This window comes from Eleutherodactylus coqui, chromosome 13 (assembly GCF_035609145.1).
Source record: "Eleutherodactylus coqui strain aEleCoq1 chromosome 13, aEleCoq1.hap1, whole genome shotgun sequence".
Classification (NCBI taxonomy): domain Eukaryota; kingdom Metazoa; phylum Chordata; class Amphibia; order Anura; family Eleutherodactylidae; genus Eleutherodactylus; species Eleutherodactylus coqui.
This window is the reverse complement of record NC_089849.1, coordinates 12,882,078-12,954,166: the sequence shown is the minus strand read 5'-3', so window position 1 is coordinate 12,954,166 and position 72,089 is coordinate 12,882,078. Positions and strand designations below refer to the sequence as shown.

Here is a 72,089-nt window from a genome sequence, read left to right as displayed (position 1 = left end):
GATGAAAGTGGTTTTTAAAAAGTCACAAATTGTAATAGAAAAAAACTGTCAAATCTTAAATTAAAAAATTGTCCCATTTTGGTAAAAATAAATAAATAGGCAAAAATGCTCAAATTGAAAACTTAAAATTTCTGTATCTTTACCGAAATGTTGTACAATTGGCAACTATTAAACATTCTGGGTCTAGATTTTGCAGCAGTGCTTATTTAGAGCCGCCATACCATGAGCCTGGCAGTCTGCTGCACCTGTGAGATATTGCTCCCCCTACAGGCAGATGTAGTAATAACCCTTCCTATAAAACGAGGCACTTAACTAACCACGTGCTTCTATCTGGTGCAGTTCATGCTTCATAGGGTCTTTGAGGCCGATTGTGGCCCTATAGAAACAATACAGTGTGACTTATTTGATCCTAGGACTCGCAGTGTGCGGCCCGGAGGAGAAGAGGAGAGAGCGCCCCTACCAGTAGCTGACAGACAAGAAATTCTACATTCTCTGTGAACAGCTAATGCAGCCCTGAGGGCTGATAAACCGGTTATATGCGCCTGTATTGATGCCGAATATATTAAAGGAGACCTCCAGCCCTCACATGATGTTACCCTCCTGCCTCTCTATGATAGAGATAATGATGGTGGTATCTAAGTACCGATTTCTCACTTGGGGGGCGGAGCTTAGTTGGCATATGACTGTGAGCACCACGATCACTCATCCCCAGTCTAAACAGCAGAGCAAAACCATTGACCCCATAGCTCTAAGCTTTCTATGACAGCCAAGCCATGAAGATCATAGCCAGGAGTTGCTACAATGTAGATATCATACTGTAACCAGTAGTCGTACGACCCTCGGGTGATGGCTACCTCGTTCATTTTGGACTGGAGCTTTCTGTTGAATAGGATTAGAAAACATGGCCGCTTTCTTCAAAAATTAGCACCACGCCTGTTCACAGGTTAAGTCTGGTATTGCAGCTCAGCTCCAATACCAGATACAATGGAAATAAGCTGCAGTACCAGATACAACCTGTGGTCAGATGAGGTGCTGTTTTTAGAACAACGCAGCTATGTTTTTCTAATATGGTACAACCCGGCCTATTTTGTGCTTTAAGGACCAAGTGATTTTCCTAGTCACATTGCAAGAGCCGTAACTCATGGACAGCCGTATGAAAGCTTGTTTTTTGGGGGGGACGAGTTGTATATGTTACTGGCTGAATTCTGGGGTTCATATAATCTTTTGTAGAACTTTATTGCGTTTTTGGGGGAGATGGATTCCTGCGATACCCAAGTTTACAGAGATGTTTTGTTTGTATTTTTTAACTACTTTTGCACCAAAAAAACCTGATTTTTAAAGAAAATCAATTGCTATTGCTTGTGGCGTGTAAGGGGTTAAACTGCGAGGATCTGATTTTTCTCCGATCTGCGGAGTTACAGCAGGAGCCTGGCTGTCAGCAGTCAGCCACCGCTGGCGTATCGGTGGTCACTTAGGGGTTAATAGCAATGCGATGAGTCCCAGAAAAGTCCAATTCTAATCTGATTCCTTGACTTTCTCCCATGTTTACAATGAAGCCATGCTTGGCTACAGCCCGGGGGCGCCGCTGCTCAGCAGTGCATTGAATGCCAAGGACTGAATGTAAACACAGCCTGAAACATGCTAATAAAAGGTAATATTTAAGCAATGTATATTACTGTTGCCCAAAGGTCACCGCACTCCAAATCGCAGCCCGGTGACTGGCCGGGACCAGCAGCCAGTGAGCGAGAAGAGCCTGAGGGCTTGTTGTTACGTGCAAGAATTAGACTAGTTGTTGATGAAAGACGAACAGGTCAAGCTCTGCTGTATGCACAATGTCCATTGCCTTCTTGCCGAGTCTACGATGCCAGCTGCCCGTCCTCCTTTTCCTTCTCCAAGGAGCCTTCATAGCTGTCTTCAACTTGTTTTTCACCTTCGAAGACCCTTCCACCCATTTTGATACCTCCAATGCAACCACAACAGCAGAAGGACTAGACGACCTGGAGAATATCTTCCCTTTCTTCAAGGATGTCCACATCATGTTGTTTGCTGGGCTCGGTCTCATGCTGTCTTTTCTGAAGCTTTACGGTTTTGGTGGGATCGCCGTCAACTTTTTGATTGCCAATTTTGCCATTCAGTGGTCCATGGTGGTTCAAGGCTTCTTCTACCATTTCAGACATGGAGTGATCGTCTTAAAGCTGAGGAACGTTCTTGAGGCAGAGTTCGCCGGCGTCACGGCTCTTATCTCAGCCGGGGCTGTCTTGGGAAGGACCAGTCCTGTTCAGTTGCTTCTTCTAACAGCCGTGGAAATCCCACTCTTCGTGGTTAACGACTGGCTGATCAATGAGTATTTCCATATTATCGATGTAGGCGGCACGGTGGCCATCCATATCTTCTCATGTTATTTTGGCTTGGGAGTGGCCCAAATCCTGTACCGACCTTCCCTACGAAAACGACACCTGAAAGAAGTCACAACCTCAAATACTGATCTGTTGTCCCTCTTGGGGACCATCTTTCTTTGGATTTTTTGGCCAAGCTTCAATTCAGTCCTGGCCAAGACTAGAGAAGCTCAACACCGGGCCATCGTGAATACATTCCTGGCGTTAAGTTCCGGAACGATCACCACATTTGCCATGTCCAGCCTGATAGACAAACAAGGCCGGTTAAGCCTCGTACATCTCCAAAATGCCTCCTTGGCTGGAGGAGTAGCTGTTGGGGTTTCAGCAGACCTAATTAGCCCAGGAGGTGCATTCACAATTGGGTGCTTAGCCTCCATATCCTGCAGCCTTGGTTTTCAATACCTAAGCCCTTTCTTGGCCAAGAAAATCAAGGTGCAAGACCAATGTGGAATCCATAACCTGCATGGCCTACCGGGGATCATTGGCACTGTCGGAAGCATTGTGGTTATATTACTTGGTCCTGTCGATACTTTTGGCTTAAGTCTACATGAGACTCTCTACCACGATGGCCTGGAGGGACAACAGCCTACTTTGGGGCTTTTCGGAAATAGGGAGACCTGGACGGCACAGCGTCAGGCTCTGCATCAAGCTGCCGCCCTTGGAGTAACGTTTGGGGTGTCACTATTTGGCGGTTATATAACTGGCTTACTGATGAGATTTCCTTGTTTTGTGCATCCCTCGAAGGATGACTTTTTTGATGACCAGTTGTATTTCCAAGTTCCTGAAGACTCAGGAACTAAATGGATCTCGAATGAAGAACTCCAAAAACACTTGCTGGTCCCACTAAAGCATATATAGTAGCCCAGTCATATTGACCAACATTCTGGTGAACCCTGCAATCATTCAGCTCCCCCTTATAGTTAATAAATCTGAACCCCAAGATCCCATTGTTGCTTATGTAGAATTACTAAAGCACCCTGGATCTGAGCTTCTGGGGTCCAGGAAACTCAGGTCAATGCTGTTGAGACCCTCTGCTTGCAGCCCTGACATAGAAGGAGCACTGTGGTCATCTCTAACTGCACAGAACGTCATCGGTGATGACTGTATTCTACCTCTATGTTAATGCTGCAAGGACCCAACATAAAGCATCAGAGATCTCAGCTTTCGCAGGTATGACATGTTGTGAATTCAAAGTAGTATTCAAGAAGGTGACTTTCAAGGTGGAGGAGGGGTAGGCAAGCAGGGTATAGATAAAGCATGAACAGCCCTAACTGTAAACTCACCATGAGTATATATATATATATGTGTGTGTTTTTAGTATATAGCAAGCAAATGTGCATCTTTGAACACGTCTTCATTTCCGAATTTCTGTTATTTCACTTTTTTTAATTCTATAACGTGTAGAAAAATCAGCTGCTACCCAGTAACAATCAGCAGGCTGCTGTTAATAGTAGCATCAGCAGCAGTTTGCAGATGGTTTCCATTTTGTACAATCATTGTCACAGCCAATCCTTCCCCTACAAGGAGTAAAAAAAAAAATTATATAAATATACACACTGATTGTCAGTAACCTCCCTCCCCAAGAAGTTGTCAGATGATGAAACTTTTTCTGTGATTGTAATGTTGTTAGAAGTGATTACACTATCAGAGCAAAAGGATCATTTATTATGGAGAACCGACCCCTTGTAGGGAGGCTCTAGTACCCTGTTGTAAAGCTTCTAGCTTGGATACAAGATGTGATACGGGCAGGCATGGAGGCTCTAGTACCCTGTTGTACCACCTCTAGCTTGGATACAAAATGTGATACGGGCAGGCATGGAGGCTCTAGTACCCTGTTGTACCACCTCTAGCTTGGATACAAGATGTGATATGGTGGGCATGGAGGCTCTAGTACCCTGTTGTACCGCCTCTAGCTTGGATACAAGATGGGATACCGGAGGGCATGGAAGCTCTAGTACCCTGTTGTACCGCCTCTAGCTTGGATACAAGATATGATATAAGAGGGCATGAAGGCTCTAGTACCCTGTTGTACCGCCTCTAGCTTGGATACAAGATGTGATACGGGCGGGCATGGAGGCTCTAGTACCCTGTTGTACCGCCTCTAGCTTGGATACAAGATGTGATACGGGCGGGCATGGAGGCTCTAGTACCCTGTTGTACTGCCTCCAGCTTGGATACAATATATGATACAGGGGCATGGAGGCTCTAGTACCCTGTTGTACCGCCTCTAGCTTGGATACAAGATGTGATACGGGGGGCATGGAGGCTCTAGTACCCTGTTGTACCACCTCTAGCTTGGATACAAGATGTGATACAGGCGGGCATGGAGGCTCTAGTACCCTGTTGTACCACCTCTAGCTTGGATACAAGATGTGATATGGTGGGCATGGAGGCTCTAGTACCCTGTTGTACCGCCTCTAGCTTGGATACAAGATGGGATACCGGAGGGCATGGAAGCTCTAGTACCCTGTTGTACCACCTCTAGCTTGGATACAAGGTGTGATACAGTCAGGCATGGAAGCTCTAGTATCCTGTTGTACCGCCTCTAGCTTGGATACAATATATGATACAGGGGCATGGAGGCTCTAGTACCCTGCTGTACCGCCTCTAGCTTGGATACAAGATGTGATACGGGCGGGCATGGAGGCTCTAGTACCCTGTTGTACCGCCTCTAGCTTGGATACAAGATGCGATACGGGGGGCATGGAGGCTCTAGTACCCTGTTGTACTGCCTCCAGCTTGGATACAATATATGATACAGGGGCATGGAGGCTCTAGTACCCTGTTGTACCGCCTCTAGCTTGGATACAAGATGTGATACGGGGGGCATGGAGGCTCTAGTACCCTGTTGTACTGCCTCTAGCTTGGATACAAGATATGATACAGGGGCATGGAGGCTCTAGTACGCTGTTGTACTGCCTCTAGCTTGGATACAAGGTGTGATACAGTCAGGCATGGAAGCTCTAGTATCCTGTTGTACCGCCTCTAGCTTGGATACAATATATGATACAGGGGCATGGAGGCTCTAGTACCCTGCTGTACCGCCTCTAGCTTGGATACAAGATGTGATACGGGCGGGCATGGAGGCTCTAGTACCCTGTTGTGCTGCCTCTAGCTTGGATACAATATATGATACAAGCGGGCATGGAAGCTCTAGTACCCTGTTGTACCGCCTCTAGCAGGATACAAGATATGATACAAGCGGGCATGGAAGCTCTAGTACCCTGTTGTACCGCCTCTAGCTTGGATACAAGATGTGATACGGGTGACATGGAGGTTCTAGTACCCTGTTGTACTGGCTCTAGCTTGGATACAAAATGTGATACAGGTGGCATGGAGGCTCTAGTACCCTGTTGTACCGCCTCTAGCTTAGATACAAGATGTGATACAGCAAAGGCAGGATTGAGGCGCGCACCTCGAGGTCTCCAAACACGAACATGGCCGTTATCAGCGCCCAAACTAAACCTGGATTCATCGCTGAAGACAATCCAGTTCCATCGTTCACAACATCACTGCAAACGGAGGTGACGGTGGGTATCAGAGGCCGAACATGTAATGGGGGCCGCGAGACCAGCCAAGAGCCTGGAAAGGGTTCTGACAGACTCAGGGGTGTAATGATGACGGTCTCTGGATGGCGGACATTATGTCCTCTAATGGTGGGCTGTTGAGAGGGTCAAGTACCCTTTTGAGAGCCTTTTATAGGCCAAGAGGGAACCACTCTTAGGGCCTCCGGTGACAAGACCGTCCATCCAATCACCACAACTCTCATCATTTACAGATCTGTCTGAGATGGAACCGCAGGACGAGTTCTGCAGAAAAACGGGTTTTTCTGGGGGCCGGCTTGTTTTTGACAAGGAGTGTATGAGACATCATGCTTATCTGCCCTTAAGAGCTCGGATAACGCACGTAACGTCGCTATGGCACATTTTTCGCATACATAACCTCGCCTTTAAAACACGTTACGGTGCCAAAATATTAGGCCACGCCCACTTAAAAAATATGGTTTCTTGTCCTAAATGCATAAGTCAGCTGGTGTCCTTGGTTGCTGCCTGGAGGAAGCAGACCCCACAACTGTCATTTTTCCATTAATTTAGCCATTTCCCATTGTTACAGCCTCTATAATTCGGTTATCCACAGCTCCCCCGTAACACTGGCATTCACAGTGGCATCTATAACAGGGGCATCCGAAGTGCTCCCATAACCTATAGCCATCCTATCTATAGTGCCCCCATAACAGGGGCAGCCAGGGACCTTATAACTCATAGCATTGACTGACAGTGACCCCAACAACAGGCCCTCTGCTATGGAGCAACCAGTGTCCCATAAGCTATAGACATCCATCTAAAGTGCCCCCATTACAGTAACAGCGCCGGTGTCCCCATCAGACAGGGTCTCTATAATAGGAACAAAGTTTCCCATAATGCATAGCTTTCCTCACATTTAAAATGTCCCAAATACAGCAACAGCCATAGTGCCCCCATAACCATGCCATTTGCAGTGGCCCCATGACAGTGACGACCAGTGTCCCCATTTGACTGTCACCAACAGCACCTCTGTACTAGAAACAGCCAAAGCACCCCATAACTTTACCAGCGCCCCTATAACAGTGCCAAGCACAGTGTTTTCATACCCCGTCTGCAGTATCCCCATAGCAGTGGCAGTCATAAGGTCCTCATGAGAGTAGAAGCATTGGCAGTGCCCCCATAACCACAGTGCCACCATTAGATTGTCAGGAACAGCCAAAGTGCCCCCATAAGAGAGCCAACCAGGCTTGTCATAGGCCATAGCCAACCCATCTGTAGCGCCCCCATAAAGAAGTTATTCCACCAAGGGATAGGGGGCCAAATGTAACCGCTGGGACCCCCTGAGAACCGTGCCACCAACTGGAGCAGCAGTGCACTTGTGTGACCACAGCCATTCAGGGCTGAGTGTATCGCTCTCTGCCGGCCCCATAGAAGAGCGTGCTGCGCATTATTTTGTGCAAACCCCCCCCCCCCCCCCCTAAGATCAGGCATGCTGCAATTTGATTTCAACATACGTGAAATAAAGGATGTTTGCGTACCCCAATATGCGAGTCTACGGGGGTCTACACTATCCAAATGGCGAATCCGCCCGTGTGATGGAGCCTTAAATCTCCCCATATTAACAGCCATCACTGTACCCCCACAATAAGCCCCCTCATCAGTGCCTCGTTGTCTGCAAGACCCTCCTGACCTCACGGGGAGTCCAAGAGGCGTCTCTCTATTTTGGGGGTCTCCCGGCCATTCTGTTATATACTGTGCATATGTTCCGTATATCACACAGCTGCACCGATGGAGTGACCGCAGTGTAATATTATATAATGTCCTCCAAGCTGTGCCCATAGCATGGTCGCTGTGCCCCTATGATAATCCTTCTTGTCCTTTGTCTCCCGCTCTCGTTACCTCATTCACCTTTGGAACCGGTTTTATAAATTTCCGTGTATTTGATCTTGAACACAATGCCTCGCGTCCGACTGGATGACTCGCCTGGAAAAGTCAGCCCCCGGGCCGCAGCGGTGCGAACAATAGGGGGCGTCACCCAGCTCTCTGCTGTCCCTGAAAGCTGCATTGTGTGAGGCTCAGGGCGTACGGAGAGCTGGGTGCGCAGCGTCCTGGCCGTGTTCGTTGTGCAGACCCCTCTGGTTTTTTTCCACGCTGCTCCCTGGTTACAGATTAACCCCCGGGGCAGCTGCTTATCTACGGTGATCTCTGGCCATCCGCAGCTTTACGATGGTGGAGATAACGTCGCTATTGCTTTAACACGAACAGCGAAAGCGCCGTTATAATGTGAGACCGCGCTGGCCGAGTTCACACTCGCGCTGTGTGCACATGTACCAAGGCAGGATTGCGTCTTTTTTCTTAAAGAGACGGTTCTAGGAAACGCTCCTTAGGTTTTTTTCACTTGAGCGTATTGGTTAATATCCGTAAATGGGGATCATTCACGCTTGCGTGTGAAAATACGGAAGCGCAATATGGATTTAAGAATTACTGTATTGTTGGTTTTTTATCCATATTTGTTCTAGTTTTTGGTTTATTGGCAGGTGGCAAACGGGCCGGAATGATGCATACATACGCGCAGACGGTGCTGCAGCCCCCCGTTATCTCACGGGGCTTGAAATCCGCAACATTGTAAATCGGCGCACCTTTAGCTCTAGTGCGCGCCATTTTTTCAAAGCATAAAAGCTTTCTGCTGCAGAATAATTGTTGTTGCGGATTTCTAATATACAGGCGGTGCGATTTCATTAAAATCTGCATTATTTGACAAATTCCACGAGTGCGCCGGATCCTGCAGTCTACGTGCGCCAATGTGAAAACACCCTGGAGTGGACGCAGCTTCAGTTCTCCAAATATGCACCATTTTCATGGACCGAAATTGTGTTTTCACCGCGTATAGCGCTTTTTGGTGCGCATATTCTTTGCGTTTTCACGTGGCCCCGCCGGCTTCCTGCGTAAATACGCGTGGATCGTAGATTCACTACAGATTTACGCAATTCCATTGAATTTAATGGCTAATTTCAGTCAATCACGCAGACACGCGGCGCACGTGGGAATCAGTGGGCGTTCAGCTCTCCGTATTACGCATGTGTAATAGATGCACATAATATGTCCCACACCTTTGCCCCTGTGATTTAGGCCTTGGGGCTCATTCACGCAGGCTTTTTACATTTACTATTACGCATACAATACGAACAGGAGGAGCAACATGGCGGGTGGGAGGTGGAGTGGGTGGGCATGAATTGTGGAAAGGAGGGCAGTGAGGTAGGTCTTGAGCTGGCAGATGACTCCCCTATGCAAAGATGTCAACCAATTAGTTACCCCCATGCTATATGCTACGGCGCCCTGCACTGTCCGCTGGGTGGTCCGGGCTGCCAGGGGTCCGGGCTCTTGTCCAGCCTTTTCTTCTAAAAACCACCCCCTTTCTTGCTGAGTGACGCCCTAGCTCTTCCCACAAGAGACGTCAAGCACTCCAATGCGCTTGTGCCACACTGACGATAGGGCAGGTAACTCCAGGGGGTGCTACTTTCCTGGCGGCTAGTGCCAGGGCATTTGGGTATAGTCTTAAGAACTGGAGTGCTGGAAGAGTAAGATGACAGCGCTGGGCAGTCAGGAGTAAGTTATGGAAGCAGTTCTTGTTTTCTGTGCCTGGCAAAGCTCTCTATGAACATTCATCCCAAAAATAAGGAAGTGGTCAGGAGGGTCTGGCACTGTCAGCTCCTCCTTCGGACTCTGGAGTATATGATACAGGAACGTTAGCAAGATTTCCCCCCCCTTTTTTTCCCGGGAAAATGGGGGGGGGGGAGGGGAGCGGGGTGTAGAATATGTTCCCTTCCAATGATAAATAATATATTTATGACACGGCATTCAAACTATTTGACATAAAAAACAGCTTTGGAAAAAAAAGGATTAAAAAAAAAATGTTTTTTTTACCAATTTTTGCAGGCCTTCCCCTATCTAGTCTTACTAGATGGCTCAGTGTGCACGTATCACTTAGAGATTAACCCCTTCAGTGGCAGGTTTAGGTAGTCTTCAGCACATTTCAACACTGATTTTTAGGAGATTTTCTGGGCGTGCCACTAAAGGGGTTAATGGAGATGCATGCAAGAGCCATTTGACTTCATGGGGACACGGCCTTGGACCAGGGTGCCCGCTGCATGAAACACAGTTCTCTGGACTCCTTTTCCCTAACCTTTGAACCCCCCATAAAGTAGTTTATGGGGCTGAAAGGTGATGACAGGTTCCCTTTGGACTAGGGCTACACGGCGACTTTGGTCGGATGATATAAGGTTTGCAGCGTTGCACTGCACCATCGCCTATAATGATCAGCACGGGGGTGGAGTTACAACCTGCAACACGACAGTCACAAAAACTTCACAACTGTTGGATTTTTGGTCCCAAGCTGCATATGATAAATTGGCATCATAAATTACAACCTTTTTCCGTTGGGTGGCTCAAGTAGACCCGAGTCCCTCGCCTAAAACTGAGCCCGGCTGCATAGGACTTGCCTCACCGCCTAGGACCTGCAATGTTGGATATCTGGGACCGTGGCGCTGCGTTGGGTCACAAAATAGACCCATTAACAAGCAGAGGTGTTGCTGCAGTGTGACATTGTGATCTTCACGTCATGTGACTACAGTTGGATTGTAGCCCTATTATGGGTATGTAAGGCCACCACAATTGTTTCACCCGTACTGAAGGAGCCTCCAAGTTATACTGGGTTCTGGGAAAACTCGGCGATGGGCGAGGCAGGCGCACTGATAAGGCCTCGTGCACATGGGCGGGTCGGATTCTGCATGCAGAATCCGTCCGTGGTAACAGTGGTGGCCACGTGGACCTGCTTTTCTTCAATCCAAACTGGGGATGGTCTGCACAGCTCGCCATCAAACATGCGCAGTACCTGGTCAGGCAAGGAGCAAAGACAAACGGTAGTCAGGAGTCTGGGAAAGTTGGGTGACCACCGCCGTAGAATAGTAATGAGATCTAGATCTTCAAGGCCCCAACCTACAGACCCGGCCCGCACCCCTCATCCCTTCTTCCCAACTACCCTGAAGTTCCAGCCCGCACCCCTCACCCCTTCCTCCCAACCACCCTGCAGTCCCGACCCGCACCCCTTCCTCCCAACCACCCTGAAGTCCCAGCGCACACCCCTCACCCCTTCTTCCCAACCACCCAGCTTTCCCTGGCGGTTGCAGACTCCCGTCCCACTCGCTGACCCCCAACCACCCTGAAGTCCCGGCCGGCACCCCTCAGCCCTTCTTCCCAACCACCCTGAAGTCCCGGCCCGCACCCCTCAGCCCTTCTTCCCAACCACCCTGAAGTCCCGGCCCGCACCCCTCAGCCCTTCTTCCCAACCACCCTGAAGTCCCGGCCCTTCTTCCCAACCACCCAGCTTTCCCTAGCAGTCGCAGACTCCCCTCCCCCTCGCTGACCCCCAACCAACTATTTATAGACCTTTATTTTTCCGCTTGTTTTTCTCAACTTTCAGGCAGGTTTGTGACCTCAGCGCCTCCTCTCCCGCTCTCTACATTTCCTCCTTCCTTCCCCCCCCTCCCGCATCATATCTTCCACATTTGCTCACTGACAACCAATAGGTTTATCTCCCATTAAAAAATCCCCTTAGGAGGGAAGCAAAAACATGTGCGCTCCCCGCTGCCACGGGGGAGTCATCCTTCAACATGGCGCCAATTACAGTGGTTGCTAATGGGGCAAAACATGTCGTAGCACCATAGAGATGAGCATCACGTTTGGATCAGAACCCGAATGGTTAATTATAGTAGTGCAGCAGCGACTCTTGTTATGAGGGTCTTTATAGCTGTGGGGCGCCGTTGTAACACTGAGTGGAAGATGCAATGAGATATAGTATAATGGGGATATAACAAGGCTAGACGGAGGTAGCAGAGCTCAGTTTGTACTTTATCACAGCCCTCCATCATGTGGTAGCTGCACATTAAAGGGGCTCTCCGGGGTCCTGAGGACAGGTCAACAGTAGCTGATGGGCGGAGGGTCTGCTGTCCAGGATACCTAGGCCCACTGTAAGCAGATAGTGCTATCCGTATGGCAGTGGCCCAGGTTGGTAATGCAGGCACAGCTCCCATTAACTTCAATGCAAATACCAACCCGGACCCCTGCAACATGTACAAAGCCAGAACTTGCACTCCTACAGAACACTGGGGGTCCCGAACAGAGGAGCCCCTCGGATTAACTATTGGTGACCCATCCCGAGTACAAAAGAGCAGCCGGAGCTCTCGCCACCAAATGAGCAGCTCAATCCTTTTACATGATAAACTCAGCTCTGCTACATCCGTTCGGCTCTAGTTATGGGCTCTTTCCCATCAGGATGCAGCTTGCCTGCTCCGTTAGGCACTCACTGGCCCAATGGTTCCATCCTGTGATGGAACCAAACAGCCTTGAAAAGACCCCATTGACTATAACGGGGTCTGTCTGTTTCCGTCCAGCGCTTTAGCGGACTAGGGAGACAACAGGAGCTGAACAGAACGCTCCTCCAACGCAGATGGGACCAGAAGGGGGCGCTCTCACACAGCGGATGGGGTTTGGATTTTCTGCAGTGGAAAATGTTCACCACAATCCACACAAGTGGCGCAAAATTTGTGTGCGGAACCACAGCGGACCTCGACCCTTCAATGTACATCTGCGTCAAAAGACACATCATCGGGAGCGCAGAGGTGGATTTCAATGCTGATCTGCACCAAAATCCGCCATGTGTGAACGCACCTTTAGGATTTGTCCACGTGGGGTGAAATTTTCAGGCAACGTTTACAGAAGCAGCAAAGTTAAAGAAGATTTTAAAATCCCCTCCGAAAACGGGCGGACGGCGTCGAATTTAAAGCTGCAGCAGGTCAATTATAGCCGATTCCACCTCTGCAGGTGAGGGGTGGATTCAAACGCCGCTCACCTCTCTCCACCGCAGCAGCGCTTTGTTGTCATGCACTGAAGTCACCCAATGAAGTTAATGGGTGCATGGGGGGGGGGGGGGGGGGTCAGTAGGAGTTTTAAATCCCATAAAGGGGGCACCTTTTGATTTTTTTTTTTTATGCACAACAACTCGGATCGCATGCTGAAAAATGCAAAAGAAGAGAACTGATAGAAAACACCTCCCACCGCAATTAGGGCCGCGTTCAGCCAGCCATATTTGAGTTGCCCCCGCGTTTTGAACAACTCGCATCAGACAGCACATAGACGCCTGTCCGTGTGCCGCCTGATCTCAGCGAGCCTTGCGTGTTCTATTCTGATCCGTGTTACGGGCACACCACCATGTTTTTCACACGGATCACGTTAACAGCCTCGTAGGTTATAATGTGTGCTTGAAAGGCGGTACGGAGGGGAGACACGTCTGTGTGAGAGACCCCAAGTATGTGGTTATTAAAGTGCAGGTTTACATCCTTTACATTCGTAGTTTGCATCTACCAGTGCGATAACATTTCCACCCTCATGTAGTAGAGCTGAGTTTGTAATTTGGCACCTTTGGGACTGCAGGTAAACTTCCTCTATGTTTCTCTTTTGCACCGTTCCCCCTTCATACATACCCATAGGATACAAGTAAATGGTGTCTGGCCGCATCCCCACAATGTCACTGTCTGGAGAGAAAGAGTTAACGCTGCATGACACAGTTCATTACGCAAGGGCTGACAATCCAGTTCCAATACTCCATATATAGAAGAGCTGCTCTGACAGGAATGAAAAAGGGGGTGACATGGAGACAGAACATAAATTTATAGACATTCCAGTGCCTGTCGCCCCCCTGATCAGTAACATACAGCTGTCCCCAGGCTCACAAATAAAGCCACAATTACAGCATGTGAGACGCTCATCCAGAGCTGCATGCCTGGCACATAACCAGCGTGACAGTCAGCGGCCGAGGGGGGAGTGCGCCACCTGCTGGGGGAAAGGCAATTGCAACCTAAACTGAACGGCCATGTTATTATGAGGGGGTCGGGGGCTCTAATTCACACTTCCCTATATAGTAATTCCCCCCGTGACCCCGGAATGCAGCATAAAAATCACATGTCAAGTTTTCCGCGGATCAGTTTCAGTGTGAATCCACAATAGATGGGAAAATCCAGCGATCGGAGCGACTTCCGACAGGCCCAGTCATCGATGCTGGACTAGCCGGGGTCTCACTAACAACCGCGGGGAGTTTTCTCATGTAACGGTGTGGAGAGTATACTGAGAATGGTGCCATCAAGGGAAAGGGGATCCTTTAAATAAAAGCAACTCATCACTGAAAGGGGTCGGAGGAGGATGTCAGGAATCGTGCTGACCAACAGGAGCTGCACAGTCAGCTGAATACAACGCTGGAGCTCCAACTAACGTGTCCGAACGCACAACTCCCCATTCCTCCGCACGGATGGGCTATAACAGCAGCCGACCAGTTCCAGCGCCATTGTGTGTAAGAGAAACAGAAAGACTCCAGCGGGCAAAAGAGCGCAAAACTTGTATCACTGAGAAGAGGGAAAACATCTCCTGGTCAGATGGATCCAGATTTCTGTTGCTGATGGGAGGTCAGAATTTGGCGCAAGCAGCATGAAATCGCTGATCCCTTCCTGTCAGTCGGTCAGAACATGTCAGCACCGCCATCTAATCTGCGGCAACTACAAGACGTTTCCTGTCCACAGGGGCCGATATTCCTGTAGAACCATTCTATCACCTAGTAGAATCTACACCACGATGAACTGCTGCGGATCTGAAGGCCAAAGAAGGTTCATGTGCTACTAGATGGGAAGGATGGGGGGGAAGGGGGGAATTAATAAAATGGCCATTCAATGTACATCCGAAAAATCTGACCCAATCCGCTCCACATGTGGAATTGTACTGTCTATGTAATGACACCTCCAGGCAGGTACCGCGCGTTCCTATACCCCGACGCACATAACCCTGGAAACCATCGCTGAGAACAGACAGACACAAGAGAAGTTCCATAAAAAGATCTGTATTGACGGTCACCACTGTACACGTTATAATCACAAGACGACACAAATGCGCGATGTGAGGGGAGGATCCTTACGCTACATAAGAGATAACAGTAAAATTTTTAGACAGCAAATGGGTAGCACAAACAGGCCGAAACTGTGCCACAACTTTACATCAAATGACCCATGTAGACTAGCCTAAAAAGCAATTGATAGCACAAGAGGCGAGTGATCACTGCTGCCTCCGGTGGTCATTATTAGTAAAACTGAGGACAAGAGCGAGCTAAAAGAAAAAAAGTGCTGCTACGGCTCAGGGCTGACTCGGTTTGTTACGCACTTCTGTGCGCGCAACAGATCCTCGTAATGCGAATTTTCACAGAAAATCCATTATATGAGCGTCCAACTGTTTTCTGCATTCACTGTCAACGGAGGCCTAATCACTGCAGGAATTATCAATGTCCTCCGCTCACAATGTGCCAAACAAGGTATTACACTCTGCCAATAGCGAAAAAGAAAAAAAAAACAAAAAAAACACACAATATAATATACCGGGGTGAAAGAGGGGCAGCGCCCTCCGGTGGGCAGAGTTATGTACAGCAGCTTAGAATGTGTTCTTTATTTTTGATGCCACTAAGGTGAGAATTTCTCCTAGTTTCTGCTGCCAGTTCTTGATGTCCTTGGATACGGCGCACCAGAGCTCCCCATGCCGCGGCTCGGCGTTCTCACATCGCTTCCTGATCTCCTCCTGCTGTTCCTAAAGGGTACAGAAAAAGAAAAAAAATGTATTAAAATCTGGTGGAAGAGAGCTGCAGGCTGTTTATCTGTGAACCGAATGTTCCCGAGTACAAGAACGGGTTAGAAAGTTCTCGCTGCGCTTGTTTTGCTATTGACAAACTGTGCAGGCCGCTGGCACGTGTTCGCCCCATCCACGGCCAAATGAAGACATCTACGTGGACAGAGATCACACACAGTCTCTGTAGAATGCCGCTTAATCCCTTGGCAACATCTAGGGTGCATGTACATCATAATAGTATGGAGCCAAGCCCACTCCGTACATGGCGGGAGTCAACTGCTTGATAGCCGTATCATCATAAGCCTTCAAAGCACTGCGGTCATCGCTGACTATGGCAATTTTCTAACTAGCACGATGCTTTCTCATTGGCCAGAACAGACCTTGTGAGCAGCCAATCAGACAGCAGGTATAGTGTATCAGTAGTCTAACACTACCAATGCACTGTGGGGATAAGGAAGTTTGAAGACTGCGTCGAAAACAGGACCTAGAACTGCCAGATCGGACCGACAAGCAATGAAGAGCAAATGCCGGTAATGTAATCCTCACCCCCTCCGGTCTCTGGATAGAATTTTGGCCCAAAACCGAAGGGTTTTAAAAGGGGTTGAACCAGAAATTCAAGCCATTCCCCATCCATGGGATAGGAGATAACGTGCTGATCGCTGGGGGTCTCACAGCTGAGACCTCTGCCAATCTCAAGAACAGGGGTCCCATGTCCCCGCAGACTGATTGGAGCACTGGTCACGCAGGCGAACCAGCCCTCCATTCGTTTTCAGTGGGACAGCTGATACACCCGAGTGCCACCCGCTCAGGTATTTCCATCAGCCCCACTGAAATGAAAGGGTTGCTGACCTGCATGCTTGGCCAATGCTCCCACTTCAGTGTACGGCTTTGTGACTAGCTCCGCACCATCCTTGCATTCGGAAATACTGCACATCAGTTTGCAAGTATAGTTTATCCGAATGCAAGGCCAGCCCACTGCTGGTGACGTAGCTGTACATGGAGCTGCAAAGGCTCATGGAATGTATACGGGATGTCAGCAAACGTTCAGTGGATTTAACATCCATAATACTAATTGGCAAATGGCGCATATTTGTGCTAAATACAAAAACGGTCACTTGTAACAAATAAAGAAATAAATAGTCGTTTTGAGTTTTGGACAACTCCTTTAAGGAATTGGCCTCATTTGACTTTCCGTGCGCACAATTTGTTTTTCGATTTTTTTGCCTCTTCACATTCTGAAATCTGTGCCCACTTTATATTGTTGTTTGTGGGACAAGCGCGCACCAGAAGAAACCACTGACCTCTGTGCCGTGCTGCAGCTCGAATTTGTAGAAAGTCGCCCATGCATCGCCCAGATCCGAATCAATCTTCACCGTGCGGTGGAACCAGTCCCGAGCCTTGGAAATTTTCCGTTCACTCCAGAACAGTCTGAAAGAACAAAGGTGAGGAAGAGCGATGACTACGGGTAGCAGAAAGGAACACAAGCGGTTTTAAGACACTCCAGCACTTTTTACAGGAATGACTTAAAGGGGTTGTCACACCAAAAGAACGTATTCCCTAGCCACAGAACAGGGAATAAAGATCTGACCCTGGGGGTGGGGGGGGTCTGACTGCAGTAATTCACACCTATTAAAAAAACAGGGTCCCAGAATAATCTGCTGCTACAGTAATTTCAATGGGACTGCAGAGATAGAGTACAAGTGCTCTGCTATCACCAACAGTCATAGACAAGGTGGTAGTAGTAGTGTAGATACATGACCATCGCTCATTTACTATAGGACTGACGGAAACAGCAAAGCGCTGTTCTCTGCTATCTTCACAGACAGCAAATGGAGCAATGGTCACACATGCAAGCTATTACTCCATTCACACAGGAGACTTTAGGACTGCCATTCTCAAAAATCGCTGGTGGTCCCAGCAATCAGACTGGTTTTATATGTGAAACCCCTTTTAAAGAGTAACTACACTTTAACAAAAAAAAAGACTTTTGACATGTCGGAGCGCGTGCCAAGACCCCTACTGATGGCTGACAGAGGGGCAACAAGTGTTCACACAAGCATTGTCTCTCTTTGGCTGTCATCGTTCCATGCCGGCTCTTCTGGGAAGCTGAAGATGTACGTACAGATGTCTATATGACAGTCTTAAGCTGTCGAAAGGAGCCAACAAGGAGCAATAACAACCGAAGGGACACAGAGCTCGAATGAGCGCTTCTGTCCCTTCATCTCAGAGCTCAGCGGTGGTCTCAGCAACTGGACCCCCACTAATAAAAGCTTTTGAAATGTCCCTCTGATTTGTAATTTTTTTTTTAAGTGCAGTTCCTCTTTAACTTGAACCTCAGCTGTCGTTTGCTGTAAAACCATAGATGCACAGGTATTATCTGCGCTATAGCAATGGAGCGGGTTCACATTACAGAACTGCTGCTGTGTGATCCCTAGAAGACTTACTTGGCAACGGCTAGCAGCACATGTGGGTCATGCTCGCACTTCTTGAGGGCGTCCACACTCTTGGTCTTCCGCTGAGGTCTGGCCTCTAGGAATATTGCTTCTGCCCACAGAATACCTGAGAAAAGAAGGAAGCTTGCTCTGATGACTTGCATTTTGGGGAAGTGCCATCTTTACACCTGGCATTATATAGCCATCTAATGTAGGGAAAACTAACTGCCCCCTGCATTGCATCAGCTTGGCGAGGCTTTTAGGGGGTGTCTGTCTACAAGGGAGAACTCGGGTCTGAAGATAACTCTAATCAAGTCGGAGATGGCAGCACTGTAACATTGGGCATCAGGATTCTCACCTGAATTGGGACACTCCTGTAAAGCCTTCGCCATCAGGGTATTTGCGATATTCTTTAAACCAGCTCTGAACTCCAGCCGCACAGACTCCAACCTGAGGAACAGAAGGATGTCAACAGACAAAGGCTAAGACAGCGGTGGCGGAAACCTCGGAAATCAGGCGGAAATGCTATGGAAAATCCGCAGTGTTAGACAGCACAAGCAAAGACACTGGCCTCGAACGCTGCAGCCGGTCAGTTTATAGTGCAGCGTCTCATACGAGCGTAATACGTGGTGAATGGCGTTAATGAAAGTACATCGATCAACTCACATTTGCATTTATACACATTGTGTTTAATATGTGCACAAAAACCACTCGCAGCATCTACTATTTTACTGCGTATTATGCGCATACAGCCATATTGTTCTCTATGGGTTGCGGATTGCATATTAAACGCCGTACATACGCAATACATTGCGTATGTGTGGCGTTTAATATGCAACGCCGCTAGGAGACAAAGCAGGAATTAAAAACAAACAAGTCACACTGTGCATGGCAGCGTGTGAGAGATAGGCTGCCTGTCCACGGGCGAATTTTCATTGTGTTCTCCGCGGCGATAATCCGGCCGCGGGAAACACAGTGAAAGCTTTCCATAGCGTTGCTATAGAAAGCGCTTCTCCCCTGCCCACGAGCGGAGAATCATAGCGATTCTCCACTCGCGGGCAGCAATTGGCAGCATGCTGCGATGTGCCATGATTCTCCGTGGTCAGCCTATCTGTCACATAGGCTGACAGTGGAGATCTGTCTGCTGGCTCCTGCTTCCGGGCAGCAGCTCCCGCGGCGGAGATCTGCCGCAGGATACTGCAACGTCCGTGGCCAGGCAGCCTTCTGCTGTCATACGCAAGGCACAATGTCTGCCATACGCAGCAATAGGAGGTTCACATGGCGGTAAAACGCTGTGTAATATGCTCAATGTTTTACGCATGCAGTCGTGTGAATGAGCCCTAAAGATGTGGAATCCGAGGTGAATCGGTGTTAGAATCTAGATGTAAGACATGCAGATTTTGAAAAGTCTCTAAACCAGAATCAAAACTGGATTTTCCGCTGCAGAAATTCTACAATGTGTCCTCGGCAAAATCCGCAAAATCTGCGTCAAAACTTACACAACTGGCACCGAATTCCGTTCAAAATTCAAACTCCTCATTTGAAGAAGTCGAATCCTGATAAAAATTGACCTCCTGCAGATTTAATTCACGCTGCATATTCTTCCCTCAGTGTGTGGGTGAGATTGTGGAAGTGTCATCTGCATCGCTACTACTGGAAACGCTGCCAAGTTTCTGTGAAGAGTCTCCAGACAGAAAATTTGCAGCAAATCCGCCGTAAAAACTGCCTAAGGGCTCATTCACACGGGCGTCCATGTACAATGCTGCGAGTCTTGCATGCGTTGTACTTATCGCAGCCCCTACGGACTACGGACATGCGTAGTGTGACGGGGCTCCACATTAAACGCTGTCCTTAGGAGGAGCTCTTACCCTCATGCTAATACAGAAGCATGTACACTATTAGTCATCGTACCGAGCATCCTGCCAGGACTGTGTAAGATATGGCAATTCAGAGAAACAAACAGCAATAGATTTAGTCTGTACTGTCCGGCTGAGGACCATAAGTTATGGTCTAGACCTCAGCGCTGATGAAACGCAATGGAGTGGGACTTACAACCCCTGTGACCCAACACCGTGTACAATGAATACATACAGTATGGCGCACCAGGATATCATCAGGGAGGGGGGGGGGGGGTTATATCACAGATATAACACATATGCAGGATGCTATTAAAGGGTTAAATGTGCTTTTACACAGAACAATTATCGTTTGGATTCCTATGATCCAGCGAGAATCTGAACAATTACCAGTGTAGATGCATGCAGCAATTGAACGACCGACAAGAAGCCTTTCACTTATCCTTCAGCGTTGAGTTTCTGCATGCAGAAAACTGAATGACATACCGTTCCATGTAAACAGACAGTCGCTCACTTATAAATTTCGGCCCGCCTGCTACTTTGAAAGGAGGCAGGTGGGCCGAAACAATCCCCACCCCGTTCCACCTCCATTAAGTCAGCGATGCTCGTTCCTTTGTAAAAGCATAGGAACAATTATCGCTGGGATGACCAATCAACCCATGTAAAAGCACCCTAACTGATAAGGACTACTTGTTAGGGTCTGCACCAATAGCAGTAGTGGAGTCACTGGAGTAAATCTGGTCCTCTGACCTCCCTTATCTCTTGCAGCTGATATACCAATGAAGAGAAGTAATGAATTGCTCCCCCTGCTGCCTGGAGAGGGAGGAAGAGCCGGCACTGAGCAGAGCGCTGCAGAGAGCCTGTGTTCAGGGAGGGTGGACGCTCCACTATAATGAGCCAGAGGCAGATTGATGAACTCCAGGGGCTTCCATTTGTGGTGCGTGAGCGTCTATGTGCTTTGGGAGTATGAGAAGCGAGACTAGCAGAAGTGCCCAGTGTACAGCAACTAGTTCCTTGTCATTGCAGAGTGATAGTCGTAAATGGCGACAAAACTATAAATTCTTGTCGCCATTTGCAAATTCTTGGGCACATTGAAGCCTATTTTAGTCGCCATCTAGAGCCCTGCAATGATTAACTACCAATGACAGGAGTTCCACGGCCATGTTATAAAATCGCAGAGGAGCCACAGGAAAATCTGCAGCAGTAAGGCCATAGTGGATGGCATCAGATAACAAAACCCTCCTTTTCTGGTCCCCGGGAGTCAATCGAGAGCATACATACAGGCTCCTCTGGCCAGCAGGGGGTGTACGTGGTGGGCCCAAGAGTCCACTCCATAGACGGTGGGTGTCGGCTGTACTCAGTTTTTGGCTGTTAACCATTTAGGGTCTTTGACAAGGACCAATAATGATTTAGATTCTCACTGCATCGTAGGAATCCGAACGATAATCTTTCAGTATAAATGCATGCAACGACCGAACGATGATTGATAAGCAAATCATTCAGTTTTTACGCATGCAGAAACTGAATGACGATCAGCCTGTGTAAATAGGCAGTTGTTCATCTATGAAACACAGCCTGTTTACTGTGAATGGAGGCAGATGGGAACGATCTTTGGCCTGCTGCACCTCCATTTACCGAGTGGTCATCGCTCCTGTGTAAAAGCACAGGAGAGTTCCGCGCTGTGACGCTTATCACATCTGTGCCCAACAATCACCCCATATAAAAGGGCACTTAGATGTCGGTCAATTCTGACAGCAGCATTTAAATGGCCTAACAGGGAGGAGGTAGAGAGGGTGCTCATTCTCTGTCTCCCGAACGCTCCTCTCCCCCATAGCCTTTAACAAAGTCATGCATGGAAAGCATAGGAAGAATGCTAACACACATAACTCACCATAACTCAGGAACCTTGGGGTTTTTCAATCGTGATTTCTCCAGGATAGCTCGTGCCCTGGTCAACTGCCCGACGTTTTCCTCAAGTCTGGAGAGCAATAGCCAAAGGGGCACCGAATGAGGGCATTTCTTCAGCTGCAATAAAGACACATAAAAAGAAACCGAAGAATAAAAATGAAAATTATGCAAAAATAGTAGGATAAGAAATGCACCGACTCCAGGGACACGCATGGGCCCTTACCCCTTGGTTATACGCTTCTCTAGCCTTCTCAATTTGCTGCCGCTGTTCTTCAATCTGACCCTTCATCATCCAGAGTTTAGGAAAATCTTCATAATGGCTGAGGGCCTCATCGCACAGCTCCAGGGCAGCTTCAATGTTCCCCAACACCCACTCCAGCTTCACGGATTTCATGAACACCTGCAGGGGGATAGTGAAATAAGGTAGAGACACCCAACGGGTACATCCAAGCCTCAGATAATTGCTGGAGGGCGTTACTTACCCTCGCAGTCGCAGCGCTGCTCCTAGCCTTTGCCAGCAGTCTTCGAGCTCTCTCGTATTCATTATTTTCAGACTCCAACTTGACGGCTGCCAACCAGATCTCCTCACTGTTAGGGTTAGCCTGATGAGAAGAAGAAAGTGTGAAGTATAAATGATAATTAAAAGGGACTGTCCATGGAGGGGTAATACTTACCAAGACCAGTGTGTGTCAGAACCGCCACCTGTGGCCTGGTTCCGATGCTGGGTCACAATATTTGAGCCTTTTGCTGCCTGTGATGTTATTGCAGGGGGATGGCTCTTCAACTCATTTGAATAAGTAGGCCAGCCCCCGTCTCTGTCATGGCCAATATAGAAACACAGAAGGGGGCTGACTTAGTTATTCAAATGAGTCGAACAGCCAACCCCGGCAACGGCATCTCCATTAAAGAGGGGAGACGAAGACTAAACACCATGAAATTGGCTGTCCAAATTGGGCTGGAAGTAGAAGTGCTGGCACAGCTGGATCGGGTGGGTATTTGCCTCCCTGATAACCCCTTTTATCAGTCCCAGAAATCAGTCTGAAAAGGTTTACAATGTATGAATAAGTTGTAATACTACTAACCTGAAAAGCAAGTGCAAGAATACTCCTGGCAGCTGGCACGTCACCTGCTAGCCACTTGGATTTGGCACCCATCAACCATAAAACTTCAGCCTTAGGACAATGGGCAACAGCTCTCTGTAGAAGCGTCTCCAGCGACTCCCTGAGGGAAAAAAGGCAAACTGTATCAGTCAACAATATAGAATAAAAGCTCTTAGCATGGCAGCAAAACTAAACAAAAAAAAATTGGAGTATGTTTATTATATAGGGAATCGTATTTATTTAAAAACTATCCGTGAATTACAACTCCGGCCTCCCTCACACATGCGTTGCGGTAAGCGCCGTGATTTACTTTCCGCTTTCGGCTGCAGCGATGTCGCGGCCGATGCCGGCTTTTAGCATTCCTCCTCACTGATGAGGAACGCTAAACACTCAAAAATAAAAAACAGACTACGTGCGAAAATCGCGGAGCTGAAAAGCGCTGCGATCGAGAATCATTAAAAACAGTGGGAGCGTTATACCGCGCTGAAAGCGTTGCGCTAATCGCGGTAAAAACCGCCTGTGTGAGGGAGGTCTTAGAGCTCAATTCACAATTCTGCTGGTTGCTGACGACAAACAATTCTGTAACAGCACAAACACCCAGTTAAGTTGTAAAAACATTTTAAAAGGGGTTTTCCCACTAATGCCATTTATGCCCCTATTTATAGGATAGGGGATCAACATCCAATTGCTGGGGAAGCTGATCACTGGGGGCCCAAGTGATCCCGAGATCTGCGTGTGCTGAATCCTCCTTGTGAAAAAAAGCACAGGTGCGTGTGCGACCCCCTCTCTATTCGCTTATATGGAACTCGGGAAAATTGTCGAGCGCACCAATCTCTCCCTGTCCCACAGAAGTGAATGAAGTGGTGGTCCCTCATGAGCAGCAACACTTTTTTCACATACAGGACTCAGGGCACACAGATCTTGTGATTGTTGGAGGTCCCAGCAGTCAAAAGGTCAGCAATCAGACATGTATCCTCCCAATTGTTAATAGTGAGAAAACCCCTTTAAGACATCCCAGCATACCTTGTGCCGTGGTTCTTCTCAAAATAGGCTGCTCGGAGCCACACACTTTTCTTGCTGGGGAACACCTGAAGGGCATGTGCATAGATGGCTCGGGCACACTCCAAGGCGCCATGAGAAACACACTGCAATATAAAAAGCATGACATGTTCTATACATTGAGCACCAAGACAATATGAGAATCATTTCAATATAAAAGACTTACACTATCTGCGTCTTCCATCCACGTGTGCTTCCGATCCTCCTCTTCTATGCCAATGCCAATGACTGCTCTCACTACTGCCTGGCATGTCACCACACTGCCAGCTTTATCGCATTCCTCTGCATCCTATAGCATAATAGAAAACCAGTTTACCATTCAGCTGCCTTACACTAAAATATTCACATAGGTTCGGTTTCACACAAACGTATTACGGGTGTATTATGTGTCTATAACACAAATAAGTGACCCGTCTTGACTGCGGGTATCCTTACGCAAATTCATATTATCAGGGATCTATGGAAATTGCGAGTTCGGGTTGGAATACCCATGGTCAGGCTTGGACACTCGCCTCTACTATGAACACATAAATGTGCCAGTGATATGCTCGTGTGAAACTGGCCTAAATCTCAAAGCAAATAAAAAAATTAGGAGCATCCCTATAACCATAGCGAAAGGCCCTTTTTATATGGCTCAACGGTCTGGCACGAACATTTGTGTGCGGATCATCCAGCCGCGTGGAGCTGCACCCGATCAGACGTAAAGTTAGCAAACGCTCATTCAATGCTGGTCGCAAAAAAAATCATCATTGTCAGCAACACATCGTCCCATGTGAAAATGGAATGTGCTACTTACAATTATGAAACTGAATGGGGGCGGCCAATCATATACATGATTGCTAGTACTCCATACATTCTGAGTCGGCCTGTGTGAAAGGCCCCTTACCTGTATCCACTGTTCGCGATTGATCTCCACTCCGTTGGCTCTCAGAGAGGTGATGGCTCTGTCTACGATCTTCTCCACCATCTGAGTGTTTCCATTGGCTTCTTCCAATTTGGCAGCTGTAATCCAAATGTGTCTGTCGGTGGGAATATTTTCACGTGCCTTATTCAAGACCTTACGCGCATTTTCGTAGGTTTCAAGCCTGGCAAGGGCCAACCACAGCTGAAAGATAGAAAGGAAACATGTAAAAAGGCAAGAGAATGTAATAGGGGCCTAAGCTCTACCTGTGTGACTATAACAGAGGGCTCTGGCCAAGACACGGATCTAGAAGGTACTACACCCCAATGCAGCTGAAAGCAAGAACATCGAGCTCTTCCACCCTGTTGTAAAACTTACCTCCACACTAGTGGGGCAGCACTCCACGGCACGACTAAGCATGATACGCGCATCCTCCGGTTCCTCCAGCTCCACAGCAGCTTTCCACAGACGCACAGAATTTGGAACGTGTTCTAGAGCTGTTTGAGTCAACAAGCAGGAGATTAGTATAATGTGCAGCAAATGAGAAGAAGACCTATGAAGGCACCTGTATTGCACTATTCACCCTTCCGTAAGACGCGTTTCTTGGCTCGGAGATCAGTTTCCAGCTCTGCAGCTCGAATGTAGATCCGGACAGACTGTGGAAGGTGACAGATGGCCTGAGCCACCACGGCTTTTGCTGTGTCTCCAGGCTGCAGCCGAGCAGCTTCCAACCAAACATCTTCACTCTGCAGAAACCAAACATTACATTAAAACTAGTATAGTCTATGTGACAATTGGCATAATAAAGACATTCCAAGGGGTACCTATTCAAGTATCATTGTGAGGAAGGATCCCCATTGGTGAGGGCAAAGAGCGACAGCAAAAAGTGGCACTCTGAAGGGCAAGCTATGAACATGAAACAAGCGGGCTCCACGTAAGGCACTGCTCATATGTGCTTCACAGATTGTACAGTAAACCGAAACTACTCATGTCCTGTACTCCCAGGAAAGAAGAAATGGCGGGTTCTTTCCTGGCAGTACAGGACATGAATATCCAGTAACATCCCTGTATTCTTTCCAGCCATTTCTGTAGAAGTTATTTCTGCTGGCTATAATTTAATTAAGGAAGAAATTTGTTTAATCCCTTTGCTTTTATGCGCTCTACATTACAAGGGTTGCGCCCGCGGTCCACCAATTTGCTGAGAAGAAAAGTAGCATTGCACGCAGCTCTATTCTCCCCACCTAAAACAATTAAAGTTCCTGACCGTGCTTCTGCCCCAGATGTGTACATTTTCTCCACCCTTTAAAGGAACTTTTCCACTACAGACATTTATCTCCTATCCAGAGGATGAGGAATAAATGTCTGATCTCCAAGTCCGACGGCTGGTACTCCCAGCAATCCAGAGATCTGTGCATCCCGAATGTCCCATGCGAATGGAGTGGCGGAGTGCAAGCTTGACCAACACACTATTTACTTCTATAACATGGAGGGAGATGACACAGAGCATCGATCCTCCAAAGTCTCACAGAAGTAAATGGAGCGGCGGTTGAACACATGCACTGCTGCGCCATTCATTCACATGGGACATCAGGGTAGGCCATTCTCAAGATCGCCGGGTGTCCCAGCAGTCAGACTCCCAACAATTACTTATTTTATTCCCTAACCTGTGGAGAAGGGATAAATGTCTTAAGTGGAAAAACCCCTTTAACACAAATGTATGATGAGAACAGTATGTTGCTCACCTTGGGACACATCTCTGTGCCTTTCATGATGAGGTTCCTGGCTACTTGTAGCTTGCCCGTAACTTCTTCCAGACGTGCTGATGCAATCCAGGCTGGAGGATGGTGAGGGTTAGTCTCCCGCACGGACTTCAGGAGTAGACGCGCTTTCTTAATATCACTGGTGAAGAACAAGAATGTTATCAGCCTGAAGAAGTACAATGATCAATGCAGAAGAGAAGTATGTTGTACCACAATTAACACTTACTTGATGTCTCCTCCATGTGTTGGGATCATGGAGTTCAGGTCAGTCAGGTAACCTTTAGGATCCACCACCGTCTGACCACTGACAGAGTCCGAAACCTATTAGCACAAAGATTAAACTATAATGAACCCTTTGTGTTAATACTTACAATTCCCAAGGACATTTACAAGGGAACCATGGTCATACTAATGTACAAGTCCCCTATTACGATGCCCCTCACCTGGCTCAGCCTCATGTCCATCAGAGTGTTCCTAGCCTGACCAATCTTTCTCATGTCCAAATCCCCAGAACCAGGTGTCATTAGCCCGGGGGTCATTCCTCCTGGGTATGGAGTGTTTAGTCCTCCAGGGAAAGGAGTGTTCAATCCTCCAAATTGCTAAAGAGGAAAAAAAGTTGAATATTGTTGCACATAAAGGGAACCTGTCACATCCAATACGCACCATAAACTAAGTTATGTTGCTTTCAGGACTGGGAAGGTGAAGACCAGGAGTGTACTTCTTATACTTACCCGGCTACCCATTCCCTTGCCGTCACCCATGGATGTCAGCGGTCGGTCTGGGTGACTCTTTTCTTCAGTTATGGAGTGTGCATAAGTATACGGTTCTCTGTAGGAGTTCATGCACACTAACTGAAGTAGAATCACGCTCACAAACTGAGCATTGACTTTCAGGTGTGACAGCAAGGGAACAGGGAGCCAAGAAAGTATTAGTACACCTCCAATCTCAATGTTCTCTGCCCTATAACTTAGTTTATGGTGCTAACCAGCCCCAACAGGTTCCCTTTAATGAGTAAAAACCATCAAAGCAGCAACAACAGAGTGCGCTTACCGTCTGCCGCGGATCAACAGATGTGTGATTCTCTCCGGTCTGTAAATGCTTGGCAAAGAAGCTATCGGGGACTGGGGTCAATTTCTCATGCCGAGGATTTCTCTGGCGTTTATTGCGGGCATCTCCAACCTCTGGGATGCTCAGCCATTCCTCCTCCGTCACTTCAGCCAATTTTCTCTAGAAATACAAAAATATGGGGCTCATCACAGCCCGCCTCTTTTTTTTCTGAGAGCTGCGGCAGGATGGGACAGCTGCTGTCAATTCTACTAAATGCAAATAGGCGATGCCAGCTACATCCTCTCACAAGGACGACACCACTGAGCTATACTACCCAGCATTTCTAGCTGGTGCTTCCTGATAGGGTGGTACGCGACAGGAGGGCTTTCCAGATCAGGGTTTCTAAGCCACGGCCCACCTGCTCAAAACACACACATTCAAGCAGCCCCAAAGCTATGCTAATGAGGCAGGCTGCACATTACCCCTTTCCAATCCATATTCCCCCGCCACCCGCACACCCCCCAGCTCATTTATTTTGGATGGGAAAGCGAATTGCAGATTCCTTGGAATTACTAAAAAAATAGGGGAAAAAAAGTTATGATTTTATTAGCAATATTTTGAAAATTAAACGTTAGTTGTGAGCGTTTCACATCGGGAAGATCATTTGTAAAGATCCTGTAAATATATGTATATTGATAGAACATACATTTATAAGACTATTCATTTTTAATTTCTCTAATGACACATTAGATAGATATCCTTGTAATACAGTGCTATGCAGAGGCATCCTAGAACTGCATGCAATGTATATAGTACGTTTCTAACAACATGCAGGACAGCGCTCCGATGTCGGCGGGTGTTCTGCATTTGTATGTTGCAGTTTACAGGACGGCGCCCCGATGGAGCACTGTCCTGCATACTGTAGCATGCATATGCAGAATAGCCTCCGACATCAGAGCGCTGTCCTGCATACTGTTAGAAACGTGTCGGCCCTTGTCAGACATCGGAGCTATGCCGGGGGAATCTTAATGTTGGATGAATTCGACACTGGATTGGAAAGGGTTAAAGGAAAGCTGTCACCAAAACCAAACCTAACCAACGATGTGGGATACACAGCCGAGAGTAACCATGCCATTTTTTTCTCTTCACAGCACCAAAACCACCGTTTTCACGCGACATACAAATTAGCTGCAGGACTGGTCCGGGTACTCGGCGTTACATCAGCACAAAACACGCTCCTTGGTTCCTGACCGACGTTTCCGGCTCCCTTACGCTGGAGACACCATGCGTTGCACACACTGCGCTTGAGTTTACTTTAAGTGTTTTTAAGTAGCCGACTTTTCTCCTTTATTGTTACCATTTAGCCTGAGCAACTGAAAACCTTCAAGCTACAGCAGTGTGAATACTACCTACTAACTGCTGTAAGATGCTGGCTGCAAAGATGGGTCCTAGACGAAGTGGGGTGGGATTGGCCGTAGCTAACGGCCTAGAGGGATCCTCAGTGGGAAGAGGAAGTCCTGCCCCCAGCCAACCAGAAGTTACACACACACACAGAAGGGAGGCCTTCTCCCATTCATGCGCCACTCCGATGACAAGTTCACAACTCCTAGCGAAGACCCGCTGTGAGATCACATGAGAATAGAAGCGCTGGGTCAGCAGACAAAGGATCACGGGTGGTGAGAAGTGTTGGGGAGGTGAGCAGTCACAAAGGGAGGAGAGGATGGTAAGGGACGGCAGGGAGGACTCATCTAGATTATGGATAAGAGAAGAGGATGAGGAGGACAACACAGAAAAATGGAGAGTGGAGGGGCGATTGTGCCATACTTATCTTCTATATACATAAAATGCTATTCTAACACTTGTCTGCGTATCGCCCATCTACGGTTAGACGTAGATTATGGTGATCATTTTGGGTGGTAGAGTTCCTTTAAATGTCTGCCAGCTCCTATGAGCCTCCATAAGCTAAAGTTAGGGGCTTGCAGGAGCGGACACGCTGAATCCCCCAATGTGAATCTGATACTTAACTTCCCCGCTGAACGCACCACCAGACTACAAAAGCGCGCACACAGAGTCAGAGGAGCTAGGACAACCGCTTCTGGAGCCAGGAGACGTCTGGAAGCCAAAATGCTGATTGTTACCATTTTTGGCTCCAAGTTTGCTTACCTTTAAATCAGAGAACTGCTGCTGGATTTTGGGCCGCTCCATACGGTATTTCTCGATTTCCTCTTTCTCCCTCTGCTCTCTGTAAACATACAAGGTGGCGCTTATTAGAAAGCCTCATCAGTAGAAGCCCCTCACATATGGAGATGCTTTTTTGCTGCACATATGCAGATTTCATCCGTTTTTCACGCAGGCAAAAAACAAAAAGGCGGTGAAGCGAAAATAGTTTCTTCACTGTCTAAAACTGTGAACGCTGCTTCTTTTCCTTAAAGGGGTTCTGACACGGAAAAAATTTTTTTTACTCATCTTGCCTGGCCAGGACCGATCGCCAGGCATGTCCCCTCCGTCGGGCATCTTCTTCAGTGGCTTCTAGAAGCAGAGCAGGAGCGGTCAAAATGACCGCTTCCTGCTCTGCTCCGTCCGTCAGCCACTTCCGAGGTGAGCGGACAGGCCACCCACAGCAAGCACGTCACAAGCAGTGCTTGCTGTGGGCGCCCTGTCCGTCCTGGCTGAAGTTGGAGTTCTGCGCATGCGCAGTGGAGACGCGGCCCGTCCTGACTCCTGTCAGAGGGCACCTCCCCACTGCGCATGTGTGGATTCCCGGAGAAGGGGGCGGCTCGTCGGGAGGACGAAGAGGAGCCTGCTGGGAGATGACCCCGATATGATTCAGTGAGTCTGCGTGCGGTCCGGATTCCGTCAACAGAAAATACGGACTGAAACCCCCCCCGTGTGAATGGGCCCTTAAGTCATCTACAGGCCGCTGTTAGAACTGGCAGTGGCATCTAAGGGGTTAACAGCGGAGTTCTCATCCTAGCAATGATGACTTCCTTCCTCCAGCGCGGCGCGGGCCGCCATCGTCCCCGGTGATCCTGACACTTCACCTTCGCTCCTTCCTCCTCTCGTCCATCCTCTTGTCCAGGGCGGCATAGATGGCATCGGCTTCCTCATCGTCCTTCTCATACGGGCCGCTGGAGAACAAGCTGCCGGCGTAGCCGTTAAACTGGAGGAGACAGGAAGGAAATGGTTAAAGGCCTCTGCGCTCCTGTGAGAGCCTCCATAGCGGGGCCCTCAGGGCGGCGGCGGCTACATGGCGCCATTCTATAGTCACCTCATCGTAATTTGTGTCGTTCAAGTCTTCATCGTCGTCATCTGCCTGATTCTTCTTCATCTGGTCGCCGACCGTCCTCTTCCCTGGCGGCGCATGGCGGTCATCCACCGGGTCATTGGCATCTCGGGCCGGACCGATATCAGAACGGGTGGTGAAACCCGTAGCGCTGGAGGGAGACAGGGGCGTAAGTGAGGGGAGCGCCATCATGGTGCATCACTATGCCAACCCGCCATGACAGGAGCTATTCTCCCCGATCCCTGCATGCCCGCAGCCCCTCAACAGTACGACAGCGCCACAGCCCCTCGCCACGTCCGGTACTCCACCGCCCACCGGGACCCCGGCAAAGCCTCACAGCCACCACTTAGACCCAACCCCGACGGGCCAACCCGGTGCGCCAGTCGCTGTCACTCAACCTCGGCAACCCGCTGCTACCAACCAACCCGGCACCACGCACCCCTCGCTGCCAGCCATGGTACACCCACCCACTGTGCCCCTCGTTGCCACCCAACCTGGCACTCCAGCCCCTCAACCGCCCCTTCCTGCCAGCCGTGGCGCCCAAAACCCAGCACACCCCTCACTGCCAACCATGGCGCCCCACCCCTGCGTGCCCCTAGTTCTCACAACCCTGTGCACCCTTTGCTGCTGCCTAAGCATGGCACACCAAGCTGCCAACCATGGCGCCCCAGCCTGCTGCCACTCAGCCCTGACACCCGTAGATCCCACAACCCTATCTGCCTCTCGCTGCCAACAGTGGCGCCCCGCGTGCCCCTCACCCCTGGCATCACTAGCTCCCAAGACCCACATGCCCCTTGCTGCCACCCAACCCGGCGCCCGACTCCTCAGCCCCTCAATGCTAGGAAGCTTCCCTCTGCCCACAACTCCTCGCTGCCCCCTCCAGCCCCGCCGCAGCTCTCACCCTCTGCCCAGGCCCGGCACATATCCCAGCGGGGCCGGCATGCCCAGGAACGGCTTCTTCTTCTTGTTCATGGTGCCGGTGATGGACGCCGTCAGCCCCGAGGCTCCTCCGGGGTTCCCGGCTCCCGACGGCCCGGGACCGCTGCCTGACGAGGAGGCGGCCGCCATTTTTCCAGCACTGAGCAGCGACACCACAACGTATCCCACAATACACCGCGCTCCGCGTGACGACTTCCGGCCGCAGCGCTCCAGTTAGAGCGTTACCATGGAAACGAGCAGCAGAGGCGGCGCCATCTTGTCATAGACAGTAGTAGGATATGGGCTTCATAAAAATGGCCGCCGTTGCTATGGGTTACTGCAAGGAAACCTGAATAGTCATTTCTTACTACCGTATATTATTATCAGTGCTTTATCCCTGGTGAGCCTCTCACTGGCAGAGCTAGAAAGTGGACTGTCATGGAGGGAGAGAACATCCCTGGACACCAGAGCCCTGTGGTTGTTGTGTAGTATGGCGCTCCCCGCTGGGAAGAATGTCAAAGATGCACTCATTTTCACCCAAAATATAAAATATTTGAAATGCTGTAATTCCCTATAGTTATCGATAGATGGCGCCACACCCCAATACAATGCTGTGTGTCACTGCTGTGGGGGTGTCGCTCTTATGTAGCAGAGCTGAGTGTCAATCAGCGCAATTCGGGGTGATCTCCAGGGGTGTAACGTGAAGCTCTGGACCGCCATGTAAAATCTGTACCATCCCCCCACGTGTGACCCCCCCCCCCCCCTCAAAGATCAGGGATGGGGTGCGACCGTGCTGACGGCGACCTCTGGTCATCAGATGGGACTATTGTTCTCTATGGGCGCGTAATAAACGCCGTACAGACGCAATTGCATTTGCGGCATTTATACGCAGCGTCGCAACAGAGCGGTAGATAAAAAAACAAGTCAGACCGCATGACAGCGTGCGTGAGATACGCTGTCATCTGCAGTGGAAAAATGGCTGCCCTACGTGGTGATAGGCCGGCGCACACATTATACACGCAGCGTGTTACGGCCTAGTCTGTCGTGTTACGGAGCACCACAGCGAAGCATCGCATTCACGTCACATGGACCATAGAAGAAACGTAAAAACAGACGAACGCATGCGCAAATAGCCACAACACAACGGAGCGTGTTGGCGCTTGAACAAGTTATAAGTCTTTGTTTTTTTGCTGTTCCAACAACGCATTATTACGCGCGCAAAAGAAGCAGAACGATCAGGGCGGCACCTATCTGTCCTCGCACGTATAAAAAATAACAGATGTTATCGGGTCGGCCACAAGAGCAAATTCTCCTGTATCCGTCGGGTAGGGGGATACCTTGCTGATTGGTGATGGCCGACTGCTGGAACCCTATAATCCCTGGAACTGAGCTTTGGCGCATGCTGAAGTGTTCGCAGTGGCGGTCACACATTCCTTTTAATGGGCATTAAAGGGGTTGCCCCATCTGGACAGGTTATCACCAAAGTATGGCCGGGCGCACACGAGCGGGTCGGACTTGCATGTGGATTTCCACAGCAGAAGACCTGCGATCATTCGCAGAAAGTAATTACGAAAAAGCGAAAATGTCTTTCAATGCCCATGTTTTACCCCAGACTTCTCACAGCGATTGTGGAATCCGCAAGCCAAATCCTAACATGTGAGCCCGGCCAGTATAACATGCTGATCAGTGGGGTCTGACCAATGGGAATCCCACCGAACCAGCGATATCTCCCCCAGCGCGTCCTTAAAGTTTGATAGCAGCAGAACCACCGTAAATTTCTGAGCGCTTGAACTTGGCTATATCCAAGAATTCCCATTGAAGTGAATGGAGTGGAGGCACGTGTGCGCGGCCAGCGCGGTCACAGTGTAGTGACGTGACGGGGGAGATATCTCTGGATCGGTGGGGGGTCCCATTAGTTGGATTCCCACCAATTAGCAAGTTATCCATAGGAGATAGGAATACCCTTTTAATTAAACCAGAAGTATACTTCAGTGCACAGCTGGCGTAGATTTCTTCTTAGGCGCTTAGATGGCCCGAGATGCGCCAAAATATATTAAGACGTTTGTGTAGTGGCCCAGAGTTAACGGGGCCCCTCCGTAATGTTAAATGTTTGTCCTGTGCAATCATATTGCCAGTGTCTTCTATGTTGTATGCATTTGATGTGTATTGCACCTCTGCAGCACTGAATGGGTTAACATCTGGGTTATGTCTGAAAAATGTATCATGTTGTATGTCTAATATATATGTTGGGATGCTTGAAGAGGTGGTGGTTGGAGTCAGTCTTGTAAGAGAGAGGTCTGCAAGTGAGCCACACAGACACTGTCTGGTCTGTGTGGTCGAGAATGGAAGACGCTGAAAGATATTAATCATCTTAACATGGGCTTACGCTACCCGGGAAGTACCAGTGCCGCTGCCCGCACTGAGGAGGGAGAAGAATACCAGAGGAGTGTGTGATGACGGGTAGAGAGTACAAGAGGAGAGAGAGTTTTGCCGTGAGTAGATCTCACAGATAACTGAGACTGTGGATTGACTGGATTACCCCAAGAGTCCTCCCTGTCCCACCACCTTCTCAGAGTGTAAATTGTCCTCCTTCTGGACTGTTACTGTTTTTTGGAACTTTGTTGGAGTTAAGTAAACAGACATTACCGACCGTTCCCGGTTTTCTCAGAAAGTCATCCCTGTGCATGGACTACTTTATTTCCGTCTCAAGGTTCACTACAGAGGAAGGAACGATGGCGTCACGAGTGACAAAGAACTGTAAGGTAACCGCTAGTTACCCTTTACTGTGACCTCCCTCAACAGTAACTTGGATGGGTCCTGAGCTACCCTCAGGGCAGCAGATGGTAGAGCCACCGTGACAGAAATCCCTTATCTACCCCGCCATCTCCTTGGCCGCATCTCCTATGGGGGTCCTATTAAAGGGGTTTTATCAAGACTTCAAGTTATCCTCCATCCATCGGTGGGGGCCTCGCAGCTGAGGCCCCCGTTGACCTCCAGAACAGGACTCTTGTGTCGCCCTCTGCCTATCACTGTGAGGGTCACTTCCCCGCAGTGACATCAGAATGGCCGAGTATGCAGGGTTAACGCTCCATTTATTTAAATGGGGTTCACCTACGGCTCCCTTTTTTGGCCGCACAAAAAAAAAACCCCACAACACACTCCACTTTTACGTACTTTTGTGCACCAAAGGCCCCCATAGAAGTCTACACACACGCAATTGAATGCACAACACGCTGCGCAATTCCACGGGAAAAAGAACACATCCGGAACTCATTATATTGAAAAGCCATTTAAGTTGGAGTGTGGTTGTGTCCCGTGTGCAAAAAAACAGGCCTGGCCTGTGCAAAGAGTACAGAAAATATGGCGATATGCGTGCAGAAAAGCCTCGTTCGCAGCGCAAATAGTCGTGTGCAAAAACGCATATTCCTGGGAAAGGAGCCTTTATCCTGTGGATAGGGAATAACTTGTTGTCTTGGTACAACAGCGGCATGTGACATGCTGGGCTTAGTAACTTCTCCCGTTTCTGAATAGTTTTGTCATTTGCCAGAATATCAAATCCACCAGAGCATGCTGGGAGTTGTAGTCTTACCCCAGCTGGAGACATGGATGTAGCAGTCGTTAACATGACTGGCGCACCCTGAGAACTCCATTTACAGCACTCTAGTACATTGTAGGTGCGTTAAACATCAATGTGGGGTCTGCTACATCCGTCAACCCCCGGGCTGCTGATCTACAGGATGTAAGACACCGGGCGTCCTTCATCTCTCGGCCACTAGGAGCGCCATAGTTCTGTTGGACTCAGGATAACGGCTCATGCTAATTTATGCAAATCTGTTGTTCTTCCTGACTACAGTTTCATTGAATATTTATAGAATTAGGAAAAAAAAGTGTGAAAACCCCTCCGGGGAGACCGCGCCGCGTTAGTGTGGAAATAGCGAGCAGATTAACTATATGCTGTCAATGTATGTGATGCGGAGGATGGTCCTAGGCACAAAAATCCCATTACAGAGCTTCGCTGAGTACAGACACTGATGGGGTACGGTCAACTGGGGTGACAGAGGTAGGAACCCCGCTGAGAAGCGCATTCACACGGGTGCATTCCCTGTCCGGACTATGTCTATAATATGGACTGTATAAACCGCATTGATTACATTGGGGTATTGAGATATGCGTTTTTTACGCGCATTAAAATCGCAACATGCTCTATTTTGCGCCATATCACGGACTGAGATCATCTATTAAAGTCTATGGGATCATGTAAAAACTCAGCGAGTACACAGTTGCACCCGGAGCGTGACGGGACCCAAATGCTCCCCTGCCACATATAAAGACCCCAATATTACAAATGACATGGATGTGGAAGGTGGAGGACCCCGGGGACAGATTTTGCACTGAGGCCCATGAGCTTCAAATTATATTTCTGATAAGGGGGCTCTCTGCTCTGGCTTTTATAAGGGGGTCTAAATCAAGGGACACCTTACAGATCTTAAAGGGTTTTTCCAGAACTAAACTACTGCTGACCTACCCTCAGGATCAACAGTTGATTGGCAGAGGTCCGCCATTCATGAGACCCGCAGATCAGCTAATTGAAGAGGCTGCCGTGCTTTTATGAGCGCCACGGCTTCTCAGGTAATGACGTCACGTTCAACAGTCCCAATGAAGTTAATGGCGTAGAGCTGCCATACCAGGCTCAGCCACTATACAATGAACGGCGCTGTTCCCAGTATGTACTGAGGTGGCTGGGGTGCTCACCCAAACACCAGTCATTTCAATCAGCTGATCATCGGGGATCCAGAGCGGTGGACCCCCATCAATCAAATAATGAGGGCTTCCTAAGGACAGGTCATCAATAGTTTAGTCCTGGAAAACTCCTTTAATGGTAATCAGTCACCAATTTTTTTCCCCTCATCTATAAATCCTAACCACCCATAACTTTGCTTCTATTTGGAGCAGCTCGGTGCCTCCAAAAGCAGCTAATTAGCACTAAGCCGTGGGATGGGTGGTTCAGTCTTCGACACTGATCCGACTTCCTCCCCCTTCTTTCTCGAATTCCCCTACATTCTTAACTGATTGATGCCGTGTGTTCCAGACATAGCACATGCTTCCCAGAAAGCTGCATGTGCAGTGACTCACCGTGCTGCCATCGTGGACTCACTGCAGTCACCGTGCATGCGCCTTTACCGGAAGTGCAGCATACGCGCAGCCCTGGAACGCAGCGTGTCTCCAGCTTCTAAACTTGGAGACATCAATCAGTTAACAATGGGTGGAATTATCACAGTAGAAGGGAGAAGAAGCTGGACCAACGCCGAGGCCTGAACCACCCGTCGGACGGCATAGTCCTAATAAGCTGAACCACCCGTCGGACGGGGTAGTCCTAATTAGCTGAACCACCCGTCGGACGGGGTAGTCCTAATTAGCTGAAACACCCGTCGGACGGGGTAGTCCTAATTAGCTGAACCACCCATCGGACGACGTAGTCCTAATTAGCTGAACCACCCATCAGACGGCGTAGTCCTAATTAGCTGAACCACCCGTCGGATGGCGTAGTCCTAATTAACCGAACCACCCGTCGGACGGGGTAGTCCTAATTAGGTGAACCACGCATCAGACGGCGTAGTCCTAATCAGCTGAACCATCCGTCGGACGGCGTAGTCCTAATTAGCTGAACAACCCGTCGGATGGGGTAGTCCTAATTAGCGTACAGCGTGCAGAGTGGGGAAAAAAGCTGGTTTGGGGGGCACAGAAGTGAGGTAAGGATGGGAATCATAGATGGGGGATCAGGTGATGGACGTCCTTCAAGGCTTCCTTTATATTAGGTATTTTCACGCAGATTTCGGCACAAAATTTGCGTGTTTTCTTCTCCAAAACCCCCTTATTTTCGGTGTGAATCCTACAGAAATTTCCGCTAAGGATTTGGAAGCTCACATAGCAAAAAATATGACGCGCCACTCTATGGACGCGGATATCGCATTAAAACGGGAATCCATGTGGATCTGTGGCAAATCCACATATTAAAAATAGGAGATCTGCAGATTTCTTGAGGCTGCTTTCACACAGCAGAGAAATTTGCGCAAGATTTGTGGATTGTGAGACGCACAAATATCGCGCAAATAGGAATCCCATTCTTTTGAACGGAGTCATATACAAGAGCGATACATACCTGCACCGTGTTGAGGTGCGGGGAAAAAGATCATGGCACGCTCTATCTCTTCGCGTTCCTTGGAAGGCGTCGACCACGGATTTCAATGGGACCTTAAATACATTGCATGGCTCTCGCCTGCCGTGCGTGTGCGATGCGAGGTTTCCCATTAAAATCAATGAGAATCACTTCCGATCCGCTATCATGGGTGATCCTCGCGCAAAAGAATAGGAATTTCACAGATGCAAAGCGAGGTATTTTTGCCCAAGAATCGCCTCGCATCCGCGGGTAAAAAGCGCGTTGCTGAGCGCGATGTCAGGCAGAGTTCTTCGACCCAATATTATGCTCGCCTGTGTGTAGCGACCCTGACATGCTTCCCTTGTAACCTGCTTCAGATGTTTCCAACGTGGATTTTGCCCGTGTGACCGCACCCTAAGGCTCTATTCACATGAGCGCATATACGACATGTTTTCCCACCACCGATATACGCAACCATTGACATTGGTTTCCAATGAATCCGTTCACACAGGCGAATATACGGAGCGTAAAAACGTCGCACCGTAAAAAATGGAACATATGCAATCAAAATACGGCCCGGCGATTATACGGTGGGTAAAAAGATAGTTCTGGAACTATTTATTGACCAATATACGGCGGCGGCTCCCATAGACTAGCTTACAGGTGCCTCAATATAGGCATTGGAAGGCATCCCGAGGATTTATGCTGAGCGAGGGCTTTCCAGGGTGCGACATATTTTTTAGCTAAAAACATTGCACACAGTTGTGTGAATGGACGAGAAAATGCTAATTAAGCACAGGACTCGATCGCAGAAAATTGTCCGTTCATCCAATTTTCCAGCGCGGCCGAAAGAACACAGAATCGCATGAGTTCGTGTGAAAGAGCCCTAAGGCCGGCTTCACACAGGTGTAAGAGTATTTACGTGCGCTGTGTATTTGCACGATGGGTGTGGTGTTCTTGTGCTCGTCCGTGTATATTTTATGTCCGTGTGCCAATGCGTATTTGCGCACTCAAAAAAAACCCCTTAAGAATGCACCTATTAATGGCCAATTAAGTTTGATGCATAATACGCGCCAAAATAAGACACGCTGTGTGCAAAAAATGCAGCTGTGACCAAACCCATTGAAATCAATGGCTTCCATTCACTGTTTTGGGTTCCATTCACTGTGTATTTTGGGTTCCATTCACTGTGTATTTTGGGTTCCATTCACTGTGTATTTCGGGTTCCATTCACTGTGTATTTCGGGTTCCATTCGTTGTGTATTTTGGGTTCCATTTACTGTGTATTTCGGGTTCCATTCACTATGTATTTTGGGTTCCATTCACTTTGCATTTTGGGTTCCATTCACTGTTTATTTTGGGTTCCATTCACTGTGTATTTTGGGTTCCATTCACTGTGCATTTTGGGTTCCATTCGTTGTGTATTTTGGGTTCCATTCACTGTGTATTTCGGGTTCCATTCACTATGTATTTTGGGTTCCATTCACTTTGCATTTTGGGTTCCATTCACTGTGTATTTTTGGTTCCATTCACTGTGTATTTCGGGTTCCATTCACTGTGTATTTGGGGTTCCATTCACTGTGTATTTTGGGTTCCATTCACTGTGTATTTTGGGTTTCATTCACTGTGTTTTTGGGTTTCATTCACTGTGTATTTTTGGTTCCATTCACTGTGTATTTGGGGTTCCATTCACTGTGTATTTTGGGTTCCATTCACTGTGTATTTGGGGTTCCATTCACTGTGTATTTTGGGTTCCATTCACTGTGTTTCGCGTCTGCAAGTTTTTTACCCGTAACATGCGTTGCAAAAGAATTCATGTGAATAAGCCCCAATAGAGCAGAGAAAAGAAAACGAGGCATTGCTGAAGCCGTCGGACCAACCGTCCCCCAACTGTTACTATTGGGCAGTTGGCATAAGTAGTGCCGAGCCCACGCCTGTTTATGTTGGAGCCGGGGTGATAAGTGCGAATGGCTGACATGTTATGACCTGATGGATCGCGCCTCCTCTTTCAGCCCCGTGTATTCCCGTTCAACACAACATGCTATTGCCGGCCGCTGTCATCGCGCCATTTGGTCTCTTTGTCTAAAAGAGCGATTGTCACCTAGCAATGTGACTTTCCTCATATCCTGAACAGGTGTTCTTTAGGTTCTCCACCCGATCCACTTCCTTCTGCTGATAAAGCTCCCATAGCGACTGCCGTGGTGATACTTTTATGACGTGTTTTGTGTTTTTACTAACGACAAGTATGACAATCGGCGGCTCCTGACGAGGTGATTTCCTTTGTCAGTGGGTTACACCAAGACTCACAAAAATAAGAGTAAAAAAAGTAGGATTTAAAGAACTTTTCAAGTTTTATTGACTGGTGCGTATTTATCTGCTGACACCCTGTAAACTGTAATCCAGTCCCTGAGTTGAGATCGTGTCATGTTGGGGGTCTTCACACTCTATCAATACTTTTGGCATAGTAATAGTCTAAATGTAAAATCTTATGTCATTGATACATAATCATTGTGTAATCAACAAACTTTTGAGCGATGAAAAGGAACACATAAGACCATGCCCCTTTAAGCTAAGCCACGCCCTCTGGGTCCCATCAATGCCTCTCTTGCAGCAATAGTGTCCCTTAATGTCTAACCGACAGTAATTGTGCCCCTCAGTAATCTTCTCAGAGTAAAAGTGCTCCTGAGCGTCCCACTCACAGTAATAGTATCCATTAGTTAACCCCTCACAGTAACAGTGCCCCTCAGTGATCCCACCAGAGTAGTAGTAACATAGTATGCTAGGCTGAAAAAAGACAAATGTCCATCCAGTTAAGCCTGTTTCCGCCCTTTCGTGTTGATAAAGAGGAAGGCAAAAAGGGTAGTGCCCCTCAACATTTCCCTTACAGTACTAGTGCCATCCGCATCCCCCTCACAGCAATAGTGCCCTCCGCATCCCTCTCACAGTAATAGTGCCCCACAGCGTTCCCCTTACAGTAATAGTGCCCCTCAGCATTCCCCTTACAGTAATAGTGCCCTCAGCATCTCCCTCACAGTAATAGTGCCCCTCGACATCCCCCTCACAGTAATAGTGCCCCTCAACATTCCTCTTACAGTAATAGTGCCCTTAGCATTCAACTCACAGTAATAGTGCCCTTAGCATTCAACTCACAGTAATAGTGCCCTCCGCATCTCCCTCACAATAATAGTGCCCTCAGCATTCTCCTCACAGTAATAGTGCCCCTCAACATCCCCCTCACCATAATAGTGCCCCTCAACATTCCCCTTACAGTAATAGTGCCCTCAGCATCCCCCTCACAGTAATAGTGCCCCTCAACATTCCCCTTACAGTAATAGTGCCCTCCGCATCTCCCTCACAGTAATAGTGCCCTCAGCGTTCTCCTCACAGTAATAGTGTCCCTAAATATTCCCCTTACAGTAATAGTGCCCTCAGCATCCCCCTCACAGTAATAGTGCCCCTCAACATTCCCCTTACAGTAATAGTGCCCCTCAACATTCCCCTTACAGTAATAGTGCCCTCAGCATTCCCCTTACAGTAATAGTGCCCCCAGCATTCCCCTTACAGTAATAGTGTCCCTCAGCATTCCCCTTACAGTAATAGTGTCCCTCAGCATTCCCCTTACAGTAATAGTGCCCTCAGCATCCCCCTTACAGTAATAGTGCCCTCAATGTTCCCCTCACAGTAATAGTGCCCCTCAACATTCCCCTTACAGTAATAGTGCCCTCAGCATCCCCCTCACAGTAATATTGCCCCATAAACATTTTCCTTACAGTAATAGTGCCCTCAGCATTCCCCTTACAGTAATAGTGCCTTCAACATTCCCCTCACAGTAATAGTGTCCCTCAACATTCCCCTCCAGAAATAGTGCCCCTCAACATTCCCCTTACAGTAATAGTGCCCTCAGCATCCCCCTCACAGCAATAGTGCCCCTCAACATTCCTCTTACAGTAATAGTGCCCTCAACATTCCCCTCACAGCAATAGTGCCCTTCAGCATTCCCCTCACAGTAATAGTGCCCCTCAACATCCCCCTCACAGTAATAGTGCCCTCAGCATCCCCCTCACAGCAATAGTGCCCCTCAACATCCCCCTCACAGTAATAGTGCCCTCAGCATCCCCCTCACAGCAATAGTGCCCCTCAACATCCCCCTCACAGTAATAGTGCCCTCAGCATCCCCCTCACAGCAATAGTGCCCCTCAACATTCCCCTTACAGTAATAGTGCCCTCAGCATCTCCCTCACAGCAATAGTGCCCCTCAACATTCCTCTTACAGTAATAGTGCCCTCAACATTCCCCTCACAGTAATAGTGCCCTCAACATTCCCCTCACAGTAGTAGTGCCCCTCAACATTCCCCTTACAGTAATAGTGCCCTAAGGATCTCCCTCACAGCAATAGTGCCCCTCAACATTCCTCTTACAGTAATAGTGCCCTCAACATTCCCCTTACAGTAATAGTGCCCCTCAGCATTCCCCTCACAGTAATAGCGCCCCTCAACATTCCCCTTACAGTAATAGTGCCCTTCAGTATTCCCCTAACAGTAATAGCGCCCCTCAACATTCCCCTCACAGTAATAGTGCCCCTCAACATTCCCTTCACAGTAATAGTGCCCCTCAACATCCCCCTCACAGTAATAGCGCCCCATAACATTCCCCTTATAGTAATAGTGCCCTCAGCATCCCCCTCACAGTAATAGTGCCCCTTACTATTACTCTCACATTAATAGTGCCCCTTGCTGACCCCCCACATTAATTGTGCCCCCAGATGCTTCTGCTCAGTAATAATCCCCCTTTATTCCTACTGCAGTATTAATGCCCCCTTATATGCCATAGAATTTATAAACAGCCTATGCTCACCTCTTTTGCTCCTGCCATGGCTCGGGTCCTCTGCCCACTTGTGGGTAGCGTAATCATGTGATCAGTGCAGCTAATTCCTGGCATCAACACTTGTATGGCTGAGACCGATCGCTTCAGTGATCATGTGATCAGACTACTGGAAGTGAGCATGGGACTGGAACAGTGCCGAATGGAGGAAGGAGCAAACGGGGTGAGTATAGGATGGTTTTGTTACATGTTGCTCCTGGGACTTGTAGTTCTATGGGTTACCCAGAGCACACTCACACAGATCGGGGATGATTGAACTAGGCGGGGGGGGGTGGATTGCTCCAGCCAATCACCACCGGTCTGTGCAGATAAGTTCCAGCCCCTTTTGCTAGCGGGTGCCGGACATGTATCCATTTACATCATTCCCTCATTTTACTCTATTCCGAAGTACCTCTGTAGTACATGGCTGCTGCCTCCCAGGACAGCGGGACCGTCCACAAATCTGGGACTATCCAGCCAAATCCCGGGCATTCGAGAGACGTGATTGTCATTACATTTTCAACCGTTCTTGATTATATTTCTGCTTATTTTAAAGGGGTTGTCCCGCGGCAGCAAGTGGGTCTATACACTTCTGTATGGCCATATTAATGCACTTTGTAATGTACATTGTGCATTAATTATGAGCCATACAGAAGTTATTCACTTACCTGTTCCGTTGCTGGCGTCCTCGTCTCCATGGTTGCCGTCTAATTTTCGCCGTCTAATGGCCAAATTAGACGCGCTTGCGCAGTCCGGGTCTTCTCCTTTTCTCAATGGGGCTCCGTGTAGCTCCGTGTAGCTCCGCCCCGTCACGTGCCGATTCCAGCCAATCAGGAGGCTGGAATCGGCAATGGACCGCACAGAAGCCCTGCGGTCCACCGAGGGAGAAGATGCCGGCGGCCATCTTCAGCAGGTAAGTAAGAAGTCACCGGAGCGTGGGGATTCAGGTAAGCGCTGTCCGGTGTTCTTTTTTAACCCCTGCATCGGGGTTGTCTCGCACCGAACGGGGGGGGGGGTTGAAAAAAAAAAAAACCTGTTTCGGCGCGGGACAACCCCTTTAACTCTTTGAGGTATAGAAAAAACCTTGGAAACCACTTTTGCGGTAGGGGCAGGCGACACAGGAATCGGTACGATGCCAACCCCAGGCTTACAAACTTGCATATTTTAAATGGCAGGCCTGCATTTAAGTCACTACCCATGTGCACACGTCAGGCCTTTTCTGAGGACCCACCTCACTTACATATCTACAGTATGTTCGGTACCATAATGTAGGTGACGCGTCTTTGGACGTTAGTTGGCGGTACCCCGATTCGCAGGTCTGCAGGACGATGTGAATCCTTTGTAGCAGTCTCTCGAGCTGTAGTCTCTGCAGCTTTCTTCTCCCAGTGACATCAGCTCTGGCTCGTTATGGAGCTGCGCTTCTCAAACACCTTCTGCCTCCTTTCTTGTGCCACTGTCCCTTTGACAGACACAGATTCTCCAAGACACGTCCCACACGACTCCACAAGCTGACTCCTCACTCCTTTGACAGATCTCTCTTAAAGGGGTTCTGTCACTAAAAAAGAAAAATGCTCTACTTATCTATTCCTCCCCCATCAGTCTACTTTCCAGATATTCACCTCCCTTATCTTCTCCTGTCTCCTGCAGTCGAAGGCTCACTTCAGCTTCAGCTGCCTGATTCTTCTCCTTCCTGTGAGGTTATGTACATTAGGTTGGCAGTCTGCCAATGTACGTTATGTCACAGCTCACAGGCCAGCAGGAGGACTGCCTATCTTCTTCAGAGATTGATCATGCGAGCTATCTCTGAAATAGATTACAATTCCTTCCTAGGCAGTGAAGCTACAGCACAGGGATGTGACCTTCACTGACCCAGCCGGAAGGAATTTGTGATAAGCAGCCCTCATAACAAGCTGGGCCTGTAAGTTTAGATATATATATATTTTTTTAATGACAAAACCCCTTTAAGGCTCAGTACCACTTGAATTGCCCTCCACCTTTCAGCTCTCTATCATCTCAAGTCCTCCAGATCTCCTACCTGACCTCTGCAGCCAATGGGAAGTTGTATACAACACTCCATATAGAAATATACAAACTGCAGTAATGTATGACGGCCATTAGAGGTCACCCAATATCCTAACTATAGGAACCATAACATAGCTTATTGCAGCGCACATTCCAAACTGGGTTCCCTCCTTACCCCACCACCAAACAGGCTCACTCCTTCTGACGGATCTCATTATCACATGATTATTTTCTCTATAGTTAGTGTCTCTATTTAGTACTTTGAGTGCACAAGGGTGAACTGAAAGAGCTGTGAGTCTGATTTGCACCTTTATACCCCCCGCAGCCCTGAACATTAAACTATGAATGCCCAAACAACTGATTAACATAAACTTTCATTCCTACACTCCTATGATTTTTTGGGAGGAGATTCAGAAAGAATTGATTCTAATTGATGATATTTGACTGATTTAGGAAAAATCTTTATAACCTTTTGGATTTTCAATCCTTTACCACTTTGAATGGACATTTGAGGTAGGAACAGCCCTCCTCCGCCTCCCCATATGGGGTCTCCAGCAGTGCAGTGAAGGAGCTCAGGGATTGTAGATCTGCCCATCGTAATGCCCGGTATGACCTCGTACCCCACAGCACGGGATTGTCTGCAGAGACGCAATCTCCTTATCTCTGGCAGGAGAGAGACGGCTTTTATATTAAGAGGATTGGTTTCTGCCGTTCTGCCATATTGCTTTGAAGTCTATGAATGAATTTTTACTGCTGTGTCCTAACTAAATCTGTTAACTCTTTCTTGCCTCTTCAACAGTTTTTCTTCAAGTCCTGCTTGCACAAAAATATGCAGTTTTTATAGCAGAATTCTGGCACCCGGCCCTCTATAAATGCCCCCATGTGTGAAGGGAAGCAAGGAGATCTGGCGCGCCTCACAACCCTCCTGATTCCAGTGGAACAATCCTAAATTTTGGGTGGTGTTCTGCTGTTTCTGTATGCAGATACAGTTGAGTACAGCTGGGGGCGTACACGGGGCAGAAGACAAACTTTCTCATGCTGCTGTAGGTAGGAGACAGTGCTACTCTGTACACTGAGAATAGGAGACGGGAGTCTTTAGCCCATGGGAGTCTCAGGGGACAGGGTAACTGTTAACTGCAGGGGGCACAGAGGAGCACTATTACTTTGAGGGGGCACGAAGGGGCATTATAACTTTGAGGGGGCTCAAATGGACATTATAACTTTGAGGGGGCTCAAATGGACATTATAACTTTGAGGGGGCACAAAGGGGCACAAATGGCCATTATAGCTTTAAGGGGGCACAAATGAGCATTATAACTTTGAGGGGGTATAGAGGGGCATTATGACTTTGACGGGGCACAAATGGCCATTAGAGCTTTGAGGGGGCACAAATGGGCATTATAACTTTGAGAGGGCACAAAGGGGTATTATTAATTTTTTGAATTAAGTGTATTTATTAAACCCCAATCGCATTTTCCATTTAAGAAAAAAAAAAAATTATAAATTGCAAATCAAAAACGGCTACAAAAACAAGTCTCTATCACTTCCTTTCCCCAGAACGGACCTACAGCATCCACATCACATCAATGTAAACCCAGTATAAGTGCCATCCACACCGGCGTCTTTTCTGCACATATTCAGTCCGTCATTTTTACAGACTGGATACAGAATGCGCATGTACCCACTAACCTAAATTGGTGAACTCAGATGTGTTTATTACGTGAACCAATGTCGCACGTAACAAAGATAAACATCACATCACGTCTTACTTTGGTCCGTATTCACAGATCGCCATCACTCCTTAAAGTCTACGGGTGCACAAAGAAGCGCATGATTGACACTTTGTTTTAAAGGACCATTGAGTTCGGGTGACTTTTTCAGTGTCCATACGGTCACGTGACTTGATCACATGACCGCTGTGATGTCACCCACCACGGTTCCCGTGGCTTTAAAATGTTCTGCTGTCTTATGAATAAGTCAGATGAAGGCGCCAATGTGGCTGTGAAACGTGTAGCCAAATAAAGGATTTTCCTTATCTTGCGCCTGCGGTCCGGCGCGCCAAGTCCCCTTCTTCCTCCAGTAATACGGACAGTCATCAAATGTGTATCACAGCGGGTCCAATAGCATCTGAACGCAGGCCAAGTGTGAATATAAGAGTGGGAATCTTTGCGCCTCATATAGAGGTAAAGCCAATTATGTTATCCCACTGGTCCTCCGAGAACCCCCAGAGCCCTTCCCCATTTTCCCCAGCAGGACAAGGTATTCCCTGTATCCACACATCTAGTGAAGGCCGAGATGAATCGTCTGGTATCAGAATGAGGGAAACTGTAAAGTGTTCTCACTGACTACCAGCGGGGTGATTGTGTTTGGGGAGATATAAGCGCGTCTAAACTAGAGGCACCTGTAAAATAGTTTCTTCAGCAGATCAAAGTCAAGTTGGAATTGTTCACAGATTTCACACCTCCGGCAGTTTGTAGTTCATCCACCGTGTGAACGTTCCGCTCCTCCCAACACTCAGGTTCTTCCATTGTTAGAATCTCCGGCAATAAGGCATTATGCTAAATGGAGGTAAATCTAGAGAATCCTTCTGCTCCTACCATTCTCTTTCCTGAGGCACTGTAGCACAGTGGGGCTCTATTACTTTGTAGGGCACAGAATGGCACTATTATTTTGTAGGGCACAGAATGGCAGTATTACTTTGTAGGGCACAGAATGGCAGTATTATTTTGTAGGCCTCAGAGTGGCTCTATCACTTTGTAGGGCACAGAGTGGCTCTATTACTTTGTAGGGCACAGAATGGCAGTATTATTTTGTAGGGCACAGAATGGCAGTATTATTTTGTAGGGCACAGAATGGCAGTATTACTTTGTAGGGCACAGAATGGCAGTATTATTTTGTAGGGCACATAGTGGCTCTATTACTTTGTAGGGCACAGAGTGGCTCTATTACTTCGTAGGGCACAGAGTAGCTCTATTACTTTGTAGAGCACAGAATGGCAGTATTACTTTGTAGGGCACAGAATGTCACTATTATTTTGTAGGGCACAGAATGGCAGTATTACTTTGTAGCGCACAGAATGGCAGTATTATTTTCTAGGGCACATAGTGGCTCTATTACTTTGTAGAGCACAGAGTGGCTCTATTACTTTGTAGGGCACAGAGTGGCTCTATTACTTCATAGGGCACAGAGTGGCTCTATTACTTTGTAGAGCACAGAATGGCAGTATTATTTTGTAGGGCACAGAGTGGCTCTATTACTTTGTAGGGCACAGAGTGGCTCTATTACTTTTTAGGGCACAGAATGGTAGTATTACTTTGTAGGGCACAGAATGGCACTATTATTTTGTAGGGCACAGAGTGGCTCTATTACTTTGTAGGGCACAGAGTGGCTCTATTACTTTGTAGGGCACAGAATGGCAGTATTACTTTGTAGGGCACAGAATAGCACTATTATTTTGTAGGGCACAGAGTGGCTCTATTACTTTGTAGGGCACAGAATGGCACTATTATTTGCAGGGCACATAATGGCACTATTATTTTGTAGGGCACAGAATGGCACTATTACTTTGTAGACCACAGAATGGCACTATTACTTTGAGGGTCTCAGAGTGGCTCTATTTCTCTGAGGGACTCAAAATGGTACTATTTCTTTGTAGGGGACAGAAGGGCATTATTAATTTGAAGGGCTCAGAGTGTCAGTATTACTTTGTAGAGGCACACAGAAGGCACAATAACTTCATAAAGACACAGAATGTATTACTTTGTAAGGCACAGAGTGGAAACAGCTTCTTTGAGGGGCCCAGCGTGGCATTATTACTTTGAGGGGGCCAGAATGTCAGTGTTACTTTGTAGATGCACAGATTGCCCGTATTATTTTGTAGAACACAGAGTGGCTCTATTTTTTGAGAGGCTTGGAGTGGCCACTATTACATTGATGGTCTCAGAGTGGGAGCATTACTTTGTAGTGAACAGAGCAGCACTTTTTTTTGCGGGGCACAAAATGGCACTATTACTTTGTCAGAGTGGGTCAGAGGGGGTCAGAGTGTCAGTATTACTTTGTAGGAGCACAGAGGGGGCATTATTACTTTGAGGGGCTCAGAGTGTCAGTATTACTTTGTAGGAGCACAGAGCGGGCACTATTACTTTGAGGATCTCAGAGTGTCAGTATTACTTTGTAGGAGCACAGAGGGGGTACTATTGCTTTGAGGGGCTCAGAGTGTCAGTATTACTTTGTAGGAGCACAGAGCGGGCACTATTACTTTGAGGGGCTCAGAGTGTCAGTATTACTTTGTAGGAGCACAGAGCGGGCACTATTACTTTGAGGGGCTCAGAGTGTCAGTATTACTTTGTAGGAGCACAGAGGGGGCACTATTACTTTGAGGGGCTCAGAGTGTCAGTATTACTTTGTAGGAGCACAGAGCGGGCACTATTACTTTGAGGGGCTCAGAGTGTCAGTATTACTTTGTAGGAGCACAGAGGGGGCACTATTACTTTGAGGGGCTCAGAGTATTAGTATTACTTGTAGGAGCACAGAGGAGGCACTATTACTTTGAGGGGCTCAGAGTGTCAGTATTACTTTGTAGGAGCACAGAGGGGGTACTATTGCTTTGAGGGGCTCAGAGTGTCAGTATTACTTTGTAGGAGCACAGAGCGGGCACTATTACTTTGAGGGGCTCAGAGTGTCAGTATTACTTTGTAGGAGCACAGAGGGGGTACTATTGCTTTGAGGATCTCAGAGTGTCAGTATTACTTTGTAGGAGCACAGAGCGGGCACTATTACTTTGAGGGGCTCAGAGTGTCAGTATTACTTTGTAGAGGCACACAGAAGGCACAATAACTTCATAAAGACACAGAATGTATTACTTTGTAAGGCACAGAGTGGAAACAGCTTCTTTGAGGGGCCCAGCGTGGCATTATAACTTTGAGGGGGCCAGAATGTCAGTGTTACTTTGTAGATGCACAGATTGCCCGTATTATTTTGTAGAACACAGAGTGGCTCTATTTTTTGAGAGGCTTGGAGTGGCCACTATTACATTGATGGTCTCAGAGTGGCAGCATTACTTTGTAGTGAACAGAACAGCACTTTTTTTTGAGTGGCACAAAATGGCACTATTACTTTGTCAGAGTGGGTCAGAGGGGGTCAGAGTGTCAGTATTACTTTGTAGGAGCACAGAGGGGGCATTATTACTTTGAGGGGCTCAGAGTGTCAGTATTACTTTGTAGGAGCACAGAGGGGGCACTATTACTTTGAGGGGCTCAGAGTGTCAGTATTACTTTGTAGGAGCACAGAGCGGGCACTATTACTTTGAGGGGCTCAGAGTGTCAGTATTACTTTGTAGGAGCACAGAGGGGGCACTATTACTTTGAGGGGCTCAGAGTATTAGTATTACTTGTAGGAGCACAGAGGAGGCACTATTACTTTGAGGGGCTCAGAGTTCCAGTATTACTTTGTAGGAGCACAGAGGGGGCACTATTACTTTGAGGGGCTCAGAGTGTCAGTATTACTTTGTAGGAGCACAGAGGGGGCACTATTGCTTTGAGGGGCTCAGAGTGTCAGTATTACTTTGTAGGAGCACAGAGGGGGCACTATTACTTTGAGGGGCTCAGAGTGTCAGTATTACTTTGTAGGAGCACAGAGCGGGCACTATTACTTTGAGGGGCTCAGAGTTTCAGTATTACTTTGTAGGAGCACAGAGGGGGCACTATTACTTTGAGGATCTCAGAGTGTCAGTATTACTTTGTAGGAGCACAGAGGGGGCACTATTGCTTTGAGGGGCTCAGAGTGTCAGTATTACTTTGTAGGAGCACAGAGGGGGCACTATTGCTTTGAGGGGCTCAGAGTGTCAGTATTACTTTGTAGGAGCACAGAGGGGGCACTATTACTTTGAGGGGCTCAGAGTATTAGTATTACTTGTAGGAGCACAGAGGAGGCACTATTACTTTGAGGGGCTCAGAGTGTCAGTATTACTTTGTAGGAGCACAGAGCGGGCACTATTACTTTGAGGGGCTCAGAGTGTCAGTATTACTTTGTAGGAGCACAGAGGGGGCACTATTACTTTGAGGGGCTCAGAGTGTCAGTATTACTTTGTAGGAGCACAGAGCGGGCACTATTACTTTGAGGGGCTCAGAGTGTCAGTATTACTTTGTAGGAGCACAGAGGGGGCACTATTACTTTGAGGGCCTCAGAGTGTCAGTATTACTTTGTAGAAGCACAGAGCGGGCACTATTACTTTGTAGAGGCAAAGAATGGCAGCATTTCTTTAAGGGGTACAGAATGGCACTATTACCTTGAAGAGCTCAGGGTGGCAGTATTACTTTGCAGGGGCACATAGAGGGCACTGTTTTTAAAGGGACACAACGGCAGTATTACTTTGTAGAGTAAAGAGTGACACTGTGTTTTAGGAGCTGGGAAAGGCGCTATTACTTTGAAGGGGCTCAGTGTGGCACTATTAATTTCTGGGGCACTGTTACTTTGCAGAGGCACAGAATGATAGTATGACTTTGTAGGGCACAGAGTGACACTTACTTTCAGAGGGAGCAGAATTACACTATTTGTAGGGGTCCACAGTGCCACTATAGCACAAAGGGGCATTATTCCATTGAGGGGGCACAGAGTTGCAGTATTTGAAGGTTAAAGGCATGGTTCAAAGTAAAATAAATTGCCGCAACACCTTCTTCTTTTCATTCTCTGGTATGGGTTGGACCTCTGCATGGCTGCATGTTGTGCATCATGTATGCTCCAGGTCTCTGCAGATGATTTCCCCACAAAAGACGTCTAATTGCCACCACTATTCATCAAAAATAAATGCTTGGCATTCTATTCCAACAGTTGCGGCTCAGTAAAACGCCCGTTCCGCCTCCTTAAATGATGTTTTTGTGACATTTCAAATAAGTGCCCGCATTCATGGCGAATATTTCCTCTCTGGGATACATAAATATTCAGCAGCTGCCTGTTCATTCCCATCGGCCCTTGAAAGGCAAGATAAGGGCATTCTGCAGCCGTAGCAGAGCATTTCACGTACCGCGCGGCCGTGCCTTCCACTCAGCAACAAATCTGCAGTTATCTACAGGTCCTTACGCCACTTGCACAAAGCAGCAGCAGGGCTGCGAGGACACGATACACGATGCCGAGGCTTGGAGTGTTAGCTCTGGAAGGAAGCTTTGTATTCACAGACTCCATCGCCCTCAGGGCTCCTCCAAAATAGTGGAGAAGTGCTCAGATCAAGTGGATGATAAGAAAAAGCAGACTTCACTGTGCAGAGAGCTCATAGAGGGATTGGACCAGAATAGCTTGCTGATCGGTGGGGGTCTCACTGTTGAGACCCCCATCGATCCTTAGAACAGGGGTCCCATGTCCTTCCCAGTGCGTACTTACTGCACCCCCTGAAATAAGGAGGAGACTGAAAGGTCATGTAAGCGCACTGATGCTCCATTCACTTTTAATGTGACTGTGGGGACAGCCGAGCGGCAAGCGCCCGAGTGTATTTATTAGCCCCATTGAATAGTGCGCTGACCTCGCATGCTCCGCCGGTGCTCCGTTCATTCTGACCTCGTATGCTCGGCCGGGGCTCCATTCATTCTGACCTCGCATGCTCGGCCGGGGCTCCTTTTATTCTGACTTCACATGCTCGGCCGGCGCTCCATTCATTCTGACCTCGCATGCTCCGCCGGTGCTCCATTCATTCTGACCTCGCATGCTCGGCCGGCGCTCCATTCATTCTGACCTCGCATGCTCCGCCGGTGCTCCGTTCATTCTGACCTCCTATGCTCGGCCGGCGCTTTATTCATTCTGACTTCGCATGCTCGGCCGGCGCTCCATTCATTCAGACCTCGCATGCTCGGCCGGCGCTCCATTTATTCTGACCTCGCATGCTCGGCCAGCGCTCTGTTCATTCTGACTTCGCATGCTCGGCCGGCGCTCCATTTATTCTGACCTCGCATGCTCGGCCGGCGCTCCATTCATTCTGACCTCGCATGCTCGGCCAGCGCTCTGTTCATTCTGACTTCGCATGCTCGGCCGGCGCTCCATTCATTCTGACTTCGCATGCTCGGCCGGTGCTCCATTCATTCAGACCTCGCATGCTCGGCCGGCGCTCCATTTATTCTGACCTCGCATGCTCGGCCGGCGCTTCATTCATTCTGACCTCACATGCTCGGCCGGGGCTCCATTTATTCTGACCTCGCATGCTCGGCCGGGGCTCCATTCAGACCTCGGATGCTCGGCCGGCGCTCCATTCATTCTGACCTCACATGTTCGGCCAGCGCTCTGTTCATTCTGACTTCGCATGCTCAGCAGGCGCTCCATTCATTCTGACCTCACATGCTCGGCCAGCGCTCTGTTCATTCTGACTTCGCATGCTCAGCCGGCGCTCCATTCATTCTGACCTCACATGCTCGGCCAGCGCTTCCTTCATTCTGACCTCACATGCTCGGCCGGCGCTCCATTTATTCTGACCTCGCATGCTCGGCCGGCGCTTCATTCATTCTGACCTCACATGCTCGGCCGGCGCTCCATTCATTCTGACCTCGCATGCTCCGCCGGTGCTCCGTTCATTCTGACCTCCTATGCTCGGCCGGCGCTCCATTCATTCTGACTTCGCATGCTCGGCCGGTGCTCCATTCATTCAGACCTCGCATGCTCGGCCGGCGCTCCATTTATTCTGACCTCGCATGCTCGGCCAGCGCTCTGTTCATTCTGACTTCGCATGCTCGGCCGGCGCTCCATTTATTCTGACCTCGCATGCTCGGCCGGCGCTCCATTCATTCTGACCTCGCATGCTCGGCCAGCGCTCTGTTCATTCTGACTTCGCATGCTCGGCCGGCGCTCCATTCATTCTGACTTCGCATGCTCGGCCGGTGCTCCATTCATTCAGACCTCGCATGCTCGGCCGGCGCTCCATTTATTCTGACCTCGCATGCTCGGCCGGCGCTTCATTCATTCTGACCTCACATGCTCGGCCGGGGCTCCATTTATTCTGACCTCGCATGCTCGGCCGGGGCTCCATTCAGACCTCGGATGCTCGGCCGGCGCTCCATTCATTCTGACCTCACATGTTCGGCCAGCGCTCTGTTCATTCTGACTTCGCATGCTCAGCAGGCGCTCCATTCATTCTGACCTCACATGCTCGGCCAGCGCTCTGTTCATTCTGACTTCGCATGCTCAGCCGGCGCTCCATTCATTCTGACCTCACATGCTCGGCCAGCGCTTCCTTCATTCTGACCTCACATGCTCGGCCAGCGCTCCATTTATTCTGACCTCGCATGCTCGGCCAGGGCTCCTTTCATTCTGACTTCGCATGCTCGGCCGGCGCTCCATTTATTCTGACCTCGCATGCTAGGCCGGGGCTCCATTCATTCAGACCTCGCATGCTCGGCCGGCGCTCCATTCATTCTGACCTCGCATGCTCGGCCGGCGCTCCATTTATTCTGACCTCGCATGCTCGGCCGGGGCTCCATTCATTCAGACCTCGCATGCTCGGCCGGCGCTCCATTCATTCAGACCTCGCATGCTCGGCTGGCGCTCCATTCATTCTGACCTCGCATGCTCGGCCAGCGCTCTGTTCATTCTGACTTCGCATGCTCGGCCGACGCTCTATTCATTCTGACCTTACATGCTCGGCCTGCACTCCATTTATTCTGACCTCGCATGCTCGGCCAGGGCTCCATTCATTCAGACCTCGCATGCTCGGCCGGCGCTCCATTCATTCAGACCTCGCATGCTCGGCTGGCGCTCCATTCATTCTGACCTCGCATGCTCGGCCAGCGCTCTGTTCATTCTGACTTCGCATGCTCGGCCGACGCTCTATTCATTCTGACCTTACATGCTCGGCCGGCGCTTCATTTATTCTGACCTCACATGCTCGGCTGGCGCTCCATTTATTCTGACCTCGCATGCTCGGCCGGGGCTCCATTCATTCAGACCTCGCATGCTCGGCCGGCGCTCCATTCATTCTGACCTCGCATGCTCGGCCGGTGCTCCATTCATTCAGACCTCGCATGCTCGGCCGGCGCTCCATTCATTCAGACCTCGCATGCTCGGCCGGTGCTCCATTCATTCTGACCTCGCATGCTTGGCCGGTGCTCCATTCATTCAGACCTCGCATTCTTGGCCAGCGCTCCATTCATTCAGACCTCGCATGCTTGGCCGGCGCTCCATTCATTCTGACTTCGCATGCTCGGCCGGCGCTCCATTCAGACCTCGGATGCTTGGCCGGCGCTCCATTCATTCTGACCTCACATGTTCGGCCAGCACTCTGTTCATTCTGACTTCGCATGCTCAGCAGGCGCTCCATTCATTCTGACCTCACATGCTCGGCCAGCACTCTGTTCATTCTGACTTCGCATGCTCAGCCGGCGCTCCATTCATTCTGACCTCACATGCTCGGCCAGGGCTCCTTTTATTCTGACCTTGCATGCTCGGCCAGGGCTCTCCTCATTCTGACTTCGCATGCTCGGCCGGCGCTCCATTTATTCTGACCTCGCATGCTAGGCCGGGGCTCCATTCATTCAGACCTCGCATGCTCGGCCGGCACTCCATTCATTCCGGCTTCGCATGCTCGGCCGGCGCTCCATTCATTCAGACCTCGCATGCTCGGCTGGCGCTCCATTCATTCTGACCTCGCATGCTCGGCCAGCGCTCTGTTCATTCTGACTTCGCATGCTCGGCCGACGCTCTATTCATTCTGACCTTACATGCTCGGCCTGCACTCCATTGATTCTGACCTCGCATGCTCGGCCGGCGCTTCATTTATTCTGACCACGCATGCTCGGCCGGCGCTCCATTTATTCTGACCTCGCATGCTCGGCCGGGGCTCCATTCATTCAGACCTCGCATGCTCGGCCGGCGCTCCATTCATTCTGACCTCGCATGCTCGGCCGGTGCTCCATTCATTCAGACCTCGCATGCTCGACCGCGCGCCATTCATTCAGACCTCGCATGCTCGGCCGGTGCTCCATTCATTCTGACCTCGCATGCTTGGCCGGTGCTCCATTCATTCTGACCTCGCATTCTCGGCCAGCGCTCCATTCATTCAGACCTTGCATGCTTGGCCGGCGCTCCATTCATTCTGACCTCGCATGCTCGGCCAGCGCTCTGTTCATTCTGACTTCGCATGCTCGGCCGGCGCTCCATTCATTCTGACCTCACATGCTCGGCCGGGGCTCCATTCAGACCTCGGATGCTCGGCCGGTGCTCCATTCATGCTCACCTCACATGTTCGGCCAGCGCTCTGTTCATTCTGACTTCGCATGCTTAGCCGGCGCTCCATTCATTCTGACCTCACATGCTCGGCCAGCGCTCTGTTCATTCTGACTTCGCATGCTCAGCCGGCGCACCATTCATTCAGACCTCACATGCTCGGCCGACGCTCCATTCATTCTGACCTCGCATGCTTGGCCGGTGCTCCATTCATTCTGACTTTGCATGCTCGGCCGGTGCTCCATTCATTCTGACCTCGCATGCTTGGCCGGTGCTCCATTCATTCTGACCTCGCATGCTTGGCCGGTGCTCCATTCATTCTGACCTCGCATTCTTGGCCAGCGCTCCATTCATTCAGACCTTGCATGCTTGGCCGGCGCTCCATTCATTCTGACCTCGCATGCTCGGCCAGCGCTCTGTTCATTCTGACTTCGCATGCTCGGCCGGCGCTCCATTCATTCTGACCTCACATGCTCGGCCGGGGCTCCATTTATTCTGACCTCGCATGCTCGGCCGGGGCTCCATTCAGACCTCGGATGCTCGGCCGGTGCTCCATTCATGCTCACCTCACATGTTCGGCCAGCGCTCTGTTCATTCTGACTTCGCATGCTTAGCCGGCGCTCCATTCATTCTGACCTCACATGCTCGGCCAGCGCTCTGCTCATTCTGACTTTGCATGCTCAGCCGGCGCACCATTCATTCAGACCTCACATGCTCGGCCGGCGCTCCATTCATTCTGACCTCGCATGCTTGGCCGGTGCTCCATTCATTCTGACTTTGCATGCTCGGCCGGGGCTCCATTCATTCTGACCTCGCATGCTCGGCCGGGGCTTCATTCATTCTGACCTCGCATGCTCGGCTGGCGCTTTATTTATTCTGACCTCGCATGCTCGGCCGGGGCTCCATTCATTCTGACCTCGCATGCTCGGCCGGGGCTTCATTCATTCTGACCTCGCATGCTCGGCTGGCGTTTTATTTATTCTGACCTCGCATGCTCGGCCGGGGCTCCATTCATTCTGACCTCGCATGCTCGGCTGGGGCTCCATTCATTCTGACCTCGCATGCTCAGCTGGCACTCCATTCATTCTGACATTACTGCCGGGAGGACACTGGGCCCCCATTCTCAAGACTGGCAGGGGACTCAGCGGTGAGACCCTACCGATCTGCGAGTTATTCCCTATCCTGTGGAAGGAGGAATAACTTGTGATGCTGGTACAACCCCTTTAAGACATCGGGACAGATTTACCATTGAAAATCGTAGTTTTTGGACACAAATTGCGCCATAAAATGGTTGAACATAACTTTGCACCTCATTTACTATGTTTTTTAACACTTTTGGACACTTTTTTTTGCCGTGTCTGACATGCACAATAACAAAAAATGGCGCGAATTTCAGTGTAAACTAAGCCTATTAATGGGTGGTATAAATTAGACTGGACAAGCTAAAGAGTCAACAGATTAATCATTCAGCAGGGTCACTGGGATAAATTTGGTTCATTTTAAAGGGCCTTTATGTGACTTTAGGTGGGAGCTTGCCGCTCGGGACCCCCAACGATCAGCTGATATCAGGCCAGCTGTCAATGGGGACAGAGGCTGAAGCACACAGCTCTGTCCATATTGCAGTGGCCAAGGTTGGTAATGCAGGTGCGGCTCCCATTGAATTCAATGTAGTACTCATCCGTACTGCTGCAAAGTGGACAGAGCTGTCAGCTTGAGGCCCTGTTAGCTGCCCGGCTGAGTGGCGGATGCTTACTGATTAACTGTTTAGGGCCTGTCCTGAGGATAAGTGATCAATTGTTTAGTCCTAGAAAACTCCTTCAAGGACTCGCGTCTGAATAATTGCTCGAAAGATGGTTGTTCCGTGTAAACATGGACACCAACAGGAATAAGAGCGAAACGCGCTGACTAGTCGCTAGTTGTTTAGTTTCAGCTCACCTAAAAAATAGTCGCTGGTTGATCAAAAGTCGCCAGGTATAAAGTTACAGCTGTTTGTACTTGAGTGACTTGCGAACTAATTTGCATGTTGATCCCCATGTGATGTCAGCAAACAACTAATTATCGCTCATCGTAGAAGCTAACGACTGTCCGTCGCTCGTGCGCTCCAGTGAAAAGGTGCCCTCAATCTGCCCAATTGTTTGCAGATTCCCAGGGCCACCGTCCCTGCTATCCGCCCCACCTGCCATCCGCGGACTCGCCGTCCTCCATAAGAACTCAGGAATTATCTTCCTGGTGGAGACGCTTCTTCTCGAGTCGCTTTGAAGTGTCTATAAATAACTGCGCTTCTATTGACATGGATTACAGAGAGGATTATTTCTAAGGAAAGCCAAATTATGCGTAGCTGTGAAAAATTACTAGTAGTGAGGAAGGGCTGGCGCCGCCCGAGCTGCACCTAGGAGGGGGAGTGAAAACGCCGTGCCCAGACCGCCGTATAATGATCATATTGTGTGTCCAGGTGGGTAAACGGGTGTAGTCAAAAAACGGATACAGCGCGATATCTCAGTACTGGTGTCTTATACTGAAATCACAGTTGTGCACTTGAATACATGATGGTATGGCGCACGGACCCCTAGGGGCCCCGTAACACTGATGTCAATTTTGTGTTATGGCCCCTGTAAAACCCAATTGTAAAGTTGAAGAGCAGCATGTGAGAAGCAGAAATCTGCTCTCCGCGTCCAAGTCCCGTGGGACCACCGCTATGACTGACGTAAGGAACTGTAAGTTCTGGTAGTACGGCCTGTGCGAACGTGTACTGGCAGCGGCCTCCTTCTACTAAGATGGGAGCGGATCATCCAGGAAGTCGTCCGCCGTCGTCTGCAGGAGATTCGGCTGCCGTTCTGCGTTGGGCCTCCTTCGAGTGCGCCATACTACCAGAACTTACGTTTCCTTACTTCAGTCACAGCAGCGGTCCCGCAGGACTTAGGGCTACTTCAGACGAATGTGTTGGCGTGTTTGGAAAATCACTGCATGCCCCCAAGTGTCTTTGGCCTGAGAGCGACACGGAAAATGGATTTTGCAATTGCATTGGCATATCGATCAGTCGTTTACATTCACTGTGTGAAATGAATGACGAACGAGAAGCGAACAAATTCTCGTTGGCCGTTGGCCGTGTTTATACTAAATGATTATCGTTCACATTCGCACAGTCCAACGATTTTTTGGACGAAAGTAAAACGGCCTTAATTGTAGTTCCTCTGTGCGTTGTCGCCGCCCCAAGAGTCCCACTATGCGTCAAACACAGTAAAAGCTTTTTGGCACTCTCTGTACAGCATGGCAGCATGTACAGACTGCGACCTCCTCCTCCGTCTCGCCAACTCCGGCACCTCGGAGCAATAGAGGATCTGAAGTTGAGGAAACGGGGAGGAGGACACAGTTTGTACGTGATGCCATGCGTTGCGCGCCAGTGCCATGCTGTACAGAGAGGAGAAGATTAATGGTGCCAAGCTACACTGTGGCGAGGAGGGTCCAAGGTTTAGGGATGTAGTTGCGACCCCTCTAGCTACGCCAATGATGCTGATAAGATATTCTTCCCAAGCCCTCCATACACATCTTAAAGGGGTACCCACCACTTCTACAACAATCGATCATTCCTGCAGTCTTGTTTTCAGTGGATCATCATGTGAACTGGACTGCAAAGAGTAAAACTGCGGGTCGGTATTGGAAACAGTCAGCAAGCCTGATGACAGACACGTTCCATAACATCTTGCTTAAGGCCCATTCACACCTGCGTTCGGCTTTCCTGCACAATTACGTCTTTCTGTTCTGCTTTGGGGAAAAAAACCAGAATTAAACATTTCCGCTTTTTTGCCGTTGCTTTCGATGGGTTTTCATAATAACGGTCTGGCCGTCCGCTTGCTTCTGTTCCATTTGGTTTCCATTATTTTACAAATAGTGCAGTCTGCAGCGCTACAATGTGAAGTACGTGCGCAAAAACTGAAAAAGTCTGCGGACCCAATCATATCAATGGGTTCTATTCTTTGCGTTTTGGGCAAAAACAGGCATAAATACGCTCATGTGAGGGCGAGTCACCTGCGCAGGCGATATCTAGACACTGAAGCAGCAGGGAATGCTGAAGGAGGGGTGACTCGCCCCAGTCCTTACAAACCCCTCGTTATGTTCTACGTGACCTAAATTGACCTAACTGTCCTCAAAATGCGGCAGATATGGACGGCTAAATCCTTTCCATCTATGACTAATTATCCCGCGGAGCAGCTGCGTATGAAAAAAAGGCGACTATTTTGGGCTGATAATACAGTAGCGCCAAAGAATTTGTAGTGAAGTGGAACTAAATATAAATAATAGAGCAATTATTGTGCGTTTCCTTGTTAGAGACATCTGTCCTGTAGGAGCGCCGAAGTCACACGCGCCTCTTGTACCGCCGCTCGCTAATTGTCCTAAGACCGACTGTTATGACTTAAAAGTCAGGAACATTGTGAGGCTCGGACTGGCGGGGCAGGGGGGGCGTTCAGGCCGGTCACACGGGCGCACTTCCTGTCTGTGTATTTCATGGACAGCGCACGGGCCCATTACAGCCAATTAGGCTATACACAATGGCGCGTATCAGGGACCAGGATCGGACATGCAATGTCCGCAGGTATCAGGCAGTACACGGACGTGCATCCATGTGTGTCCAATGTGAGAATTTAGGGCACAACTTGAATCCGCCTGTGTGAACGGACCCCCACAGCGGGTGGAAGCCATAGACGCATCCAGTGCTACAACGCCCGTTCATACGGGTGGTCCCGCTCCTCCGACTTGGTCATTTTAGGCAGGGTTCTGGGGTGCATGCATCCAGCGCAGTTCTCATGGTTCATAACTCCCAGGCTACGGGGGGGGGATGTAAAGGGTTATTCCCATCTCAGCAGGTTATCCCGTATCCACGGTATAAGGCAGGGGGCCACATCAGCCTTATGTTCGCCTTCAAAGGGCCGATTGTAATTGTATAGTGAGGGCTCGTCCACATGATAATGATCACCATAGTAGACGCAGTAGTCATAGTGATCACCATAGTGGCCCCAGTAGTCATAGTGATCACCATAGTAGCCGCAGTAGTCATAGTGATCACTATAGTGGCCCGAGTAGTGATAGTGAACACCATAGTGGCCGCAGTAGTGATAGTGATCACCATAGTGGCCGCAGTAGTGATAGTGATCACCATAGTGGCCCCAGTAGTGATAGTGATCACCATAGTGGCCCCAGTAGTGATAGTGATCACCATAGTGGCCCCAGTAGTGATAGTGATCACCATAGTGGCCCCAGTAGTGATAGTGATCACCATAGTGGCCGCAGTAGTGGTAGTGATCACCATAGTGGCCGCAGTAGTCATAGTGATCACCATAGTGGCCGCAGTAGTCATAGTGATCACCATAGTAGCCGCAGTAGTGATAGTGATCACCATAGTGGCCGCAGTAGTGATAGTGATTGCCATAGTGGCACCAGTAGTGATAGTGATCACCATATTGGCCCCAGCAGTGATAGTGATCACCATAGTGGCCCCAGTAGTGATAGTGATCACCATAGTGGCCCCAGTAGTGATAGTGATCACCATAGTGGCCCCAGTAGTCATAGTGATCACCATAGTAGCCACAGTAGTCATAGTGATCACCATAGTGGCCGCAGTAGTGATAGTGATCACCATAGTGGCCGCAGTAGTGATAGTGATCACCATAGTGGCCGCAGTAGTCATAGTGATCACCATAGTGGCCGCAGTAGTCATAGTGATCACCATAGTAGCCGCAGTAGTGATAGTGATCACCATAGTGGCCCAAGTAGTGATAGTGAACACCATAGTGGCCCCAGTAGTGATAGTGAACACCATAGTGGCCGCAGTAGTGATAGTGATTGCCATAGTGGCACCAGTAGTGATAGTGATCACCATATTGGCCCCAGCAGTGATAGTGATCACCATAGTGGCCCCAGTAGTGATAGTGATCACCATAGTGGCCCCAGTAGTCATAGTGATCACCATAGTAGCCGCAGTAGTCAGAGTGATCACCATAGTGGCCCGAGTAGTGATAGTGAACACCATAGTGGCCCCAGTAGTGATAGTGATCACCATAGTGGCCTCAGTAGTGATAGTGATCACCATAGTGGCCCCAGTAGTCATAGTGATCACCATAGTAGCCGCAGTAGTGATAGTGATCACCATAGTGGCCCGAGTAGTGATAGTGAACACCATAGTGGCCCCAGTAGTAATAGTGATCACCATAGTGGCCCCAGTAGTCATAGTGATCACCATAGTGGCCCCAGTAGTCATAGTGATCACCATAGTGGCCCCAGTAGTCATAGTGATCACCATAGTAGCCGCAGTAGTCATAGTGATCACCATAGTAGCCACAGTAGTCATAGTGATCACTATAGTGGCCGGAGTAGTGATAGTGAACACCATAGTAGCCGCAGTAGTCATAGTGAACACCATAGTGGCCCCAGTAGTGATAGTGATCACCATAGTGGCCCCAGTAGTCATAGTGATCACCATAGTGGCCCCAGTAGTCATAGTGATCACCATAGTAGCCGCAGTAGTCATAGTGATCACCATAGTAGCCGCAGTAGTCATAGTGATCACCATAGTAGCCGCAGTAGTCATAGTGATCACCATAGTAGCCGCAGTAGTCATAGTAATCCCCATAGTGGCCCCAGTAGTCATAGTAATCACCATAGTAGCCGCAGTAGTGATAGTTTAAATTTAAAAATATTACAGAATAAAATAAAAATATATACATAAAAAAGAAAATGAACCAAAACTGTCGCTGTATGCGCCCTGTAATCCCAAACTATACAAATGATATATCACAACGTCCAAAACACAATGAGGAACCCATTGTCATAAAATAATTTTTTTTAAATAAACAACTATAAATTAAAAATATATATCTTTTTTAGCTTTTTACCCTTATAAAACTAAAAAATAGGGGGAAAAAAGTCAAAAAAGATAAAATAATAGCCCTACGGGCTTATTCCGACGTGCGTGTATTGGCTGGGTTTTCACGCCTGGCTGATATACACTGTCACTCTCTGTAGGGGGAGGAGGCAGGATGGGAGCAGTGCACTGAGCTCCCGCACCCACTCCGCCCCTCGCCACTATTTGCAATGGGAGGGGGTGGGATGGGGGCGGAACTTAGCTCCGCCCCACCCATTGCAAACAGTGGAGAGCGGATGGGAGCTCAATGCACTGCTCCCGGCCCGCCTCCTCCCCCTGCAGAGAGGAACAGCGTATATCAGCCGTACGTGAAAACCCAGCCAATATCCGCACGTCGGAATAAGCCCTACATGTCATAGGGAAAAAAAACTGCAAAAATAATTGTGGTAGCTAAAGGAAAAAAAAATAGGGCAGTAAAACCACCACATGGGTAAAATCCCTAAAAGGTGTCTGGTCTTTAAGGGGTTAAACGGTGCAATTAAAACTCCAACTCGTCCTGCAGAAAACAAGCCGCCATGTAGATTTGTCACTGGAAGAAAGTTCTGATTTGGGAAGGAAATAATGAAAATGAAGGAAACAAAAAGGTCTGCAGCGGAAGGGGTTAATGAGATCGACGAGACCCCGAAGACCGCGAATAGTTGCGCTGGCGAGACGGACGTCGTAGTATAGTTTCCTGGCACATGGGTTAACATGGGAGACTTGCCACGCATAAGAATGCAGCGAGTAGAGGGGGGCGATGCGCTCATCCTGCTTCACTTTATGTCTGTGGCATTAGAATTCACCATGCGAAGAGCTGAAGAATGCGCCCGGGCCGCAGGAGACAATGCCAGGACTGTGCTGGGCAGATCAGAGGGCGCTGGGTACAGGGAGGGGGTGACTGCCAGGCTCTGCAGTCACAACAAAGTCACTCACACATCAATGACATGGGGCATCCGCGCAGCAGACGGTCTTAACCCCTGTGTAATACCAACCGCTGCGTCTTGTAGTCGGGGGGGCTGCGAACCCGGCGGCGGAAGCGAACCTCATATTCCCTACGGGAGCAAAAACTCCTCGCACTCGCGTGAAAGTCACATGCACATCCGAGCGCAAGGCGATTTTTTTTCTGCTCCCACATGGAAGAATGGCCGATTCTCCAACAGAATCACCCAAAAATAGGACGTGCCGCAATTTTATCCCTCGCATCGCACATGTAAATGCGCCCACATACAAAGCGTTCTTTTCCCCGTGCGCTTCCTCTACATCTCGCAACACACAGAAATCGCGCAGGAGAGATCGCCCATGTAACTACAGCCGTAGGGCTTTGACAGATGAGCGTGTTACGCAATACGCTCGTCCTGCGCAATTCTTTTTGTGCAGTGACCCGGTGTGTTTTGCTTGGTTACACGGGCGGGGGAGTCACACCCATTATTTACAAGGGAAATTTTTCTCTCGCAGCGATGCCGCCAGACGGATTTTCGTACGGGATTCGCATGAGAATAGTACATGCAAATGTGTGGTATCCTACAAAACATGGAACGCGATGCCCGCGTTCTGCATGTCGCGCCCGTGCTTGACTCGCTATCAGCTGTGTAGATTGGCCATATTTGGCGCTGTAGTTTTATCAGGGGTCTGTCCTTTTAAATCCACCTGTAGCGGTGCGGCTGTCTGGCTGCAGACAGACACTGACAGACACTTGGAGCGCGGGGTATGAATGATGCAGAAGAGTCTGTCTCTTCCCATTACCCCTATGGGATCCACCAGCTTGTCCATGACACACATCCCCACTCAGCCTGCAGGGCACGGCGCTCACAAGCTAATCCTCCCCCCATCCGCGCTCCAGAGACTGATCCCCCTCCCCTACCGAGGCACGACGTAGTGATGGGGGAGCCGCCGCGCTCGCATGTCGTACCAGCAGGGTGATGCAAAGGGCAGGTTTTCTAGGTTACTGCATATTTGTCGTAATGCGCCCTATAAATCCCCCGCCCTGCGACCCGATAAATAAAGTTTATGTTCTGGTTTGGGGACAAGCTGAGGCTTTTATCCGTACAGGCGAGCGTCAATGCGATCCGTGAAAAATGGACCCAATTTTTTATGCATTCTTGCTTTTTTTTCACACACAAGCGCCAACTACTTTTCCGAACCTTAAAAAAAAGGAAGACGTCTCTTTCTGGTGCTTCTTTTTGTTGAAAACGAACCATTCGCGCGCCATTCAAGTGCAATCCGTTTTTAAAAAAATCAACCATTGACTTTAATTGCAGCAGGATACGACAGGCTGCGGTTTTTTTTCTTGGACGATCCGCCTCTGTAAAATATACTCGTGTGACTAGAACCACTGAAATCAATGCGCTCCGTTTACGTGCAAATTCGCGGCAAAAACGCATGAACGTGTTTTTCTCCCCTCGTACGCCGTGATAATCATGGCCGTATAACGGGACAAAGTGAAAGCACTGATAGAATGGGTTTCAGTGGCTTCGTTTTCACTATCCGTGAATCGTTAATCGTACGTCCGAGAAAAGATAGAACCGCCCTGTAGTGCGGCGAATACATCGTGCGGGGAAGATCTGGCGGCAGCCATCTTCCCACAATTACTTTCAGACTTCTGCGCTCTGGCGTGGAGTTTGAATGGCTGGCGAAAGTGAAAAGATCTCCCTCGTTCAGGCGCAAATGCGTTCCGTACCCCCGCCAATACTTGTGCCCACGGAAATGTGTTTGTGCCCTCAATCTGATTAAAATTCAGGCCGCTCTCGCCGCTACGGAGAGGATCTGCGCACGTACCGTCGCCATATTGCGTGTGGAAAAAAAAACAAAACAGAAAGGAAAGATCGGGCGCATCGGAATATCCGGCAAGAAACACGTGAAAACAAAACCACTGCGATCGGCGGCTTCACTGCGCCACGCTATGCCTGAAACAAAAAACCCCACAAACACGGCCATCTGTCCCCGTCTTATACAGGAAATGCTGGATCTGGTTTTGGTGTCGTCTACTAATCCACAGTTCTGGTCCGATCTGAGTGACATCCGGCAGGAGCGTTCTCCAGCCCCCGGCGACGAATACTGGTGGGATTAAAAAAACGAAAACTCACTGACTTCCCCTGTAATTTTTGTTTCCAATAACAACCAATCACAGCACAGCTTTTGTTTCTAATGCTGCTGAGGTAGAATGAAAGCTGCACTGTGATTGGTTGTTATATATTATACTGCTGAGGTAACATGAAAGCTGCGCTGTGATTGGTTGTTATATATTATACTGCTGAAGTAAAATGAAAGCTGCGCTGTGATTGGTTGCTAGGGGCAACACAGGTTCTCTTTTGGACAACTTCCATAACATTGTGGTGCTCGGCACATTTTCTATGTTCCAGGACTGCTATTCATAAAATCACTGGCAACGTGGGTATATATATATACACACACACACACACACACACACACACACAACGCACGGGTATATCACCTAGGCCAGTGATGGCAAACCTTTTAGAGACCAAGTCCCCAAACTGCAACCCAAAACCCACTTAAGTATCACAAAATGCCAACCCGTCAGGGGGCGGGGCTGATCATGATGTATGATTTTTACCTCCGTCATTATAAAATGGGCAGGGCTGTTTCAAAAGAGACCGCATGCAGATTCTGACTGCTTTTTGGATGCGGAAATGCTGCAGGATTTGACACGGAAATCTCCGCTGAGGACATTCTGCAGCATTTCCGCCACATGTAAACATATCCTAACGGTAATAGTGACCCCCCACAGCGGCAATAGTGACCCCCCACGGCGGCCCCAGCAGTAATAGTGACCCCGCACAGCGGCAATAGTGACCCCCCACGGCGGCCCCAGCAGTAATAGTGACCCCCCACAGCGGCAATAGTGACCCCCCACGGCGGCCCCAGCAATAATAGTGACCCCCCCCAATGCAGCCCCAGTAGTAATAGTGACACCCCACAGCAGGTGGTATTTACCTATTCAATAATGTGGTGAGCAGCTGTGTATGTATACATACACAACGAACGGGTATATCATCCAGTGTATATATACATATATATATACTCACAAAGCACCGGTATATCACCTAGTGTGTATATATATATATATATATATATATATATATATATATACACACACATACACAACGCACGGGTATATCACCTAATATACATATATACACACACTCACAGAACACATGGGTACCTGGTAGCCCATACTTTTTGCTGACTGAGCTTAGACAGGTGAACGTCTTTTTCTCCTGTTATGCAGCCATGATGATCACAGTCGCATAACGGGACAAAACAAAACCACTGATTTCAATAGGATTTCAGTGGTTTTGTTTTCCCTAGCGGGATTCTCACCCATCAATACTGCATGCGAGAGAGATGGGGCAGCAGCTATCTTCCCGCTGTGTTTTTCAAAATCCTCCGCTATGGCGCAGAGTTTAAACAGCCAGAGAAGGGGGAAAAAAACCTAGTTCATGCGCAACTACGCGCCGTAGCGGCGAACGTAGTTGCCCATAAGCCCGTGTGTTTTTGCGCTGACCCGCTGGACCCATTGAATTAAATTGGTGTATACAGATGTGGGTTTTTTATGCAGACAGATGTTGTGTGTTAACAATAAAATCCCAGCCAATCCTATTTTGGTCCATATTCACAGACCAAAATCACCCATTAAAGTCTATGGGCGCGTAAAAAACTGCAGTGAATACGCATTCATATATGTGTTCTCGCACCCTGTTCTCTGTGGGTTGTGATACAACTGGCTTCACTTGTGGTTTTTTGTACATGTGCAAAAATCATCTTTCTACATGAAGACAATGGCCAGGCAAACAGCTGTTGTGGGGTGCATAGAATCCTATAATGGTAGGGTTGGAGGGGCCCTCCGCGGTCATTGGGTCCAACCCCCTGCTCAGTGCAGAATCACTAAATCATCCCAGACAGATATCTGTCCAGCCTCTGTTTGAACACTTCCATTGGAGGAAAACTCCCCACCTCCCGTGGTAACCTGTTCCACTCATTGATCCCCTCACTGTCTAATATCTAATCTGTGTCTCCTCCCTTTCAGTTTCATCCCATTGCTTCTAGTCTTTCCTTGTGCAGATGAGAATAGGGCTGATCCCTCTGCACTATGACAGCCCTTCAGATATTTGTAGACAGCTATTAAGTCTCCTCTCAGTCTTCTCTTCTGCAAGCTAAACATTCCCAGATCCTTTAACTGTTCCTCAGAGGACATGATTTGCAGACCGCTTACGATCTTGGTAACTCTTCTCTGAACTTGCTCCAATTTGTCTATGTCTTTTTTAAAGTGGGGTGCCCAGAAGTGGACAGAGTATTCCAGATGAGGTCTGACTAAGGAAGAGTAGAGGGGGATAATGACCTCACGTGATCTAGACTCTATGCTTCTCTTAATACATCCCAGAATTGTGTTTTCCTTTTTGGTTGTTGCATCACATTGTTGACTCATGTTCAGTCTATGATCTATTAGTATACCGAAGTCTTTTTCACATGTGCTGCTGCTCAGCCCAATTCCTCCCATTCTGTATGTGCTTTTCTCATTTTTCTTGCCCAGATGTAGGACTTTGCATTTCTCCTTGTTAAATACCATTCTGTTAGTCGCCGCCCACTGTTCAAGCTTTTCTAGATCCTTTTGAATACTCTCTCTCTCTTCCCTAGTGCTCCTGGGTGATGGACCTCCACTGATCTACTATTGATGTTCCATTTGGAGGACAGGCCATCAATAGTTTAGAACCAGACAACACCTTTAAGGTAATTTTACATGGCCCGATGATCGTAGGGTAGGAACATTCCTTTGTCCAACCATCGACCCTGTGACTATGACGCCGAATAAGCAAATACTCATCAGCTGATCGGCTTGTTTGTGCTGCAGTATGAACCATCGTTGTGAGCAGCGCTTCTCCCCGCGGGATGATCTGCTGACAGCAATGAAAGTATATGAGGAACAAACAATTGCATGAAAGATCGTTCGTCCCACATACACCCGGCATCGGTCTGTGGAAAGGCCATTTAAATAAGTGTCGATCTCATTGATCAGCACTCATCAAATGGCAGCAATCGGCCCACATAAAAGGGTCCTTACAGAGCGCCCACTGATATCCATCCAGCCGTCCGTTATTTTAAATGAGAGCCCTGAAATCCTAAAGGCTGTGAAGTTCCCTCTCTATTAGCTCAACACGCTATAGGGCGACTTTACATGGGCAACTATTGTCCAAACAGTCGCTCCATAGAGCAAATGTAAGCAACAGTTGCTCCGTGTAAAGACGACCACCAACCGGGCGACAAGTGAGAATCCGTTCACTAGTCGCTTCATTTCAGCTCTATATTACTATAAACAGGTAATTGTTGCCTTTCAACGACTAGTTAACAACTTTTTAGGGAGTTGTGCGCTTGTTCGATGTGCGCCTCCTACTGAACGCTGATTGGCTCCTGATTATTTTTGAACATTTTGCCCTTCTACTTAACGCTCATTGGTTTCCGAAAACACATAAATACCTGCAAGTGATCCACGACTGAACAGTCTCTGCTGGTCTTGGAAGACTCACTCGCTGTTATGGTCTCTTGCTGGTTTTGGTGCACGGAGAGACCACTGCAGCAAGTCTTCACTCGAAAACCACCTGCACGTATATATGTGCATTCGGGGAACTCGGCAACCAATCTGCTTACATTCGGGTGGGGTCAAAGTTTCAAATACACACCTGCCAAAGATCCTCATGCCCTGTAACTAGTCAATGACTTATATTTTGGCTTGTGTAGATACTCCCAACAATTCATTCAGCAATTGCAAAAATGAATAACGGAAACAACATTTGGTCTAAAAGCGCATAAGGAACAGTCGTTTGTAAGCACTATTTTGAGTGACTAGTCAGATGATACTTGTCCCAGTCTGGGAGAGTCCCACAGACATTGCTGGATCTTGTAGGACCTATCAGGCCTTTTTAAACTTGGTTGGGTCTGACGTCCCCATGCATGTACTCATCCTACAAGTGAGGAGGAAAGCTGGTGGGTACTGTGAAGGGTTAACTGAGAGAAGGACAATATACGGGGCTATAGGGGTGTGAAGGTTTATTGGAGTTGGGGGGTTTGTTTAAGGGTTGATACTCAGCTAAAAGCAGATTTATTAAGCCCATGTGCGATTTACCTGTCAGAAAGATGAATATGATGGCAACAATGAGGACGCCTAGAACAAAAGATGCCGAAGAACTGAGCCAATGGGAGAGAAAAGGGAGGAAATGAAAGGAGGGGGTCTGCCGAGACGAAGAAGGAGGGTCTAAGAGATGTAGCTGCAGGTTTACTGTCTTACTATTGACCTCGGTGACAGTAAGAAGAGCATTCCAATTAGGATGAAGTATTTGTATTTTTTCATGTGAGCAACTCTCAGATAATTATGTCTAAGTGTTTCCAGTGACTGAGAAACAGATCAGTTCTATTGTCAAATGTACAGATGGACCTTATCGCAAAACCAAAGACCACCAGACCTAACTATAGATCATCCACGTCAATCCACTGACCATTCCCCTAAACCGTAAATCATCTCATCAACCCATAAACCATCTAACCATATCATCGACCTTCAAAGAACTTCTGACCTAACCATTGACAACTCTAGTACCAAAGGCCATTTCACCAAACTATAAACCATCCTACCAAGCAATAAGCATGTCAGCACACATGATCTAGCTCTCCAAACCATAGATCATCGAAGGCAAACCACTGACTATCCCACTAAATGGTAAATCATCTCACCAAACCATAAACCACCTAACTATATCATCGACCTTCAAAGAACTTCTGACCCAGCCAATGACAGCTCTAGAACCAAAGGTCATTTGATCTCTCTCCCAACTGTAGATCATCCAAGTCAAACCACTGACCATCCCCCTAAACTGTAAATCATTTCTCCAAACCATCCACCGTGTAAGAATGTCATAGACTTTCATAGAACTTCTAACCAAGCCAATGACAGTTCTAGAACTAAAGGCCATCTCACCAAACAAGAGACAATCACTGTCAAACCACAGACCATCCCCTAAAACGTAAATCATCTCACCAAACCACACACCATCTACCTTCATACCAAATCAAATATCATCCAACCAAATCATGAAACGTATAACCAAGCTATAGACTGCTCGAAGAACCATAAACCATCTCACAAAACTACAGATCATCTCCTTAAATGAAAAATCATTGCACAAAACCACAGACCATTTGACTAAGTCATAAGCCTTCACACCAACCATAGATCATCTAACCAAACCATAGAACATCGGAGCAGCTGAAAACAAGTTATAGAACAATAGATTATCTCATCAAATCATTGACCATCTCACCAAACTATAGATCATCTCACTAAACCACAAACCATTTTACTGTTGAATCACAGTCCATTTACCAAACCACAAATTATCTCACTGAACCACACACAATCTAACCAAAAGTGTAGACCTTCATGACAAATTAAATATCATCCAACTAGTTACTAAAGCATAAAATATCTGACGAGGCTATAGATGATTTGAAAAACCATAAACCATCTCACCAAACTATAGTACAGATGAACTCCTTAAATGAAAAATCATCTCACCCAAACTACAGACCATCTAACCAAGTCACAGCCCCACACATCAACCCCAGATCATCCAATCGGACCAAGCTGTAGAATTTGTAGAACCACAGGCCATCACTAGAACATCCCATCAAATCGTTGACCATCTTACCAAACTATAGATCATCCCCTTAAGCAAAAATCATTTCACTAAACTACAAATTATTTTACCATGTTATAGACCTTTAAAGAATTTCTGACCAAGCCAACGACGGCTCTAGAACCATAGATCATCTAAGCAAACCAAAGACCATCACCATCAAACCACAGACCATTTACCTAACCATAAAACATCTTACCAAACCACAAACCATCTAACCAAGTCATAGACCATCATAGCAAATCAAATACCATTCATCTCAACCATAAAATGTCTGACCAAGCTATAGACAGATCAAAGAACCATCAACCATGGATCATCAGACCAAGCTCTAAATAGATCAAAGAACAATAGAC

The 72,089-nt window shown here is 48.5% G+C and overlaps 1 protein-coding gene and 1 pseudogene across 1 annotated transcript; one reads left to right on the top strand and one right to left on the bottom strand.

Annotated features, from left to right (window-relative positions):
* The first annotated feature begins 1,784 nt into the window (after positions 1-1,784).
* LOC136588665 (ammonium transporter Rh type A pseudogene) lies at positions 1,785-3,338 on the top strand (annotated as a pseudogene).
* Positions 3,339-14,845: 11,507 nt separating this feature from the next.
* On the bottom strand, positions 14,846-32,092 carry PRPF6 (pre-mRNA processing factor 6). Its single transcript, XM_066588188.1, has 21 exons — positions 31,882-32,092; positions 30,966-31,131; positions 30,739-30,857; positions 29,861-29,939; positions 27,701-27,877; positions 27,094-27,249; positions 26,877-26,971; positions 26,633-26,789; positions 25,474-25,636; positions 25,269-25,387; positions 24,876-25,094; positions 24,156-24,278; positions 23,954-24,075; positions 22,913-23,051; positions 22,313-22,432; positions 22,054-22,230; positions 21,814-21,947; positions 18,425-18,516; positions 18,079-18,193; positions 16,936-17,062; positions 14,846-15,595 (listed from the first exon to the last, which is right to left on the bottom strand). The coding sequence occupies exons 1-21, from the start codon at positions 32,046-32,048 to the stop codon at positions 15,443-15,445; spliced, it is 2,919 nt and encodes a 972-aa protein (XP_066444285.1). The 5' UTR covers positions 32,049-32,092; the 3' UTR covers positions 14,846-15,442.
* Between the last annotated feature and the right edge of the window lie 39,997 nt (positions 32,093-72,089).

Bases quoted from the DNA above. Each gene is read 5' to 3' on its own strand.
- PRPF6 (XM_066588188.1), bottom strand. From the start codon at position 32,048: ATGGCGGCCGCCTCCTCGTCAGGCAGCGGTCCCGGGCCGTCGGGAGCC. The intron at 29,940-30,738 runs GTGAAGTGTCAG...GTATGTTTACAG, and splicing joins GAGAGGAGGAAGGAGCGAAG to AGAGCAGAGGGAGAAAGAGG. The intron at 24,279-24,875 runs GTAAGGGGCCTT...ATTATGCTATAG, and splicing joins ATCGCGAACAGTGGATACAG to GATGCAGAGGAATGCGATAA.